The 72089-nt window shown below is 31.7% G+C and overlaps 7 protein-coding genes across 8 annotated transcripts; 5 read left to right on the top strand and 2 right to left on the bottom strand.

Annotated features, from left to right (window-relative positions):
- Positions 1-10917: 10917 nt before the first annotated feature.
- LOC124944954 lies at positions 10918-13375 on the top strand. Its single transcript, XM_047485303.1, has 7 exons — positions 10918-11034; positions 11123-11203; positions 12019-12231; positions 12329-12499; positions 12587-12643; positions 12734-12880; positions 13004-13375. The coding sequence occupies exons 1-7, from the start codon at positions 10918-10920 to the stop codon at positions 13373-13375; spliced, it is 1158 nt and encodes a 385-aa protein (XP_047341259.1).
- A 16517-nt stretch (positions 13376-29892) lies between these two features.
- LOC124944956 lies at positions 29893-36988 on the top strand. The gene is made up of 7 exons (XM_047485305.1): positions 29893-30030; positions 35380-35460; positions 35644-35856; positions 35955-36125; positions 36218-36274; positions 36353-36499; positions 36617-36988. The coding sequence occupies exons 1-7, from the start codon at positions 29893-29895 to the stop codon at positions 36986-36988; spliced, it is 1179 nt and encodes a 392-aa protein (XP_047341261.1).
- Positions 36989-38776: 1788 nt separating this feature from the next.
- LOC124910410 lies at positions 38777-40296 on the top strand. Its single transcript, XM_047451045.1, has 3 exons — positions 38777-38914; positions 38986-39067; positions 39955-40296. The coding sequence occupies exons 1-3, from the start codon at positions 38820-38822 to the stop codon at positions 40066-40068; spliced, it is 291 nt and encodes a 96-aa protein (XP_047307001.1). The 5' UTR covers positions 38777-38819; the 3' UTR covers positions 40069-40296.
- A 554-nt stretch (positions 40297-40850) lies between these two features.
- On the bottom strand, positions 40851-43206 carry LOC124910407 (pre-mRNA-splicing factor syf2). Of its 2 annotated transcripts, XM_047451041.1 has the most exons (7): positions 43074-43206; positions 42781-42992; positions 42559-42693; positions 42288-42490; positions 41968-42208; positions 41391-41527; positions 40851-41299 (listed from the first exon to the last, which is right to left on the bottom strand). In XM_047451041.1, the coding sequence occupies exons 2-7, from the start codon at positions 42902-42904 to the stop codon at positions 41072-41074; spliced, it is 1068 nt and encodes a 355-aa protein (XP_047306997.1). In that variant the 5' UTR covers positions 42905-42992; positions 43074-43206; the 3' UTR covers positions 40851-41071. The 2 variants fall into 2 exon arrangements, with proteins under 2 accessions (XP_047306997.1, XP_047306998.1); XM_047451042.1 differs by lacking the exon at positions 42559-42693 and having other exon boundaries at positions 42781-43137.
- A 13327-nt stretch (positions 43207-56533) lies between these two features.
- LOC124944542 (DNA topoisomerase 1 alpha-like) lies at positions 56534-63263 on the top strand. Its single transcript, XM_047484822.1, has 16 exons — positions 56534-56734; positions 57329-58480; positions 58602-58796; positions 59083-59163; positions 59718-59777; positions 59863-59957; positions 60052-60208; positions 60418-60543; positions 60665-60745; positions 61099-61189; positions 61284-61417; positions 62298-62366; positions 62433-62522; positions 62603-62706; positions 62788-62956; positions 63033-63263. The coding sequence occupies exons 2-16, from the start codon at positions 57371-57373 to the stop codon at positions 63099-63101; spliced, it is 2631 nt and encodes an 876-aa protein (XP_047340778.1). The 5' UTR covers positions 56534-56734; positions 57329-57370; the 3' UTR covers positions 63102-63263.
- A 1259-nt stretch (positions 63264-64522) lies between these two features.
- LOC124945138 (protein PAF1 homolog) lies at positions 64523-69212 on the top strand. Its single transcript, XM_047485520.1, has 12 exons — positions 64523-65803; positions 65990-66058; positions 66270-66377; positions 66484-66667; positions 66773-66846; positions 66974-67093; positions 67323-67428; positions 67934-68020; positions 68104-68172; positions 68282-68353; positions 68466-68612; positions 68736-69212. Exons 1-12 carry the CDS (start codon positions 64863-64865, stop codon positions 68865-68867), a joined length of 2109 nt encoding a protein of 702 aa, XP_047341476.1. The 5' UTR covers positions 64523-64862; the 3' UTR covers positions 68868-69212.
- Positions 69213-70427: 1215 nt separating this feature from the next.
- On the bottom strand, positions 70428-72051 carry LOC124910393. The gene is made up of 4 exons (XM_047451026.1): positions 71703-72051; positions 71512-71622; positions 70736-71426; positions 70428-70659 (listed from the first exon to the last, which is right to left on the bottom strand). Exons 1-4 carry the CDS (start codon positions 71895-71897, stop codon positions 70481-70483), a joined length of 1176 nt encoding a protein of 391 aa, XP_047306982.1. The 5' UTR covers positions 71898-72051; the 3' UTR covers positions 70428-70480.
- Between the last annotated feature and the right edge of the window lie 38 nt (positions 72052-72089).

The following is a 72089-nucleotide window of genomic DNA, read 5'->3' on the forward strand; positions in this document are numbered from 1 at the left end:
GTACAAGTCCAAGAAATGATACCAAATTTCCACCTTATCTTAACAAACAAGGTCAAAATAACAATAGTATTAGATATCATCCATCTTATATTAGAAGGTCCCCAAATAGTGGTCTTGAGGTAAATGAAAATTTCACTTCACTTTGACTTCTCCTCCATGCAATTATATAATGAATCAAGTTTTTTTTAACTATTATTAATATTCAAACCTCAAAAAGAAGATTTGTGTATACTTATATGTTGTTTTGTTTTTGTTCTATCAAGTATGCAATGGTTTCTGATGAAGGCAGTAATTATTATGGAGCAAGTGCATATATTAATGTATGGAAGCCTCATGTTGAGTATGGCGAGTCTAGTGTGACTAAAATGAGGCTTATTTCATCAACAATACACGATTTTTACGAAAACTTAAATAGCATTGAAGTTGGATGGATTGTAAGTCTTTAAAAAAACTTGCAAATGATCATTTGAGAATTAAAACTTGTAAATAATTAACAAGTCTTTTCTTGTGTATACACAAGGTTTATCCATCATTTTACGCCGACATCAAACCAAAATTCTACATATATTGGACGGTAAGTTTCGTTTACCTCTAAAATAAATAATTATTTAAAATTAGATACAAATTTATATGTTTTGAAATATTATGTTATTTGTAATCAGAGTGATGGAAATAACAAAACAGGATGTTTTGATCTTGATTGTCCTGGTTTTGTTCAAACAAATAGAGAGATTGCTATTGGTGGTACATTAGCTCATTCTTCTTCTTATGAGGGGAAACAATATGAGATGCATGTTACCATTTTCCAGGTAAATCATACTTGTACATTAAAACATCATCAATTAATAGGATTAAATTTTTATCATGATTGATCATTGAAAATATTGTAGGACAAAAGAACAGGACATTGGTGGCTTAGATACAATGGGATCACTTTGGGGTATTGGCCTAAATCTCTTTTCCAACATCTTTCTGTAAATGCAGAAATAGTAAATTGGGGTGGGGAGGTTGTAAATCATTTAATTGAAGGTCATCATACAACTACTCATATGGGAAGTGGTTATTTTCCACATGAAGGATTTAGAAAAGCGGCTTATATCTCTCGTATGAAAGTAATTGATTCCAAGAGTGTTCTAAAAGATCCGGGATATCTAACAATGATCCGTAATAGTCTAGGATGCTATGACGTAAAAATCGATAAGTCATTAGCTGGTAAAGGAATATATTACGGAGGTCCAGGGTTTGGTTCGTCGTGCATTTGATATTTTTTTATAGATCATATGATAATAATTTATTAAGTAATAATTGAAATGTGATAAATAATAGAAAGCTTACGCTATCTATTTAGCGTTCATTTGATTGTGTTGATATTTATAAATAACAATTATCATATAAAAAGTTGTAAAAGTAAAGTGAAAAGAGGTTAAAAAAAGTTTTTTTTTTTAAATTGTTATATTTATAACAAAAAATCAAATTTTGTTTATTTTAAAAAGATTAACAGTGAATATTAATTCTTATATATACATAAATTTTGTAATGATTTAGTTTGTAAATATTAATTCTTATATATTCATCTTAACTAGAGAAACCTAGTTTAGACATAATTGTATTACCATTGTATTTTGAAGGAGGAGGTTATGGTCATGTTGATCACAAGCATTTCAAAAACTTCTATATTCATTTGAAAATAAGGATGTCAATGGATCGGAGCGTGTAATGCATTTATCTTTTGGCTTCGAAGAATAGTCGTGGGACGTTATACTATATTTATTTTAAAAATAAATTGATAAAATTATATAAACGAATTTTTTAATATTATATATATTGAAATTTTATATAATTATAAAAAATAAACTTAATATAAAGAATAAATAAATATATTAATAATATTATATATTTAATTGTATTTATTAGTGTCCGCGGTAGAATCGAAAGTAAAATCAGTATGAAGTCGGGCGTGAGAGACACAAATATTGTCAGTGGCGGACCCAGAAATATTTTCTCGGGGGGCAAATACCTAATAACGTAGCATTTTTTGGCTATCAAATAAATGTATTTTTAATTAAAATTTTACTCGATAATTACATAAAAATACTAATAAGCACAATTACTAAATTATTCTTGTCCATGAGTCGGTACAAAAGAAGACAAATATCTTCATTACGTTGACTATATCAATCAATCAATTCAAGAAAATTTCCTTTATTTGATGAACTACTTGACTCATCATGTCCTCGAAAAGGTAATCATTGCCTCAATAGAAAGCGTGTTACATCAAATATTGTCGTTAAACATGTGTGATAATTTATTTCTATATCACGACCATGTGTACGTAAAACGTTTCTCACGTTATGTCTTTGATCTTAAAATGATTCAAATTGAATTATAGCTTCATTATGACAACTATTTGAAGTTTTCGTATGACGATTGAATCTTTCTAATGCTCTTTTCCAATTTTTGTACTCATCTCCTATAAATGTATCATCTACGTTTTCTCTATTTAAAGGTTTGAAAAGATAACACCAAAAACAAAATGATGCATCTTTTGATATGCTATATTCTAACCATGTATATTTGATCAGTAACATTAGACTCATTAGTATGCTCATTAATTGGTTGAGAAGACTCATGCTGGTCATGTGATGTAAAAATATAAATTCGTTTATAGAACATCTTCATTATTCTATATCCTACATAAAATAAATGATTAAAAATAAATATGTGTCACAACCCCTAAATAAAATCTAATAAATACATTTATTTGTTGAAATAATTTAAAATTAATTTAAAATTAAGAAATATAAAATAATATTTTACCCTTATATTTATATAAATGGTTATTTTACCCTTATATTTATAAGTAATTTGTATTATTAATTATATTAAAATTAATAAAATATATATATAAATAAATTATAATATAAATGTAGTTTTAAAATAAATAATAATATTATATGATTTTTATTATTTTATATATAATTCTTTATATTTTAACTTATATAAATAAATGTTATTTATATATTAACTAAAATTTATGTATTATTATAAATATTGTATTTTAGAAAAAAAATTGTATAAAATAAAATATTAATAATAATTACTTGTATTTTAGAAAATATTTTTTTGTATAAAATAAAATATTAATAATAATTACTTTAATAAAATTATATTTGAAATTAGAATACTATGAATTAGTTTTTTTTAATAATTTTTATAAAAGGAAGTTTATAAAAGGAATGGTTAGTTTATTATAAATATTATAAAACAGTGTTTGTATGATCACCTGACCTCTACTATACATTCCAGCTCTAAAACCACTCAGGCAAAGCCTTATTTGATAAACATGGTTGGGGGAGGCCCGAGCCCCCCAGGCCCCCTTGTAGGTCCGCCACTGAATATCAGGCCCCCTTGTAGGTCCGCCACTGAATATCGTTCTCGTCTGTCATCCTTATTTGAAGGTGTATCACTTACATACTAGCTATGTTTTCTAATTTTCACTCAATTACAGTTTCGAATTACATTAACATTCTTAAAGTTTCTGACTACATTAATGCGTGATTCATATTTGGTGAAGAAATATGATTCTAGTTATGGGTAATCCATATCTAGTTTCCTAAATTTAAAAAACAAAAATATAATTTATACTCATGGTAATAGAGAGGAAATAAACGGCCGTCTATAAATAATATTGATGTATTTTCAATAGTAAATGAAAATATTAAATACATATTTTATACACTATTATATTATATATATATATATATATATATATATATATATATATATATATATATATATATATATATATATATATATATATATATATATATATATATATTTTAAATTTTTTTAAACAGATTATTGCCCTTTCATTAAAAAAACTCAAAAAAGGAAAACAAATAAAAAAGTTTAAGCTCAGATCTAGACAATTTTTAGATTTGACAATGAAACAATAATTGAATAACAAACAACAACAATCAATTAACGCTTATAGCGTTTTTATTTTTATTCTACTTGTGACTTTCTCAAACAAAATATCCCATATCTGGCAGAGCTTTCTATTCTCTTCATTCATTTTGATTCCTCTCCAGGATTGAATGATTGCATTTCCACCTGAAGTTATATCTTTTCAAATATCTTCAACGGTTCTACTTCTTCCATTGTGAGTTCTTAAATTTTTTTTCTTTCCAGATATTGTAGATTACTGTTCCAAAGTAGCATTTCAACATACTTACATAGAATGATCTTTCTTTTGATTTAATCATCATCCACTCTTGGATTTCTTTCCATATTCCTGGAAAGTTGATGATGTTCATGTTTGCAGCATACCTCATCCAGATTTGTATTACATAAGAGCATTCCCCAAATAAATGGTTTACGCTTTCCTCAACTCCCGAACATAGGACACAGTTGATATCAGGAATGTTTATGTATTTTCGAATTTTGTCTTTTGTTATCAACTTTTTACTATATACCAACCAAAGAATAAATTGGTGACGAGGAATAATCTTTGTAGACCATACCATATTATGCCAATCTACCTCCTGTCCTCTTGTTTTAATCATTTCTCATGCCTTTTCTGTAATAAACTTCTCATTGCTTTCTATTTTCCAGTATATTTCATCATTTCTTTCATTGAGTTGCTTCTGCCTCATTAGGTTTAGGATTCTATCACATTCTAGAATACGCCTCAAAAGTGAATCACATTTACCTTCATAGACGTCTCTAAATGAGTACTTGATGTATTCCCTTCTAACTCTGTTTTCTTGCATTTTTTATTTGAATATAATGAGAATATTATCCAATTCCAAGGATCATGCCAGAATAGTACCCCTCTTCCATTTCCAATTGTGGTTTTCACAATTTGAAAGGCATCTTTTCTTGTTTTCAGGAATGAACATGCCATTCTTTCATTGATGCTTCGTGTCCAGACACTCTTCTCTTCTTTCATAAATCTTGTATGCACTCATTTGACCCATAGGGAGTCCGCTTTTTGCTCCAACTCCCATAATCTCATGATGGTGAGGGCTTTGTTCCATTCAACACAACTTTTTATTCCTAGTCCGCCTTCTTCTATGGGAATGCAAACATCCTCCCATTTGACTTTTTTCCTCCTCTTCCTTGTGATTCTTAGATGTAATCTCTCATGATTCTATCGAGTTCAACCATTACTTTCTTTGGGATGACTATCTGTTGTGCCCAGTAACCAATAATTTCAAAGTTGACTCTTTTAACGAGCTCGATTCTACCTGCATAAAACAATTTTTTCGTAGCCCAACCCAAGACATAATTTATAACATTTTATACCAGTTGTCTGAAGTGATTATATCAGAGTTGTTTTGATGACAGAGGTACTCCAAGGTATTTCATTAGTAGTTCACCTTCCTTGATTCCCATAATATTGAATATGTTTTCTTTCCTTTCTTCATTAACCCCTCCAAAGAAAGCCTAACTTTTGTCCTCATTGATGTATAAACCTGTAATACTCAAAAAGATTGTTAGAGCTTCTTTGATTATACTAACAGATTCAACATCCGCATAAGCCACAAAAAATAGATTATCTGCAAAACATATATGGGTTATTGCTTCTTCTTTGCAGTACAGGTGAAATTTGAAATGATGACTTCTCAGAAGCATTTTAAAAATGCAGTCAAGAATTTCCATTATTAAGACGAATAGGTAAGGAGATATAGGGTCTCCTTGCCTTACTCCCCTTTCACCCTTGAAAAAGTCTCCATGAATATCATTCACGCTCACAACAAAGTGAGGAGTGGAAACACATTTCATAATCCAATCAATGAAAATAATTGGAAAACCATCAGTAATGAGGAATTCGTGGATTGATCCCCATCTAATCGAGTCAAAAACTTTTATAATGTCAATTTTGAAAGCCACACGTGGCGATATGTTTTTCTTGCCATATCCATTCAATAAGCTCTAAATGAGTAGGATGTTATGAGAAATAGAGCGTTTAAGAATAAATGTTGATTGCCCTAATCCTACAAGCTTATCAATAACTGTTTTTAAACGTTGCGAAATAATTTTTGAAATAATTTTGTAAACAACATTTCAACATGAAATAGGACGAAAGTCCTGAATTTTTCCCGGAATTGAATTCTTAGGAATCAAATTTAACACTGTGACATTCCATTGCTTCAACATTTTCTTGTTTTGGAAGAATTCCAAAACCCCTTCGCTTACATCGTTACCCACTATTTCCCAATTTTTCTTTATAGAAGTTCGCGTTGAAACCATCTGGCCCTAGGCTTTTATCCCCTTTCATCGAAAACACGGCTTTTCTAACTTCTTCCATACTGACTCTTGTAATCAATTGATTACCACTTTCTTCACTGATTTTTCTTTGCACAATCTGTTGAAGCAATCTTTGGCTGTCCTCTATTATTGTGCTCCTTTCTGTTCCAATCAGTTATTTGTAGAAATTTATTGCTTCCTCATGAACTGCCTTTTGTCCCTGTAAAACATCTCAATTTGAGTTTGTGAGCCTTAGGACCTGATTTCTGAAATTCTTGATGAACATTTTTTTATAAAAGAAAGAAGTATTCTTGTCTCCTAATGAAAGTCAATTTTCTCTAGATTTTTGCTTAGCAAAGCTTTCCTCTTTAGAACAGAGGTCTCTAAATCACGTAAGAGCCTCTTTTTCATCTTCCCTGTTATAAGGTAGATTTGGGTCTCTCAGTGCCTTGGTTTGAATTTCTTCCAGTTTCGTTTTGGCTTCCTCTACTCTTTTAGAAATCCCACTATATTTTTTTCGGTCTAGCTTATTCAACTTCCGTTTCAGTAATCTTAGTTTCTTACAAACTCTGAACATCTTTGTTCCATTAAGGATTTCATTAAATTCTTCATCTTTCATCCAGAAGTTAAAGAACTTAAAGAGTCTAGTCTGTTTTTTCTCCTTCTCCTAAAAGAGTTTCAAAGGGCAGTGATTAGAGATACCTAGTTGCAAAACCTAGATTTGGCTCCTTGGGTAAAACTCCACCCATTTTTCATTCACTAGGCCTCTATTAATTCTGCTCCTTCTCATGTTATCTGCCCCTCTTGAAGTTGACCATGAAAATAGATTACATGAGGAAGACGGTTCAATGTAGCTTATGTCTCGAATGCATTCATTGAAATCCTACATGTCTTGTGTTTTGTTTTTCTTAGGCTCTCTTTCATTTCTGAATCTTGTAACATTAAAATCTCCCATAATAACCCACGGTTCGTCGTCCGTAATGCTTTTTCTCAAATCATTCCAAAGCGTCTTCCTCTCTGTCCAGAGTTGCTTGCATAGATTACCACAAAGAATATTTTTACTCTTGTCACCAGATTGATAACCTCTGTCAAAATAACTTGCTTGCTTTCAAAAAATTTCTTGACTTCAACCCTTCTTTTATCACATCCTACCCAGATTCTGTTTTTAACCCCATCAGAGTTATGAATAAATTCTCATTCTTCTTTGAAGCAACCCTGGACAACATTCTCTATTTGACTTTGTCTAACTTTTGTTTCAATAATTCCAAATACTGTGATTTTCAATCCTTTATGCTATTCCTCTAACATCTCTTCTCTTTATAGGGTCATTTAACCCTCTAATATTCCATGGCATTAAGTTCATTAATGAAAAGAAGATGTTCCATCTTTACTTTCCATTCCTTTACCTTTTATTCTTCTATATTTTTCCCATATAGTAGGGCTATAAGGAATTATATTTTCCTTAATTTGCTTACCTTGCTGTTTTGGGATTTTTGTGTTTCTCTAGTCAACTTTCTTTTGAATTGGAGATTGTACAATTTCAACCTATTCAGCTTCCTATTCTTTATCTTTCTCATTTCCTTCACCCACTTCCTCTTTCTTGTTTTCTCTCACGCTTTCCCTTTCCACAACCTCTTCGGCATTGATTATTGCTTCCGGTTCAAGTTTCTTTGTTACCTCTTCATTCTCAGCCTTTGATTCTGAATCTCTTACCACTCTATCTTCCTTCCCTATTCTTCAAAATCATGTTCTGAATTTCATTCCTTATCTTGATCCTTCTACTTACTCAATACTGATTCTTTAGTAACCTCATTCTGCCTTGCATTCTTAACCTTTTCTTTTTCCAACCTTTCTTGTTCTTCTTTCTGTTTCTTTTATGTCTCTGTCTCTTTCTCGATATTATTCTTCCTTTCTTCTTCAATCATTTTGGGCACTTGTAACAGGCATGTTCAAATGTATTACAGTCAAAACATCTACTCGGCCTCCACTCATATGAGATTCTCATAATTGTGGGTTCACATTTTCTGTCTGTTACTGTCATTCTGTGTGGAAGATTTGATCTCGGGTGTATCTCAATGCACATCCTAGCATAAGTCATATGCTCACCTTTTTCTGTAGTTGGGTCCATGTATAGTGGACTCCCCAATAGGCTCACAAAGTGACTTAATGCTTTAGGGTTATACATGTGGGGAAGGATGTTGCGCAATTGGAACCAGATTTGCATAGTTTCTTTGGGCTTACTAAAGAGGTTCATACCTTTTGTCCATTTTTCGAGTTTCGTGTAGTTTTTCCCAATAAATGTGTGCACGTTGATCAGAATACTTTCGAGATCTGATCCTTCTTTGAATTTGAGAAAGTACAAGTCATGAATGTTTGATGTTATCTTTTCTAGACCATTTTCTCCCCATTGTTCTATTAGGGTTTTTTTTGTTATTAGAAATGGCACATTAATTTCTTCCGATGAAGTTTTCCACTATGACATTCTTCCATGACTTTACACAGTTTTCCTCAACTTCTTGGGGTAGTTTGAATTCAAACGGAGAACTATTAATTTCAACCTTTGACTTAAATGTTCTAAGGAAAATCTTTCCCTTTCTTGAACTGGATTGCTAGCTTTTGTTTCCTCTTTGTTCTTCTGCCTTGCATTTTGTTTCTGTTGTTCATTCTACTCGTTACTCTAGTTTTGCCCTGTTTTCTAATCTTTACCCTGCTTTTGCTCTGTTTTCTGATCCTTCCCTTGAGTTTTTCTCTATTCTTCAGCTTTCTTCCAGACCTGGTCTACATTCCAATTAGAATTGTTTTTGATGAAGTATACTCTGGTTTTGGGGCATGTAGAGAGCTCTCTAAAAGTTTCAACAGACCAGTTCACAATAGTATCGTACTCCTATTTTTTTAGGAGATTCCAGTCTTGCAGGTAATGTAGGTTGAGTTGCTTTGTGTACTATTGACTTTTCTCTTTGCTTAAAACGATTTGGTCTTTCTTGCTCAGTATCAATAATTTCGTTATCTGATTTCTAAGCCCTTTCAGGTTGGTCTTTCATTAAAACCGACCCTCTATTTCCTCGGGTCTGTTTCTTTACCCAATGCTTTCGCTATCGTTCTTTGCATCTTTCCTATTTCACCCAAATTTTCTGCATTAATTCTTTCACTTTCCAATTCTTTCTAGATTACTTTCTCCGCTTCTTCGTCTGAGTCAGGTATCTCAATAGTCTCAAGTTGAATTTGATTCCCATTGGAATCCGAGTTAATAACCTGTGCATTTTTATTTCCTAGACTATTTTCCAGAACTACTCTATCTTTTCATAGAGCATGTCCTAGACTATCACAATCTAGGCTATCAGCATGTATTCCACTAACAGTTCTATTATCATTTGTATTCATCTCATTAGTGTTATTGAGATTTGTAGAAAACATACCTAGCGTGTTGACTGCAAAATCCTTATTATTGCTCTTGCTCGTGTTAGTCAGATTTCTACCATTTCCTTCTGGCTTTGAAGACCCATGATTTTCAAGGAGGATATTCGCGTGATTCTCTCTTGAGCCTATGTGGAGGTTAGTTGCATTCGAATTTTCTGTCTTAGGATCAAGGGAGCAGGTGTTGGATTCACCCATTACCCGATTAAGATAGTTGGCCGGGCTTGTACCAATTGTTGACAAAGAGGGAATTTCCCGTACTACTGAAACTACGATGTTTGCAAAAGTCATATTTAAAGTGGCCGACACGGACGGGTTCGTGTCAGCGAAGATTTTAACAACTTTACAGTACACATGGGTTTGAAATTTGTAGAATTTCAAGGAAATTAATTTCCTGATGTACTCTAGTCTTGACCGAGAATGGTATCAATTTTCAATCGAGAGAGATCGATGAGGAGATTTAGTAAATTTATGCGAAAAGACGACCGTTCCGACCGAGAGATGAAATCACGACGCACACGGAACACAAATCACACAGATGACACAGTTTGCACGACAACAAATGGTGTGTGATTTCTTTGCGACTGCGACCTATGCATATCACCCTTTAATTATACGAGATTATGATAATCATCTTGGATTGTGAATTTCAAATAGTTTCGGGACCATACAAATTCAATTATTTGTATTAAACGAATTGGAGTAAAGGTGACTCGGTAAATTTTGAGTCTGATGATTTGTGTGTCGAGAATTGAGATGATTGAATAAATTTAGAGTCAATATGACTTAGTGAATTATGCCTCTCAATGGATTTTGAGAATTTACATTTAAATATAGTTATGTGAGATCAATTGGTAAAATATAATGTAAGATAAATAATTAAATGACAAAAGATTATCAATGATATAACAAAACTTCTAAATTTATTTAACTTATTTAGTTAATATTATAGATATGGATTTAGACTATAGGTTATAGTAATTTTGACAGATATGGAAATTTTAAATAAGATTTCAAATATATTATTGAGATAATTGTGTTATCATATATTTAGATTCATTTTGAATAAATACATTTACTAAAATAATGGATTACATTTAATTTAAATATTTAGGTTATTTTTCAATAAATTCATTTACTAATTTAATATATTACCAATTAAAGTGAAATATTCTACTTTTCATGCTTATCCAACATATATATATATACAATATTGCTTAGAAACAAGGCAAGTGAAGGATAAACATTGCCATGGCTCTTGAGAAAGATAGAACTTGTTTAACTTTGTTCCTTATCATTATAGTTTGTCAATCTGTATGTAGTTCTTCTTCGGGTTTGAAACACAAAGGCACCATTAAAACAATAAAGGTTAGCTAATTATCTTTTCATAAATTATACGATATATATATATATCTTCATGTCTGTCTATGATGATTGCAACTATTTTGTTTGGTAGACGAAGGATGGAGAAGTGATTGATTGTGTTGATATTTATAAACAACCCGCATTTGACAATCCTTTAATTAAAGATTTACAGGTATAGTTATATATTTTATTTTCTTGAATTAATTTGTATTATACTAAATACTATATGTTTTATGAGTAAGATTCTTGAAGGAATTTCAAAAGAATGTTCAAATCTGTCATAATAATGTTAAGTACCTTACTAAACAATTTTAGTCCACAACCACTTTGGGTTTAACTATCTTCATAAAATTATTATCTTGTATGTAAAATCCAATCATAATTTAGTTAAAAATAAAATATATTTGCAATCACTTTTATAATTTGTTTAGTTATTCAAATATATAAAAAAAAAAGTTAATTTTTGAATTTTTCTTAGACTAAATTTATATTTCAAAGTATTTAAATTGGGACTCAATTTTGAAATTAAAAATATATATTAGTAATAAAAAAAAATGTGGATCAAAGGTCAGGGTATTAGCTTTCTACATCCAAAAATAAAAAATAAAATGTGTTTTTTAAGAGTGTGTTGAAGTAGTTGTGTTTACACATTTGACAATCATACAATGTCATAGTAAAATTAATTAAACTGTAAAATGAATTAAATAATTTAGTTAAGAAAATAATGATAGTCATTAGAAGATAAATATTTTTTATTTTATTATCTTTAAAATATATATACATATTAGTAAACCACTAATATGTTTCCATACATCAAATTGTGAAAATAATTTAGGTGCCTAAATAAAATGTAAGGAGATTTTAAAATTTTCATGAAATTTCGGTCCTTAATAAAACACACAGAAGTTCAGTTTCTATTTTTCTAATAATTTTTTAAAATAATTTATGAACTTATAATCTAACTAATACATTGTATAAACATGACAGATGAGCCCAACTTCTTATCCTAATGAAATGAAAGACGAGTCGAGATCCGATATAAAATTATTTCAAAATTGGCAAAAGTATGGAGAATGTCCGGAAGGAACGATCCCTATATTAAGAATGGAAAATCCCAGCAACCACACCGAATATCCATCGCCTTTTATAAATAGAGATCAAAGTAGTCTTATTAGAAGGTCTCCAACTACAGGTCGTGAGGTAAATGAAGATTTAATTCGCTCTTGTTTCTCACTTTCTAACCCGAAAAACAAGATTTGTGTATGCTTATATCATGTCTTATTTTTTTCAAATCAAGTATGCAATGATTTCTGACGAAGGAACCAATTACTATGGAGCAAGTGCATGGCTTAATGTATGGAGCCCTAATGTTGAGTACGGCGAATTAAGTGCGGGTAAAATGACGCTTATTTCAGGAACATTACGTGATTTTTATGACAACTATAACAGCATTGAAGTTGGATGGACGGTAAGTCTTTAAAAAAAACTTGTACACAATCATTTACGAATTAAAACTTTTATATATTTAACCCATCTTTCCTTTTGTACGTACAAGGTTTATCCATCAAGATACAAGAACAACAAAAAACCAAAATTCTACATATATTGGACGGTATGTTTCGTTTATATGTCTCTAAAAAATGATTATTTTAAATTAGATTACAAATTTATATATGAATATTTTGTTATTTGTAAATAATAGAGTGATGGAGATCGAAAGACAGGATGTTATGATCATGATTGTAATGGCTTTGTTCAAACAAGTAGAGCTCTTACTCTTGGTGGTACAATAGATCCTATTTCCACTTATGGTGGAAATCAGTATGAGATGTTTGTTACAATTTTTAAGGTAATAAACCAAACTTGTACATTATTAAATGTGTTACCCATTTTCAATAACATAATATATTGAACAAAATTATTTGAAATGAATTTAAATTTGCATCAAATTGGTGAATGAAAAATATTGTAGGACAAAATAACAGGAAATTGGTGGCTTCAATTCTATGGGGAAAATATGGGTTATTGGCCTAGTACTCTCTTTAAAGGCCTTGCTAACAATGCGACTATCGTAAATTGGGGTGGAGAGATTTTGAACGATAGATCTTCCGGACATCACACAACTACTCAAATGGGAAGCGGTCATTTTTCATCGGGAAGCTTTAGAAAAGCAGCTTATGTAGCCAAAATGAAAGTATATGATGTCAACCTTGTTCCAAAAGATCCGGGATACCTAGTCAAGATCCAGAGTAACCAAGGGTGCTACGACGTAAACATCGATCATAGAATACTTGGTAAAGGGATATCTTATGGAGGTCCAGGATTTTCTTCCACATGCTTTTAATATATTTATAATATAGATACAAATAATATATGTGATTGAAAATGATAAACAAAGGAAAGCTTATTTTTATTGGTATGTAATGTCTTATACAACAAAAAAGATAAAGCTGTCTTTTTTGTCTTCTATGGTCTTCATTTTCACAATGTCACACCATTAAACTTTCAATGTTACTAATAGATGATATAAAAATGAATTGGAAAGATGTTTAATTGCAATGAGACTATATCTTCAATTGAGGATTTTGTCTTTGTTATTTCCAAGAGAGATATGAAAACCGATCGCATAATATCGCGGGGTTGGGTAATTTGGTGTGAATATCGAGAGATAAAATCGTCAAAGGATCGGAGAAGAAGAATAAGTTTAAATAATTCACTGACATAGTTCAAATGTAAAATGATTTCATTTAAATGATAGGGTATAAGTAGTGACACAAATCTAAGTAGGGCAGTGAAAAAAATATTTTCGCTTAAACATTTATATATTATAAAATATTGTTTTCAAGATAAACAATTAATATTTTATAACTGATCCTAACTCACTATAAAGATCGTGCTATCCTCACCTAGAGAATAAATCCAGGAATGACTGTACTCATCTCTAATTATATATTTTATATTTCTCCATGTTTAAAACTAAAAAACATAAACAAAAAAAATTCAAAAACAAAAAATAATAATAATATTAACATTACATTTACTTAACCAATAACTTGCACAATTAAAAATATAAGCAAGATACAAAAATTATTAATATACAACCAACTATATAATACATACATATTTAACTATCATAACCACTCAACTTTTTCTCCTTACTTACTTTTTATCATTTCACTTCGACCAACAAACAAACGTAACATTTGTTTCCCCAAATTAAATTATCGTTTTGAACATTTTACACTCAACCATCTCATCATATATTTTAGATCTTTTACCCAATGGTTAACCTCTTACCATCTCATTTATGTCAACCAACATATTCATTATTTATCAATCGGATTACTATTTTAAGCATTTTGCACCCAACCATATAATCATTAGATACATTTTCTCGTACCATCTCACTTCGGTCAATAAAAATATTCCTTGTTCTTCCAATCGAACTATTATTTCGAGCATTTTGCATCAAATTATTTAATCAGTATAAACATTTTATCAACAATCTTCATTCACATATTTATTCATCGTTACATTTTCAATATTATTGTTTTCAAAAATATTTTTGTGTATTAACTTGGTGAAGAAAAATGAAAGAACTTGTTAAAAATTCAATTTCAAATAACCCTTTTATTAAAAAAACGGATGACCCAGTGTGGCCAAAATTAAAGAAATAAGTTACAGCAGGAATTTCATCCATCGGATGAGCGCCTGGTCTTCATCCAACGCAACAGGACGCTCCGCGTAGCCGGCTATAACCAAGAAGACACGCGCCTAGGACCACACAAGATCAACTAATGGAACGTCAACTCCATTAGCCAAAAACGCATGAACACCTAACAGACCGCCAACGGATCGCAACGACGTGTTTCATTTTAATGAAATGGCGTCGTTTTGATCGTCTTCTTCGCAAACGCCGAAGAATCGCGCCCGATGTCGGTGACCTTCTAGAAGCTCTATCTTTGCCATTTCTCATCATTTTCTCTCCAAATTTCGCCCATGTGCACGTCTCTTCATCGCCATCATTTCACCTAGGGTTTTAATTCAAATCCTACCCTAGAACTAGGCCTACGAAGACAAAATAGAAATCAAAGGGATGAACTTCATAAGACAAATTGAATACGAATTCGACTTCAAAATCGACCTAGCTTGGGTATAAATACTCCACAGGTCTCCTTCTTTCAATCCATCGAACAAAATCCAACAATCATAGCCTGCTTGAAGATCTTCATCAAAGTTCCGACGACTGTTATTTTGAAGAAATTATTCCGGTGTTTTTAGCTTTGATATAAAGCTTTGGAAAGCTCCCTTAAGATCATAGTATTGAGTTATGGAGCCTACACTTATAATAAACTCTACATTGTTAATTAGAGTTTATTGGGTTTTTTTTGTTTTGGGTTTGGGCCTGACCAAAGTTATTTAGGTTTATTACCTGAATGTTTACCCTATAAATATGTTATTATTAAGGGTTTATATTATATTAGACATAATTCTAGAGAGATAAAGTGTGAGGCAATAACTTTGTATTCCTTCTTCTTCATAGTGAAATCTGGTGGTGGCTGAAATAGATGAAGCTCAATTTGAGTGAACCACTATAAATCTGTGTCTTCTTGTGTTTTTATAGATTGTTTTCAAGCAGGTCGGATTTGGGAGATACAAATCCTAACAACTGGTATTAGAGCAGCTGGTCTAGATCTGAGCATTGGAAATGATGGCAAGTGAGAACAGTATAGGACATGGGATTGGAAGATTTGATGGGACAGATTATGCCTTCTGGAGAATGCAGATTGAAGATTATCTCTATGGAAAGAAGCTTCATGTTCCTTTGAGTGAAAAACCAGAGAAGATGGATGAAGCTGAATGGAAACTCCTTGATATACAGGTTTTGGGAGTTGTACGATTGACGCTAGCCAAGACAGTTGCTCACAATGTAGCAAAGGAGAAAACCACCATGGGTCTGATGAAAGCTCTTTCTGATATGTATGAGAAACCATCTGCTAACAACAAGGTACACTTAATGAAAAGACTCTTTTACTTAAGAATGGTTGAGGGTACTTCTGTCACTACTCATTTGAATGAATTCAATACAATTGTGAATCAATTGCTATCTATTTAGATTGATTTTGGGGATGAAGTTAGTGCCCTGATTTTGTTAGCATCTTTACCAAATAGCTGAGAACCTATGAGGGCACCAATTAGTAATTCAATTGGAAATGCTAAACTGAAATTTGTTGAAGTTAGAGATCATATTCTTGCTGAAGAGGTTCGTAAAATTGATTTTGGTGAAACGTTCAAAGGTTCTGCTCTGAATGTGGAAAATATGGGCAAATATAATGGTAGAAATTTCATCCAAGGTAAGAGCAGATCTATGTCGAGGAGCAAGAGGAGACAGTCCAAGTCTGGGCGGACATTTGAGTGTTGGAATTGTGGTAAACAGAGTCATTTAAAGAGGAACTGCAAAGCACCAAAGAGAAACAATGATGATAAAAATGATGCAGCCAACGTTGCTACAGAAACTATCACTGATGCGTTACTTTTTCTGTTGATAGCCCGATAGATTCATGGGTTTTAAACTCGGGAGCGTCTTTCTACACCACTACCTACAAAAATTAATGGAGAATTATGTGGCTGAAAACTGTGGGAAAGTTTATCTCGCAGATGGTGAGCCACTGGATTTTGTTGACATGGGGGACATCAAATTGAAGATGGAAAATGGTTCTGTTTGGAAGATTAATAAGGTGAGACACAATCCAGGTTTAATGCGCAATCTGATTTCTATTACACAACTTGATGAAGAAGGTCACAATTTCAGTTGTGGAAATGGTGCATGGAAGGTGACTAAAGGAGCAATAGTTGTTGCTCGAGGTCACAAAACTGGAACGTTATACACGACTTCAACTTGCAGAGAAACAGTTGCTACTATAGTTGATGACTCGAAGAACAGTGAGTTATGGCATTGCAGGTTGGGCCATATGAGCGAAAAGGGATGAAAATTCTTTTTAAGAATGGACAGATTCCATAACTAAAGTCGATTGAACATCAGTTATGTGAAAACTGCATTCTTGGAAAACCGAAACGAGTGAGTTTCTTAAAGATTGGAAAAGAGTTCAAGAAAGAAATGCTAGAGTTGGTACACACTGATGTGTGGGGACCTAAACCTGTTTCTTCTATTGGCGGATCACAATACTACGTGACGTTTATAGATGATTCAACAAGAAAGGTATGGGTATATTTAATGAAGCACAAGTATGAAGTATTTGTTATTTTCAAGAAATGGAAGGCTTTGGTTGAAAATAAAACAAATCACAAAGTTAAGTGCTTGAGATCCGACAACGGAGGTGAATATATTAATTCAGATTTCAAAGAGTATTGTGCTGTGAATGGGATCAGTATGGTGAAGATTGTTCCCCGAACGTCTCAACAGAATGGAGTAGCTGAATGAATGAATCGAACATTGAACGAGCGTGCTAGAAGCATGAGATTGCATGTAGGGCTGCCTAAAACCTTCTAGGCAGAAGCTATTAATATTGTTGCCTATTTGATAAACAGGGGACCCTCTGTTACTCTTGAATTCAGAATTCCTGAAGAAGCCTGGAGCAATAAAAAGGTAAACCTTTCTTATTTGAAAGTGTTTGGTTGTTTATCGTATGTTCATATTAATGAATGTGATAGGAGCAAGCTTGATCCAAAGTCTAATAAATGTTTTTTCATTAATTATGGTGATATCAAGTTTGGTTATCGTTTCTAGGATAATCAAAATCGGAAGATCATTCGTAGCAAAAATATTATCTTCAATGAACAGGTTCTCTACAAAGATTGTGTTGGGAAGACATCAGATGGTGATTCCAAGTTGGAAGAGACTGATACAGTCGATTTGAGAGAATTTTCAGCTGAATATATACCGACTGTCACAGAAGAACAATGTGTTGTTGAAAGTGGATACTACGATACTTAAGAGGAAGTACGGGTCTCGCTTTGTGTTTTCGAAAGTCTAATATGGATTTGGAAGGATATGTTGATGCTGACAATGGTGGTGATGTTGATAGTAGAAAGAGCACAACAGGGTACATTTATACTCTAAGAGGTACTGCAATCAGTTGGGTTTCAAAGTTGCAGAAGATTGTTGCTCTTTCTAATTGTGAGGCAGAGTATGTTGCTGTGATAGAGGTTGCTAAGGAGATGATGTGGTTACGACATTTTTTGCTAGAATTGGGTCAAGACTACAAGGGAAGTGTGTTGAGATGCGACAGTCAGAGTGTCATTCATTTGGCAAAGAATCTTGTTTATCATGGCAGGACGAAGCATATACAAGTTCGTTATCATTTCATTCGGTCAGCTTTAGAAGATGGAGTATTAGCTCTTAAGAAGATTTCCGAGAGTGAGAATCCAGCTGATATGTTGACGAAAGCTGTGACAAATGAGAAACTAAAGTTGTGTGCAACTTCAGTTGGTCTTCTTTGTTAAGACACCGAATGGAAAACCACTACTGATTGAGAGATGATGAAGTTAGTCTCCAAGTGGGAGATTGTTGAGTTATGAAGCCTACACTTATAATAAACTCTACATTGTTAATTAGAGTTTATTGGGTTTTTTTTATTTTGAGTTTGGGCCTGACCAAAGTTATTTAGGTTTATTACCTGAATGTTTACCCTATAAATATGTGATTATTAAGGGTTTACATTAGAATAGACAGAATTCTAGAGAGATAAAGTGTTAGGCAAAAACTATGTATTCCTTCTTCTTCTTATAGTGAAATCTGGTAGTGGCTGAAGTGGATGTAGCTCAATTTGAGTGAACCACTATAAATCTGTGTCTTCTTGTGTTCTTCTTTCTTGTATTTATACAGATTGTTTCAAGCTGGTCGGATTTGGAAGATACAAATCCTAACACATAGGAATGTTCTCCAATCACAAGTAAAGTTCCAAATAACATGTGATTCATGTTGTGATTCAATATTAAACTTTTTCAATTTTGATGGGTTGAACCTATTTTGTGTTCAATTTTGTACTTTCTATAGTTGAAATCGATCCTTAGATGATTTCTAAGCTTTCTATCGAAAAAGATTTCATTAATTTAACTCCAATCAAAAACCCAAATTTAATTAGAAAGTCTGAAATTTTGAATTTCATGTTTTTGAACTTTTGAGCTTGAATTTTGATTCAAATAGCTTCCTAATATGTTTGTAAACATGTTAGGATGAATTTCATATCATATAACATACATCCCGATCATATTTTATAAAAGTTTAAATTTCAGTTTTGAAATCTGTTACGGAGCTTGATTAATGTTCTTATTTTGGTATTGTTTGATTATAAATATCATTTGGAAGCTGTTGGAACAAGAATTAGGCCATAAGATCCTAATTCTAAAGTTGTCAAATCTTGTCGTGGAAATCATTTCGAAAAATCAATCGTCTCAGGACTCGATTGATCAATTTTAGAATTAAGGGTTGTGATCCCTACATCCAGCTGAGTTAATAGGAAAGTACATATCATGTTTTCATGATCTGTATCAAAAGTTGTAAACCTGTATCTTTTGAACCAAATAAAAAACACTTGGTGTTCTTGGACCGAGTCATGTAGGACCGTGAGATGGACCGAGAATTATTGGTCCTGACCAAGACCAAGGACCGACAAAATTGACCTAGGATCGAGACCAAAGACCGATGTATTTTAGTTAGGACCGAGCCCTAAGACCGATGTTCTTGAGTTAGGACCGAGAAATTTGACATTGGACTGAGACTCTAAAGTCTTAGGACCGAGAGATCCAACCTTGGGATCGAGTTTCTCAAACTCAAGACCGAGGATCTCAACCCAGAGCTAGCCCCTAACCGAGAGGTTTCTACACCTCAACCAAAAAATCTAGTCGTAGGTTAGTCTAGGACCAATAGGCTTTTACACTTAGACCGGTAATTTCAACCAAGGACCAAGAGTCCTTGATACCCTAACCTAGGGACTCCGGACCTCCAACCGATTATCCCAAACCCCGATCGAGAGCTCCCTTGGTCTATACTGAGTCTCTCCGGTCCCTCAACCGACAAAAACGGACTCAATCCTTAGGACTTCGGTCCTAAGGCCTGTTTGGTTCCAATTTTTTAAAACTCAAAATTATTTTTGTAATTTTGGAACCCCAATCTATTTTCAAATAATCCTGAAAGATCGAAATATGATTTCAAAATATTTTCGGGATATTTCCCAAACAAATATTTTGACTAAGGTTCCGGTTAAAATTTATTTTTAAATTCTAACACCCTTTTCTAATATTTTTCAGGTCATTTACTCAATCTTTTCTAACCGTCATCGTAGGTACGCACCTCTATATAATTTTGTGCAATTATTTACATAATCCAAACTTATCATTGTTAATGACCCCAGACTACTAATTTAAAGAAAATAAACGTTATAAATAAATATTTTGATAACTAGACTTTTAAAAAATAAAACTGTTTACAATGGGTACGGAGGACAGAACGCGTAAGCCCTTTTCCGAGCGTAACTAAATAATGAACCCCTTATAGAAAATCTGTTATAAACTACGTTTGTACACGTGCATTTTACTGATTTTTCTAAAATCAATTGGCGACTCTATTTTCAAATAAATAATATTTTCTTAAATTAATTATGTTTAATTAATTTATATCGGATTTCAACCAAATTATTATTTGATTATAACAAATCCCTAAATTAATAAAATTTTAATAAAAATAATTATTTTTACCTAATTGATTTTAAAAGTTATCAGGTACTATCAAAATCTTTTAAAAATAATATTTTATTTTTAAAAAAATATATTTAGAATGCAAACCAAAGATTGAAACCATCGACCTCGAGCCACCTCAGGACCCCTGTATTGCCACGTGTCCAAGACACGTGCTAAACTACGGACTATGAATTTATCGGGGTTACAATTATGCATTATGAACACTTAACCATTACACCACTTAAAGATTGTTAATTTATTTTTAAAAATTTATATATTAATATATATTTGTTTTTGTTAAGCATTAAAAATAAACACACCTCAAACAAATGTTTCATCTTGTAATCAATACTATCCACATTTTACTCACTTTACTCACGTACCTATCACTTTTAAAATTTTACACTCAACCATCTAGACTTTAGGAAGGGCCCAACTAACCATGAACTTTTTAAAAAGTATATTTTTTGTTTACTTTTTTTTCACATTTGCCTTCCATATATAATTATATATTATAAAATTATTAATAATAATAGAATTATCTATGTATATATAAAATTATTTATTAAAAAATTAAAATGACAAAAAATAAATTATTTTAAAAAATAGATTAAAAATAATAATTAACCTAAATAAAAAAATATGAGAGAAAAATATTACAAAGAATGACAAATAATTAAACAAATTAATTTATTTTTATTTAAATATATCACAAATTAATTTTTAAATAGGTTTTATATAATATATATTATATATTATAAAATAATTAATACAAATATAATTATTAATTTATATATAAATATAAATATTTATTTAAAAAATATGTAGTAGAATAGAAATGAAACGAAATTTTAATCTTCGTAATTAATATGAGAAGTGATAGAGAAGGAAATTTAGGAGAGGAAATGAGAGACGTGTCACCTTGGCTGGAAATGGAAAAAAATAAAGGGGGAAAAGAGAGAAAAAATTTATTATTTTTTTAAATTATGGCACATCATTCCCTCTCAAATTTCCTTCCCAATCATTTCTCAATTAATATACATTCGTTAATTTGATTTTTTACCTAACTCAATAATTTCAAAAACTTTACATTATATATATATATATATATATATTTATTAATAACCGTACCTTTTAATTTTTAATTATTTTTAACAAACAATTTACCAATATATATAAATTTTATTTTGTGATTTATACACGCTATAGGGATAGATCTTTTATTTAAAATAATTTTAAAAACTATGAATTTTTAATATTATCATTCTAGCTATATTCATTAGACTATTTTATTAATATAGTAGAAATAAATATAGATAAAGTTAGAGTAATATTGACAGACATTAAAAATTTTAGAACTAGATTTCAAAAATATTACTGAAATTTGTTTGATGTTAGTTATTTTTTTCTTTTCAATATTCACTAAATTAATACATTAACCAATTAAACTGAAATATTCTACCTTTCATCTATCCAACATATCTATATATATTAAACTAAAACAAGGAAAATGGAGTATATAGATATTGGGAACATTTTATTCAATTTTGTTGTTTATCATTATCGTTTGTAGATTCCATTTGTAACACAACAAAAACTGTTTGGGGGCTTGGAGCACAAAGGAATCATTAAAACAAGAGAAATGATTGGGAGAACACAAAAAAATTAAAGGTATTTATATATTGTATGAAAAGTCTTCCGACACTTGATTCCAAATTAGATGCGCCCCCTCCAGTATCCCGTTACTATCCGATGTATATCTTTCAAGATATCTATAATGAAGTTGCAACAACAAAAACATATTAGCTACATTTGTCAATTGTTAGAAATAACATTTACCTATTGATACTTACTTTTCTTCATTAACCCCGATGTACGTCTTATAAGATTACAAACATTAGCTATATCGTCATCCACCCTTGTATCATCATGATCGGCAACATTTGTGGTTGGATGAGTTGGGATTGGATCTTCAAGGACGAGTGCACGATTGTGGAAGATTTCTGGTCGGTCTAATTAAGTCTCCAAACCATCAGATGATACTGGTGTGAGAGTATATACAACATGGTTGGGAGTTGGTTGTTTGGTGTTTTCTTTTGCTTTTGTTGTTGGGTTGGGTCTGGTGATTTAGAAGTAGAAGTAGAGGCAACTAGTCGTTTGGGATCCGTTTTTTATGTGGGGATCGTCTTCTTGAAACAACTTTAGTCGTTTTGGGGTACTATGGATATTTCTATTCGAGGGCGTTTAAAGATTACACCACTCTTCTTGGTAGGGGCATTAATTCTAGGTCGATTCGCTTCCTAAAACTGATAATCAAACAAAATCAGAAAAAATAAGATCAACATATTAGTATCAACATCTTTGAAATCTAGGATATTATAAATCTTATGACTTCAAATTGTGTATCAGTATCTTTATCGTCTATCCTCTTTCGTCTAGGCATCCTCTTCTTTTGATGAATTGAGGGAAATAAGAGGTATAAGTATCAATAGCACCAGGACAGCCAAATTCTGGAGGAAATTTGAGAAAGAAAATAAGTAAGAAGATTTTGAATAGCACCACCGTGACATAGAAGAATAAAGAAAACAATAATGAAAATTATCATATTTCATTCTTCATATTGAGCTAACCTAAATTTAGCACTTCAAAACTAATTTATGATGGATTTACTTGATAATAACTTGTAAAAATGGATGAAGATCAGCTATAATGACTTTGGAAAACAGAACTAGCAATTTTAAGTCAAATATGTTTAAAATATAGACACCTAAGTCTAGGGGTGGGTCGGTACGGTATACCTAAATGTTTTATCCATACCTTATACCTTATCGAAAATTTCGGTATGCGAAAAATGCATACCTTTACCTTACCTTGATTTTGGTATACCTTGATTTAGATATACCTTAATTTCGGTATACAAAAAACTCATACCTTTACCTTACATTGATTTCGGTATACCTTAATTTCGGTACGGTATCGGTATTATACCTTTGATACCTAAAAAACATATTAACTTAAAAATAAAATATAATCAATAAGGTAGAGATTGCATATATTGAATAATATTTCAGTATAATTATATTTTGATATTATTCAAAAATTGTATTTCTATAATTAAATTAATATTAAATCAATTTAATTATTTTCTTATAACTTATAAGTATTATATATATATATATATATATATATATATATATATATATATTATATATATTAACTTATAAATATTGTTTTGGTATTTCGGTATATCTCGATATACCAAAATTTTAAAATTCTCATAACTTTACCTTACCAATAATTTCGGTATCGGTATCAAACCTTACCTTTTTTTCGGTATACCTTAAAAAACGATATTTTCGATATATTGTGGTACGGTATTTTCGATATACCTTTAATATTGGTAATTTTTCCCACCCCTACTTAAGTCTAGGTTCTACTATTTAAAATAGAGACAGATCATACTTTTCTTATCTTGTAGGCTCTATTAGGAACCTATTGAAATTTAAATCCAACATTATTGAATAGCATGTCCATTAACAAAAACAAATACAAATTTGATCTGAAGTAGTTTTATCTTAAAAAAATATTGAAATCGAAATCCAACATTAATGAATTGCTTTTGCCTTCTAAGATCGCGGAATACCTGAAATAGTACCACAGAAAACGTAGATTGTCGATGACGAGATGTACTTTCACCTCGTTCTTGTAATACCTGCATAAAAATAGAATAAGTTATTTTCCTGGCTAGCTAAATCCAAAAATATTTGAATGGTGGTAGTTGATGCATATATGCTCATGAGGCTTGGAAATACTTTTAAAATAATGAACTTTATTACAGTATATAGGGTAATGATTCAAAAATATTTGGCTTATTACAGCCAAGATGAAAATTAAAAATATAGAGCTAGAGAAATCTAGGCATGCGTAAACCAAGCATTTAGATAATCAACTAGGGCTTTAAAAGTGGATACTCGTACAAAAACTAATTATTATATAAAATAACAACTAACAAGAATTCAGTTCTTCTATTTTCCCCAAATTTTATCCTTACTTATGATTTTCTCCTCTCCAATTCTGGAATCATCTATCCTTTCGTTCATAATATTAGAGCAGTACTAAGAGAGCAGTCTATTATCAAAATTGTGAGACCAATGAATAAAAAAGAAACCAAACATAAATCCTTGGAAAATTAATGTTCAATTTGACAAAATACATCACCATTTGAACTTAAAGGCTTTAAGGCATTGTTTTGGGAGAGTTTGATTCTCCCTAGAAACTTGAAAAATAAAAGCTACTTTTTCATATGGGGTGTAACATTACCAGACTCAGATTTGCATCAACAATAAACTATAAATCAGACTCAGTTCGAAAACCATGCATATTTTCCTATTTCTCATGAATGAGCTGGTATGATGAGTTAAATACTAATTTGAACTCCATCAAAGCTTTAGTTTATTCTTATTATCATGAATATACATGTATAATGGAATAGAAAACTCGATCAATTTCTCATAATGGGGCTAAAGCAACATGATACCAAGTTATTAGAAAAAGATGGGAAGATGAGATAGTTCTTCACTGGAGAGATGAAGAGATCGGGATTGTGATAGAGAGAAGGTGAGATAAAAGAGAGAGCTACTGCTCATAACATTCAACATACCCAATACGTGAGAAATCTATCTGAGTATATAGTGCTCAGAAGATTCTCTTAATTCTGTTACAAACCAACTGCTAAGGTGGCCTAAAAAACTAAGGGCCACTTTGTAAAAATATGAACAATACAGAGAAATAAATGCAAAAAAGGGAAAACAGAATAACCAAATGGTTATTTAGAAAAGAAAGAAACAGATAAAGTTGTTCCTCAGATTCAACGTCTTCCAATGTTCCGCGTGTAAAACTCTCACCCATTTGATATTCCTAATTTTGTCTCTTGTAACAATACCCTCTTCTTCAACATTCTGTTTACCTCAACGAAGTCTCACTGATCTCTTCCTTGTCTGCCCCCATTTCAGAACTTTATCAGGGTGTTTCATAGCCAACGTCTCAGCATCCTCCCAAGAGTTTTCTTCTTCTTCTTTGCCTGACCATTTAACGAGCAACTGACAACGCCGAGTGCCCTCCTTCATCAAGTGTTTTTCTCCTCGAATTTCTTTCAGGATACAGTTTGGAACCACCAAACTAGGTATGTCTTCAATCATATTCGGTGTTCCATGATAACTTTTCAGTTGTGATATATGGAAAATATTATGAATTTTAGCTTCCTGCCCTATATCCAACCTGTAGGCTACTTCCCCAATTCGTTTTGTTATACGAAATGGACCAAAGAATCTGGGGGAAGGTTTGTGATATGTCTTCCTTACAGAAAGTTGTTGATATGGCTGAAGTTTAACAAGAACCCAATCTTCCACAGAAAACTTTACTTTTGTTTGATGTTTGTCATGAATTTGTTTCATTCTATTTTAGGCTCTTTGCAGGTGAAATTTGAGCAATTGGAGGGTGGCTTCCCTATTCAACAAGGTGCGGTTTACTTCCTCAATTCGAGAATCTTCTGTTAGATAGGGTGTATGAATTGGGGGTTTATACTCATATATAGCTTCGAAAGGAGAAACCTGAGTGGTTGAGTGAAAGTTAGTGTTGTACCACCATTTCGCAAGGGGAAGCCATTGATCCCACTGATTCGGGCATTGTCCTACCATACAACGCATATATGTTCCCAAACAACAATTGACGACTTCCGTTTGACCATCAGATTGTGGGTGATAAGCTGAAGAAAGGGATTGATACACACTCTGCATTTTGAGGAACTCCCGCCAGAACATGCTAATAAAGATTTTGTCTCGGTTACATATTATTTATAGCGGCATTCCATGGAGTTTGAAGACATTGTCTAAGAATACTTCTGTAATCTTTTTAGCTATGAAATGATGATGTAGACCCACGAAGTGTGCCATTTTGGATAGGCGATCAACCACCACAAAAATCATTGTTTTCCCTCTGCTTTAGGTAAGTGTTCTATGAAATCCATAGATATTGATTTCCAGAATTTATTAGGAATAGGCAACGGTTGTAGAAGACCCTTCGGAGCCTGTGTTTCTCCTTTGTTTCTTTGACAAACATCGCATGATCGGATATATTCCCTAAAATCTCATGTCATTCCTGCCCAATAATATACCAATTGCAATTTTTTACAAGTGACAAGAATACGTGAGTGACCACCAGTCGGGCTAGAATGCATTGCAGCAATAAGTATCGTTCGAAGTTCAGGATCATAGTCCACTACCAGCTTACCATTTTTCCTCAACGTACCATCTATGAAGGTAAATTCCTTATGAACTTCGTCATTTTCCTGGATTTTCTGGATAATCTTAATTAGATTATGATCAATGGCCCATGCTTGGTTAATCTTCTGGATGACTAGTGAAGTGTAACTGAAATACCCGCACATTGCACTTTATTACCCCTTCTAGATAAAGCATTTGTCACTACATTATCTTTTCCACATTTAAATTGTACTGTAAAGTCAAACCCGATTAGCTTGTAAAGCCACTTTTCTTGGGCGGGTGTTTGTACTCTTTGTTCCAGCAAAAATTTGAGTGATTCATGATCTGTCTTAACTACGAATGGTTTGTATCGCAAGTAGGGTCTCCACTTCTCGACAGCAAATGGGAGGGCTAACAACTCCTTTTCATAAGTTGAAGAAGGACTATTATCACTTGGAAGGACCTACTTATGAATGCAATAGATCGGTTTTCCTGCATTAGTACTGCTCCGATTCCACTTTTGTTAGCATCTGTTTCAACTACAAAGGGAATAGAAAAAATAGGTAATGCTAGAACAGGATGAGACATCATCAATTGCTTGAGGTGTTTAAAAGTCAGTCATGCTTCTTCAGTCCAATTAAAATTCCCTTTTTTTAGCAAATTTGTTAATGGTTTTGCTATCAATCCATATTTTCGAATGAATCGATGATAATATCCTGTAAGACCCAAGAACCCTCTTAGTTGTTTGATCGTCGTAGGAGGTGGCCAGGTTTCCATAGCTTTCAGCTTTTCAGGGTCAGTTGTTACTCCCTCTTCACTTATGATATGTCCCAAATATGCTATCTAGATACATCTAAATTCACATTTTTCTCGGTTGAGAAATAGGGTATTGGTTCTTAGAATCTCCAGAATTTGAGTAACGTGCATCATGTGATCTTCCCAAGTGTGGCTATATACCATGATGTCATCAAAGAAGACCAATACGAACTTCCTCAAAAACGGTTTAAGTATAGAGTTCATAAGACTCTGAAAAGTGGATGGGGCATTAGTTAACCCAAAGGGCATTACCAAGAATTCATACAACCCTTCATGTGTGCGGAATGTTGTCTTGTGTCAATCACCCGTTTTCATACGAATTTGATGATAGCCCGAACGCAAGTCGAGTTTCGAGAAGAATTTAGAACCATTAATCTCCTCTAATAACTCTTCGATGATGGGAATAGGAAATTTTTCATTGACTGTAGCTGCATTTAGTTGGCGATAGTCTATACACAACTTTCAAGATAAATCTTTATTACTTACTAAGACAACTGGTGCAACAAAAGCGCTATGACTGTGTTGAATGATTCCTTTTTCCAGCATTTCATCCACCATTGTCTCAATTTCGGTTTTTTATAATGTAGGGTAACGATATGATCTTAAGTATATTGTTTCTCTACCTACTTTCAAAAGGATTTGGTGATCATGGTCTCGGCCTGGTGTGAGTTCGGTGGGTTTCTGGAATAGGTCTTCAAACGAAGCCAAAATTCCAGTCAGGCCTTTATGGGCATCATGAAAACTCATAGCAGCAATCGTGAAGAATTGTCCTCCTTCATCAAGTGAGTTCCTTACTTGTACTAGTGTTGTCATATTTCCTTTTTGTAGTAGTTTAAGCAGTTTGTTACCCTCTATTATGTTGATCTTTGTTTGATTAATTCCCTACAGACATTTAGTATTCCCCTCTTGTTCATAAGTCAATGTGAGTTTCTCAAAATTCCATGATGATGGCCCTAAGGTTATAAGACATTCAATGCCCAAAACCACGTCATAATTGGACATAGTTAGCACCCGCATGTCGGCGGTATATTCATCATCGTTCATGGTCCACTTCAAGCCTTGACAGCAACTGTTGCTTAATAGGTTTGATCCATCTGCTACCTTTACTTGTAGAGCTTTAGTTGTAACAATAGGATGGTGAATGTGTTTGAGAACCCTACTGCTAATAAAATTATGAGTACTACCAATATCTATAAGAATAAAACTGATAGTAGCCCAATCTTTCCCAGAATTCACAGGGTTTGATAGTTCTTTGATCCAGACAAGGCGTGGAGAGATATGGAAGGTTCTTCACAGCGGCGTGGACATAAGAGTGTTCAGGTTAGCGGTTTCATTAGTTTCAGGTATGTTCTCACATTCTCCAGTTTCATTCACTAGTATCATAAACAACTTAGCTTTACACCTGTGATTGGAATCGTATTTCTCATCACAATTATAACAGAGACCTTTCTTTCTTCTATCATCAAGAACTTTAGGATTCATTTGTTGCATATACCTCTGTCTGAAATTTGGGTTAAAAGGGGAAGAGTAAGAGTAAGATGGGTTAGGGTGATATGGTTTGGAATGATTAGACATGGTAGATTTCGGATAGGAGGGTGTGGGTAAGATTGGTGGACTAGGACTGTATAAGTAACCACTACTCATCAAGGATTTGTAGGTGGCTTCTTGAACCTTGGCTATTGTCATAGAATCGTTTAGGGAATGAGGTTGCAACAGTCGTACCGAGTTAGCGATCTCTTCTCTAAGACCACTTGGATAGAAGTCTAGTATATATTCATCCGGCATGTGTATAAGTTTCTGAGAAATAGTCATGTACCTTAGATTATAATCTTGAACAGTTTTAGTTTGTTTCAGATTCATCAGTTGTCTGATTGGGGTATCACAAATTGATGGACCAAATTGCTAAAGCAGCGACTACTTGAGATTTAACCAAGTTAATGCTATTGTTTGATTTCTGGTTTGCAGAAATAACATGTACTAGTTTCGAGCATCCCCCGAGAAGTGAATAGGAGCAATCTCTACCTTAGTTGTATTTGTGGTGCGATCGACCCTAAAGAACTGTTATGCCTATATAATCCAGCCTTCAATGTTCACTCCATTAAATTTAGGAAATTCAACTTTCGTGAGTCTTGTAGGCGGAACATATGGTCTATCCATTGGTGCACCTATTCGTGAAGTCTATGCGTCATCCTCCGAACGATCACCATTATCCTTAGTCGTCAAGGTATGTAATTGTTCTTCAATGAATCCGCTTTAGTCTCCATCCACTTGCGTACTTCTATTATCGTCTGGTTCATTGACTCTACCGATACACGCAGGGAATCGTTATCCGATTGATGCCTTGTTTTGACCATTGTGAAGATCGACTACTCTGATACCAAATGATACCAAGTTATTAGAAAAAAATGGGAAGATGAGATAGTTTTTCACCGGAGAGATGAAGAGATCGGGATTGTGATAGAGAGAAGGTGAGATAAAATAGAGAGCTACTGCTCATAACATTCAACATACCCAATACGTGAGAAATCTATCTGAGTATATAGTGCTCATAAGATTCTCTTAATTCTGTTACAAACCAACTACTGAGGTGGCCTAAAAAACTAAGGGCCACTTTGTAAAAAGATGAACAATACAGATAAATAAATGCAAAAAAGGGAAAATAGAATAACCAAATGGTTATTTAGAAAAGAAAGAAAAAGATAAAGTTGTTCCTCAGATCCAACGGTTTCCAATGTTCCACGTGTAAGACTCTCACCCATTTGATATTCTTAATTTTTTCTCTTGTAACACAACAAACCTGGGTTTATTGATTCTTCTAGCAATTTACTCGGATCAGCTCGTAAACATAGAGCTTTCCTCCAGCAACTGAGGGAACAATCGATTTCTCTTCCTGGAAAATGAGATCCAGAATCACAGTAGTAAATAGACTATTTAGTAGATAAACAAAGAGGGATAGAGATAAAGAGTCGCGGCTAGAGGGTTTCCAGTTTTAGGGTAAAGAGAGAGTCGCAGCTAGAGGGTTTTCAAGTTTTCGGGTTTTCCAGTTTCTGGAGAAAGCAAAGAGAGAGATAGAGAGTCGCGGATGGAGGGTTTTCTAGTTTTAAGGGTAAAGAGAGAGTCACGGCTGGAGGGTTTACAAGTTTTAGGGTTTCCCAGTTTCTAGAGAAAGCAAAGAGAGAGAAAGAGAGACGTGGTTGGAGGCAGTGTTGGAGACAGAGATGGACGGAGTCGTGGATGGAGGCGGCTTGAGATGGATATAGATAGATTTGCGGCTGAAAAGATTTGGTGGATTGGAGGTTGTAAGGGAGGGAGAGAGAAGTGATTTTAGGAAATGAAATGTTTTGGGGGACTTAGGCGGAAAAACGAAATAAACGGGCGGGTAAAACTTTAAGGTAATTGGTTTTGCATTAAACTTAGCTCTAGGCGGAATTCAGCGCCAATCTGGGCTAATTTTTGCACTATTTTCCTTTAACCATTAGTGCGGATTTTATTGCAATTCCAATGGAATTTTAAGTAAATATTTTTGAACTCTCAGGTAGATTTTCCCTATTTGTCCTTGCATTAAACTTAGCTCTAAGCGGATTTCAGCGCCAATTTAAGCTAAGAATTGCACTACTTTTCTTTAACTATCAGTGCGAAATTTAATGAAATTCTAATGGCATTTTAAGTAAATATTTTTCAACTCTAGAGTAGATTTTTGTTATTTGGTCTTGCATTAAACTTAGTTCTAAACGGACTTTCCTTTAACCCTCTACGCTAACCCTTGCAATACTTTCCTTTAACTATAAGTAAATTATTATCTGCATTAAGGCTTGCAATACTCTCTTTACAATGTCAGTGTCGAAAGTAGTGCAAGATCTCTTTTACACCAAAATTAACAATAATATACTAAAAAATTCACCAAAATATACCATAAAATTCACCATATTTATAGATATAAAGTATAAATGTAGACATAATTACCTTGAAATGGTGATTAACTTGAAATACAAAACCAATGTATTGATGTTCTTGATTTTGGTGACTAATGTTTGAAGAACTTTATTGATGGAGTTTTTGAAGAAAAAAAATGATAAATGAATGATGTAAAAGGAAGAAGAAGGTAAAAAAATGTAGGGAAAAGTTGAAGATAGAATAAAAGAAAATGAGGAAGAAAAATTGAATAAGGTTAATAAATAAGTACATGGGTGGATGTGGTCAGTGAGAAATAATTAATAGGATCTGCACTAGTTTTTGCAATACACATCTTATTTGTTAGTACAGATGCTAATATATTATATTTTTCTAAATGGGTTAGTGCAAATATTAGTGCACACTAATACAGGGGATTTTTACCCGAGAGTTCAAAAATAATTTAAATTTATGACATTCAATAAGCACTAGTTCTCGCAATACACATTCAAATTATTAGTGCAAAGGCTAATGCAATATAATATTCTAAATGGGTTAGTGCACACTAATATAGAGGATTTCTATTCGAGAGTTTAAAAATAATTACAATTTATGTCATTCGATCTGCACTATTTCTCGCAATACACATCCAAATTGTTATTAAAAACGCTAATGCAATATAATTTTATAAATGGGTTAGTACAAATATTAGTGCATACTAATATAGAGGATTTCTATCCAAGAGCTCAAAAATAATTACAACTTATGTCATTCGATCTTTACTATTTCTCGCAATACACATCCAAATTGTTAGTGCAAAGGCTAATGCAGTATAATTTTCTAAATGGGTTAGTACAAATATTAGTGCACACTAATATAGAGGATTTCTACCCAAGAGCTCAAAAATAATTACAACTTATGTCATTCGATCTTCACTATTTCTCGCAATACACATCCAAATTATTAGTGCAAACGCTAATGCATTATAATTTTCTAAATGGGTTAGTGCAAATATTAGTGCACACTAATATAGGGGATTTTTACCCAAGAGTTCAAAAATAATTATAATTTATGTCATTCGATCTTCCCTAGTTCTCGCAATACACATCCAAATTGTTAGTGCAAACGCTAATGCATTATAATTTTCTAAATTGGTTAGTGTAAATATTAGTGCACACTAATATAAGAAAATTCTACCCGAGAGTTCAAAAATAATAACAATTTATGACATTCGATTTCCACTAGTTCTCGTAATACATATCCAAAATTCTTAGTAAACACTAATACAGTATAATTTTCTAAATGGGTTGGTGCAAAAATTAATGCACACTAATATAGGGGATTTTTAACAAAGAGAGGGATAATATTTTTTAAACGATCTGTAATAATATTGGCACTATTATATATATAAAAAGGCTAAATATAACGTAAAACCATAATATATATAACATATATATAGTTTAAAGAAATAACATTCCATTTAAAACCATTAAAATATTAGAATTCTCAAATACCGTTTATAATTAAAACACACAAAAACAACCAAAAACATTTTCAGAGTTACATAAAAACCATCCTAATATTCAATAAACATTAAAATAAATTATCAATCTCCAAACTTCCTCTTCTTCATTGCATCAGATCCGTTCGCTTCATGGATATTCTTCTCATTTATGTCTTCCGCCACAATGTTGATCAAGTCATTTGTACCAGTAGTATTTCGTTAGCCTAGCATTATAAACTGTTTTCGGAAACTTTGAGAACATATTGTAGAAGCTGAAACAATTATGTACAAGATAGGAAAGATACAAAAATATATTTTGTTCAAATGTTATTTTCATCAATTTGAGATGATGTGACAATTCACATTAAAAAATGGAAAAATGAAATAAAATCAATAGAACAAAAAAGACTAAAATTTTGAATAAAAAAACCATATTTGCAAGATTTTATTTCAGTTGTCCCAATCTTAAAAAATTTTAAAAGAAAATTTGTAATAAACCAGCATGTAGCTCGTGCATTTGCACGAGTAATGATATAAAAAACTTTGAAAAAAAATTACGGTAAAAATGTGATAGTATTTATAATTTTATTTTTAACTGTTTTAAATTTATGGGCGGGTCAACCCACAATCCGACTCAAGTATTCATTTATTCTCACATATATATCCAAATTAACCACAGTTCTTGACCCGGTAATTCGAACACTTTGAAAATTAACCATCATATATATATATATATATATATATATATATATATATATATATATATATATATATATATATATATATATATTAAATAACTTCACACAATATTAAAAAAAATGGAACAAGTAAAAGAACAACACACAATATTAAAATTTCTCAAACTTATATATAATTTATATCATAGTGACTAACAATTATGATACTAGAAATTTATGTCAAACGCAATATAATGATAAAATTTGTGTAATAAATTTAAATGATGATTATTTTTTATAATTAATGTGTAAATTTATAAATAAAAAAATAGAACTTAAATGTGTCATTTTATTATATAACAAAATTTATTGTATTTGATTAAGTTTTTTTAAACTATTGGATATAGAAACCATTGATATATCATATATTGTGATTCAATTTTTTTTATAAAAATTTTAATTTTTTGTATTAATTATTTCGCTTATATATTTGTGCATATGTATGGCACAAAAATACTTCTAGTTATATTAACTTGATATATATATATATATATATATATATATATATATTACAAAAAATAATTATGTTTTTGTCTCAAAATCCTTTATGATGTGTATCACCCTCTTAAATCTTAATTATACAAGATTATGATAATCATCTTGGTTTGAGACTTTCAAATAGTTTTGGGGTCATACAAATTCACTTTCAAACGAACTGTAATAATGGTGACTTGATAAATTGTGAGTTGAGTTGATTAGATGAGATTTGTGTCGAGATAACTCAATGAATTTGGAGTCAATATGACTAAGTGAATTATGTATCTCAATGGATTTGGATTTGTAGTCGATATAACTTTGTTGATTTATATTGGTAAAATATAATTTAAGATAAATAATTAAAATTATCATTAATATAACAAATTTCTAAATCCATTCAACTTATTTATAGTTAATATTATAGATATGGAAACTTTAAATAAGATTTCAAAATATTATTGAGATGATTGTGTTGTCAAATATTTAGATTTTTTTGCATAAATGCATTTACTAAATTAATGGATTACATCTAATTTAAATATTCAGGTTAATTGTATTTCAATAAATTCATTTATTAATTTAATGTATTTCCATTTAAAGTTAAATATTCTACCTTTCATGCATATATATATATATATATATATATATATATATATATATATATATTGTGCTTAGAAACAAGGCCAAGTGAAGGATAAACATTGCCATGGCTTTTAAGAAAGATAGAATTTGTTTAACTTTGTTCCTTACTATTATAGTTTGGCAATCTGTATGTAGTGTTTCTTCTAACCCAACCAAAAATTTATTGGGTTTGAAACACAAAGGCACTGTTAAAACAATAAAGGTTAGCTACCAATCTTTCATTAATTCTATTATATATATGTTCATGTCTAACTATGGTGATTGTAATTATTCTTTTGGTTGTTCATGTCTAACAATGGTGATTGCAATTTTCTTTTGGTAGACGGACGATGGAGAAGTGATTGATTGTGTTGATATTTATAAACAACCCGCATTTGATCATCCTTTAATTAATGATTTACAGGTATGATTATATATTTTCTTTAGTTGTATTAATTTGTATTATACTAAATACTATGTGTTTTATGAGTAAGAATCTTGAAGGAATTTTCAAAAGAATGTTCAAATGTCATAATAATGTTAAGTACCTAAATAAACAATTTTAGTCATACTCATAATCTAACTAATACATGTATGCACATGAAAGATGAGCCCTACTTCTTATCCTAATGGAATGAAAGAGGAGTCGAGATCCGATATAAAATTGTTTCAAGATTGGCAAAAGTATGGAGAATGTTCAGAAGGAACAATCCCTATTACAAGAATTACAAGTCCAAGCAACCATACCAAATATCCATCGCCTTTTATAAATCAAGATCAAAGTAGTCTTATTAGAAGGTCTCCAACTAATGGTCATGAGGTAAATGAAGATTTAATTCGCTCTTGATTCTCACTTTCTAACCCTAAAAACAAGATTTGTGTATGCTTATATCATGTCTTTTTCTTTGTCCAATCAAGTATGCAATGATTTCTGATGAAGGCACCAATTACTATGGAGCAAGTGCATGGCTTAATGTATGGAGCCCTAATGTTGAGTACGGCGAATTAAGTGCGGGTAAAATGAAGCTTATTTCAGCAACATTAACCGATTTTTATAACAGTTATAATAGCATTGAAGTTGGATGGATGGTAAGTCTTTACAAAAAAAAAAACTTGTACACAATCATTTACGAATTAAAACTTCTATATATTTATTCCATCTTTTCTTTTGTACTTGTAAGGTTTATCCATCAAGATACAATAACAGCACAAAACCAAAATTCTACGGATATTGGACGGTATATATGTTACATTTATATATCTCTAAAAAATTGATTATTTTAAATTAGATACAAATATGTGTTATTTGTAAGTAGAGTGATGGAGATCAAAGGACAGGATGTTATGATCTTGATTGTAATGGCTTTGTTCAAACAAATGGAGATGTTGCTTTTGGTGCTACAATAGAACCTGTTTCCACTTATAATGGAGATCAATATGAGATGTTTTTTACCATTTTTAAGGTAAACCAAACTTGTACATTAAATATGTTACCCTTTTTCAATAACATAATACATCAAACAAAATTAGGGAATTGAATGAGTTTGTAACTAATAATGGGTGAATGAAAAATATTGTAGGACAAAATAACAGGAAATTGGTGGCTTCAATTCAATGGGAACAATATCGGTTATTGGCCTAATACTCTCTTTAAACGCCTTGCTAACAATGCGACTATAGTAAATTGGGGAGGAGAGATTTTGAATGTTAGACATGCCGGACATCACACAACTACTCAAATGGGAAGCGGTCATTTTTCATCGGAAAGCTATAGAAAAGCAGCTTATATATCCCGAATGAAAGTATTTAATTCCAACTATGATCGAAAAGATCCGGGATACCTAGTAAAGATCCAGAGTAACCAAGGATGCTACGACGTAAACATCGATCAAAGAATAGCTGGTAAAGGGATATCTTATGGAGGTCCAGGATTTAGTTCGACATGCTCTTAATATATTAAATAGATAACAATAATAATATGTGATTGAAAATGATAAACAAAGAAAGCTTGTTTTTATTGTTATGTGATGCCTTATACAATAAAAAGATAAAGATCTGATCTTTTTTGTCTTCTATAGTCTTCATTTTCACAATGTCACACCATTAAACTTTCAATATTACTAATAGATTATATAAAAACAAATTGGAGAGAAGTTTAGTTGCAATGAGACAAAATCTTCCATTAAGGTCTTTGTCTTTGTTAGTGTCGAGAGGCCTTATGTCTAGAAGAAAGAGCGATGACTTGACTTGGCTTCAACCGCGAGCTCTTGAGAGTTTGGGTGATTTGGTGTGACTATCGCGAGATGAAATCGTGGAAGGATAGAAGAATATTAATAAATAATTCACTAAAATTGTTCAAATGTAAGGTGATCTTAACTAAGATAATGTTTGAATATTCAAATGAGGGTAAACAATGTTGGATCTCTAAATATGTAGATTGAGTTTATGCCGAGCCGAACAAAAATTTATTTTTTAGTTTACATTTATGTATCAAAATCTTTTAAAACTTATAATATACTATTACTATAGTGTTTTTAAGATAAACATTTAATTCTCAAGTTTTTTTAATATAACTTTTTTTACACTAACTTCAAGTTCTTCTTAATTTTTTTCATATAATATTGTTCACCCTCCTAACTCTAATTTTTGACACTTTTCATCACAATTAAGATGGCAACGGGACGAATTGGGCGGGAAATGTGTTTATTATTCTCACTTTGTTCTATTTCGATAAAAATAGTTATTATAATTCATATCTCGTTTGGTTTCATGTAATCCCTGCATAGTACCGTTTATAACTATACTCTTTAAAAAAAATAAAATTATATGAATTAATTTTTTATCTAATATATATGGTAATGTGATTGGAAAAATCATATTATTATGAAGAAATAAATTTTTTTTTTTTTATAAAATATGAAAAATAAATATATTAATTATAAAATAGATTTAATTATGTTTATTAGTATTTGAGACGGAATCATAAAAAATTGAGTCGATACACAAATATCATCTCGTTTCATTCACATTCACGTTAAACTACAGGTCAAACCGAAAAAACGCTACAAACTTAAGGATTTTTTTTTTTTTTTTTTTAAAGACACGTTAAAATAATAAAAATAAATATTTTGTATAACACATGAAAAAAAGAAAACTAGTTTTTCTTTCTTTAGAGCTTCCTTTTCCCCCAAATTCTTCAGCCGGCGAGAGCAGGAGGAAGAAGAAGAGAGAAACGGCGACGGAGACGGCGACGGCGACGGAGACGACGACGGCGACGGAGACGGCGACGGCGAGATTCAGCACAGGAACTATCAAACATCCTCGAATCGTCTCTTCCATAGATATCTTCACACATAGAAGTTTCCCTTCCCAATTTTAAGCTCTGTAAGCTCCATCTTCCTGCAGCTTTTCGTCAACATGTCAATCATTTCTGGACTTCTCACGATTAATTCACCAGGTATTGTTTATTTTCTTCATCAATAGACTCAAATAATTATATCCATCTTACATACCTGATTATACATTGATGAATGTTCAAAATTGCTTCAGTTCATCATAAACTTGTCTTCCACCACCATAAACATGATAAGATCAAGTCCAAATCCATTGTTAGAATTCAGTCACCTTCACCCTCAACACTGGTATATCTCTAGTTCGTCTCCTTGTTATATTAATTAAATGATCTTCTTCACTTGTATCCTGATTGATCACTCTCTGTGTATAATATCTAATTAACAGATTGAATCTGTTGGTGTTAAGTGTTCTACTTCAAGAAACATTGTTATGTCTGCTGGAAGAGATAATTATCCATCATTGATCTCTGATTATGATTCAGAAGAGGATTCATTTTTGTTAACACTGATAAAGGATTCTTTTAGGTAATATATAATACATTAAGAAATGGAAGCATTTTATTTAACTAATGATTCTGGTTTGTTGTTGTTTTTAGGTCATTGAAATCATTATACATCTTCCTCTTAGAGCAGCCTAGCCAGCTGAAGTTCATAGAGTGGCCCAGTTTCCAGAGCACGGTTAGCTTCTATAAATCGACTCAAAATATCGTAATATGCATTGCTGATATAACCAAAACTAGCTGCGGATGAGAATTAGAAACTGAAATAGCATAAACTGATATACCTTGAACAAGAATTAGGTTTTGATGAAATGATACATTGGATTAAAGAGAATTGAGATGACAATGAGAAGAATTAATAGGGAAAGATTGAATCCTAGATGTTAGGTAGATGGGAGATAGTAACAAGATATCGAAATATGCATTGCTGATATAACCAAAACTAGTTGCGGATGAGAATTAGAGACTGAAATAGCATAAACTGATATACCTTGAACAAGGATTAGGTTTTGATGAAATGTACATTGGATTAAAGAGAAATGAGATGACAATGAGAAGAATTAATAGGGAAAGATTGAACCCTAGATGTTAGGTAGATGGGAGATAGTAACAAGATTATTCAACTAATTCATTTCATTAACATGTAGGTTTACCAAACGCGTAAACTTTATCCTTGTATCACTCTAATTGTTTAATATTATCTTTGAAAAAAATGTTCATTTGCTTCATGAACTTACATCAGTCATTCAACTTGCCACATGGAACTTTTAGAAATGTCTGAGATTACTTTCAATTGTCAATCTTTTGGGGAATTTTTGAAAGAAAATATTACTTAGATTGTGTAGAGATGATTTAAGAAGTTAACCAAGAACTGGTGAGGTTGAGTTCTTTTATCTTGAGTTTCTTGACCATTAAACTGAAATATCTAACAGTTTGAAAGGGGGATCATAAGTATGTTCAAACTATTGCAACTGTGATGAATCTTTTGGTTTTTCCATTACTTGATTATTATTATGATTGTAAATACTTGTTTCGAATTGTAAATTTTGAAGTTTGTTTGTGTAGGTTAGGACGGCTGTGCTAACCCTTGTTCTTGTAGCTATGTTTATCGTTGCACTATCCTCAATCGACTCGGCTCTATGGTATATATTGGCATTGGTTCTAAGAAAAGCGGCGTGAATACTTATCGATATAATATTCATAATTCTGTTTCATGCTCAATATTTCGACACTAGAATAGTCGGTCCCTTTAGTGTTGTTTCTTTTCACCAATCAGACATTTTGTAGCTTATTTTGAATTTGAATTGTTACATTCAATTGTAGTAACAAATTGCAGTTTCACTTAATGGGGAAATTGAAAGTATTAAGATATGATGTTTAATTTAAGTTTTTGTACTTTTGTTATCATTCTTTATTTCACATAATTAGTTTTTTTTTAAAAGGTCAACTACATAATTAGTTATACATTCAGCTTAGGTTGTCAATAGAGACCTAGAGTATATTTATTTATTTTTGTTTAAGATTGCTATTGGCCCGAAAAGAGTAAAGAATAAAAAAAAATTATTTTTGATTTGTTTCATTAAAACGTTGAAAGATTTCTGAAATAAGTCTCGAACATATGACGAGTTTTTACAAAGTTTGAAACCGTCATAAAATGGCCAAAATGACCACAAAATCAAGAGATTAAACGTCGGAATGATACACATCAATCAAATACGATCACTACAAATACCCAACAATTTTTCGATGGAGTATATTAATTGCTATCCTAATGATTTTTCATACATAAGCCAAATTACATTCAAATCCAAATTCAAACTCATTCAATAACACCCAAACCATTCAATGCATACACACATCCAAACACCTGCATTTTTAACAAAGACAAGATTATGAATTGTTAAAACAAACTTACCATTTTTACTTTGAAGCCAATTCTTTCATGAACTCAAAACAAAACATACCAAAAGCACAAAAATATTACTATCAAACCTATGTAGATTTTTTAATACTCTGAATCACATTACATATAAACCCATAATAGAAATAGAACAAAAATCTATTCAGTTAACAAAAACAAGCAATAAAAAGGATACATTAAGTGCAAACAAGGAAGAGATTCATCATTTAAGACAAGAAACAGAGATTCATTTTTTCTCCCTTCACAATTGTCAGTCATCAGTTAGTCGGGCAAAGCAGTTCCTCGTTCAAGATTGTTCTTAATTTCCAAAGTGTATTTCCCAAACGCCCTTTCAATCTTCTTATTGAAATGCTCATTCCTGTCATTGATCGAGTCAACATCTTTCTCATCATGGTGCTTTCTCCTTCTGCTAAACGAAGTTCGATTATTATCTCTATCCTTTAGCTCCTTCGCCATCTTTTCTATCCTATCCTCTGAAATCTTCGGTGCCTGTTGTATAACAAAAACAAACAGATCAGAAACCCAACCAATTATTTTGAGATGACAACAAAAACAACCATTTTAGTCTTCTTCTTCTTACCTTTCCATACTGTAAGCTTGAAGCTTCACGATAGAACTCCGGATCACTCTCTTTATTCCTATTATATTCCTCGAGGTCAATATCCACCTTCTGTGCCCGCTTCTTGTGCGCATTATATAATGTCCTCTGGTTAAAAACTGTTCAACCAAACCAACATTTAAATACACAGTAGGGTTAATTATTTCAAATAATCTTGTTTCATGTAGATTATTGAAAATTAGGGTTTTGTTTGATGAAGGGCCAACATCAATCAAATCATCAACCAAAATACTAAATTACTAAATAATAACATTTTGCCCAAACAACCCACTTCCTACATCAAACAAAGATTTATTTTTTCAAGTAATAACCCTATATCAAACAAGCTCAAGGTTATTAGGGGAAAACTACGTTAGGCATATAAATATATAATCCACAAAAAAACTTGTTTAGTTTTAATTAAAAACAGGTTTTTCGGTTGATGATTTGAATAATGTGATTATTGAATATTCAAATTATTGATTAGATAGTGGGTTATTTCAAATTAATATGAAATAACCCACATCAAACAAGGCCTAGGCTATTTAAAACTATTTACCATCCCAGCCAAACGGAGCAGGATTTTTATCCCGTTTCTTGTATTTCGCCTCAGCAGCTTCTTGGGTATCTAACATGAATGCTTCTTTCATATCCAGACCATTTGCATCCAGAAGCTTGCCAATTTTTTTCTTTCTGTCCTCATACCATTTCTCTTTCGAAATGCCTCTAGATTCTGTTGGAGCTTCAATTCTTTTCTTTTCAGCTACCATAGCATTTTGATTTGCTTTTCTTGCCTCATTCTGCAAGTTTTAAATTCAGCAGTGAAGCAAATATATAGAGAGAAGATGCATATTAGTCCAATCCAGAATTTGAACTCACCATCTTTAGCCTTAACTCGAACAGTTTCTTCTTTCTCCCAGTGAGGTTTGTGAAGTCAACTTCTGTTTTATCCTCCATGGATTCATTGTTTTGATCATGATGGTCTTCAAGGTCATCTATTTCGTCATGCAGATCTTCTTTCTGCCTGGCAGCAACATCAGATGTATTCTTCTCAATATCCCCACCATCGATTGAAACTACTCCTGGTAAACAATTAACAAATCAAACATATGAAAAGTAACAAACCAAGTAAGATAAATTCAAATGATACCTTGTTGATCCTTCACCTCAACTGCCTTAGTTTCAGCAATTACTCTAAAACAGTACTCAGTACATTCATGATAAGCATTCGATGCGTTTCTACATTCAGGGTGCACAATTCTGTTTGCAGCCTTCTTTTCAATCTCTGTTCAAAGAATAACCTCAAATTGTAAAATATCAAGTCAAACCTAAGAAAAACAACAGACCCATGTAGAATAGATTTAAATGATACCTTGTTGATCCTTCTCCAACAATGCCTTAGCTTCATCAATTACTCTGGAACAATACTCATTACATTTATGATAAGGATTCGACGCGTTTCTGCATACTGGCTGCACAATTATGTTCGATGCCATCTTTTCAACCTCTGTTCAACTGTGATGGTGCCGACCTCGGTAATGGTAAGAAAGAACGAGGGTTATGATAATCTGGTGTCACTGTCCTGGAGAAATTAAATCGGCGATCATCTGAGTGAGATCTGGTTCTATCTGTAGTCGCCAAAAAGGAGAAAGAAAGAGTCTTTACCTCCGCCTTCGTTCTAGGGTTCTTCTCTCTCTTATCTTGAGAGAGGCTGAGGGATCTTGCCGGACGGAGAATTGGGGGTAAGGGTTCCACCCAAAATCCAATTAGGTTATTTTTATTTTGTGTGGGAGGAAAAACAATTTATTAATTATCAAAATAAAAATATCTGGTTAATGTAAAAATATAAACTATTATATTTCTTAAATAATATATATAAATAAATAAATAAAATAACAATGTTATTTCATATTTGAATTTAAGTAATTGTATATTATTACAAAAAAAAAATAGACTTATTCCTATTTTATGTAATGAAAAAAATACATTTTTTTCCCCAAAATAATATTAGTATTAAAAAATTATATTTTGTCTTGAAATTTTTAGAAGTGGTTAAATTATTGTCTACATCACATTTATGAATAAATAAAATATTAATATCACTAATTTAACGATCAAATTTTAGCGTTAAGACAATATACATTGTTTTGTATCATTTTAACAATAAGAAACTCCAAATTGTGAAGTTTAAAAATAGAGGTCCGAAAATCTAATTGGAGCCTCAATTTGACAATTTAAAGAAAAAAAAAATTGTCCATATCACATTTGTTTTATTTTCAAAAACATGAGAAATGATTCAAACAACTTACATGAATTTTAAGTATTTTTAAAATATTAAAATCTCTTAAGATTATTATCACTAAAGTATAATGTAAGTTATTTAGATAAAAAAAAATTAATTTTAAAAGAGGTTGAGAAATCCTTGAGGGTGTGTTGTTTTCTATAATCTTTCTCAAAAGTATAACGGTGAAATTGAGGATAATATGTAAATTTATTTGGAGATCTTATAACTCATTGTTTTCCCATTTGGTGAATTGAAATAATATTAAATGTTTTAAGGAATAAATGACTAGATAATCGAGATCTTGTTTCCTTTAATAAATTATCAAAATGTTGATGTAAATTTGTATCGAAGTGTTATGGCATCAACAAAATTTGTATCGAAATAACAAATTGAGTCTCTTTATTCGGGTGAATTGCAATTTAAGACAACTTTTTTTCTTTCTTTTTTTTTTAGAAAACAACATAGTGTCATTTCATTAAAAAAAATAAAAGAGGGAAAAATACAAAAGTTTAAGATCAGATCTAGACAGTTTCTAGATTTGACAATGAAACAATAATTAAATTACAGACAATAACAACAATCAATTAGCGCTTATAGCGTTTTTACTTTGATTCTACTTGTGACCAAACGAAATATCCAATATCTGACAGAGTTTTATATTCTCTTCATTCTTTTCGATTCCTCTTCAAGATTGAATGAGTGCATTTTCACCTGAATTTATATCCCTCAAATATTTTCAGCAGTTCTACTTCTTTCACTGTGAGTTCTTGAATTTCTTTCTTTCAAGATATTGTAGATTATTGTTTCAAAGTAGCATTTCAGCATACTTACATAGAAGGATCTTCCTTTTGTTTTATTCTTCATCCACTCTTGGATTTCATCCCATGTTCCTGGAAAGTTGATGATATTAATATTTGCAGCATACCTCCTCTAGATTTGTATTACAAAAGAGCATTTCCCAAATAAATGGTTTATGTTTTCCTCAACTCCCAAACATAGAACATAGTTGATATCAAGATTGTTTATGTATTTTCGAATTCTGTCTTTTGTTGTCAACATTTTCCTGTATACCAGCTAGAGAATAAATTGGTGACGAGGAATAATCTTTAGAGACTATACCACATTATGTCAATCTACATCATGTCCTCTTGTTCTAACCATTTCTCATGTATTTCCTGTAATGAACTTCTTGTTGCTTTCTATTTTCCAGCATATTTCATCATTTCTTTCATTGAGTTGCTTCTGCCGCATTAGGTTTAAGATTCTATCACCTTCTGGAAAACGCCTGAGAAGTGAATCACATTTACCTTCATAGACGTCTCTAAATGAGTACTTGATGTATTCTCTTCTAACTCTGCTTCCTTACATTTCTTCTTTCAATATAATGGAAATATTATTCATCCAAGGATCATGCCAGAATAGTACCCCTCTTCCATTTCAAATTGTGGTTTGCAGCATTTGAAAGTCATCTTTTCTTGTTTTTAGGATCTTCTTCAATGACCATGTCATTCTTTCATTAATGCTTCGTGTCCAGATACTTTGTTCTTCTTTTATAAATCTTGTATGCACCCATTTGACCCACATGGAGTCCACTTTCTGCTCCAACTCCCATAAGCTCTTAATAGTGAGGGCTTTGTTCCATTCAACACAATTTTTTATTCCTAGTCCGCCTTCTTCTATGGGAGTGCAAACATCCTCCCATTTGACTTTTTTGCCTCATATGCCTTGTGTTTTCTAGATGTAATCTCTCATGATTCTATCGAGTTCAGCCATTACTTTTTTTGGGATGACTATTTGTTATGTCCAGTAGTCAATAGTTCCAAAGATGACTCTTTGAACGAGCTCGATTCTACCTGCATAAGACAGTTTTTTCGTAGCCCAACCCAAGACAAAATTTCTAATATTTTTCTACTAGTTGTCTGAAGTGATTATATCGGAGTTGTTTTGATGACATGGGTACTCCAATGTATTTCACTGGTAGTTCACCTTCCTCGATTCTCATAATATTGAATATGTTTTTTTTTCTTTCTTCATTAACCTCTCCATATAAAGCCTGACTTTTGTCCTTATTGATGCATAAACCTGTAATACTCGAAAAGATTGTTAGAGCTTCTTTGATTATACTAACAGATTCAACATCCGCATAAACCACAAAAAATAGATTATCTGCAAAACATATATGAGTTATTGCTTCTTCTTTGCAGTACAGGTAAAAATTAAAATAATGACTTCTCAGAAGCATTTAAAAAATGCAGTCAAGAATTTCCATTGTTAAGACGAATAGGAAAGGAGATATAGGGTCTCCTTGCCTTACTCCCCTTTCACCCTTGAAAAAGCCTCCATGAATATCATTCACGCTCACAATAAAGTGAGGAGTGGACACACATTGCATAATTCAATCAATAAAAATGATTGGAATACCTCTTTTTTTTAACCACACAATTTGAGACTTCTTATTGGATGTCAATTGTAATTTAAGACCTTTTTTTTAACCTCACAATTTGGAGCTCTTTATTATGATCAATTGCAATTTGGGACCTCTTTTTTTGAACCTCGCAATTTGGGGTTCTACATTGTCAAGTTTGTACAAAATTCGGTTTTGCCCTAACGGACATGAACGTCAAAAAATGTATTATGTTGCCTTTATAATTAAAAAAATGAATAATGACACATAATTCTAAATGATCTAAGCCTGACTCAACTTCATTTCATCGTGATGTGAAGAGGAGGAGAGTTAGGGTAGGGTGAGGGTAGTCGAGCGCCACGAGGTGAAGGGTAGGGGAGTCAAACTATGATGCAAGGGATGGAGTCAAGGATGAAGTTTAATTTGAGTAGGGTTTTCTTTTTTCTTTTTTCTTTTTTTTGTTTTTGTTTTTGTTTTTAATGAATTGACATTTATTAGAAAAAAATAGGTGACATTTAGAAGTACATGTCAATATTATTTTTTAATTATAAAGGTCACTTAATACATGTTTTTGATGGACGTTCATGTGCGTTAGGGAAAAATCACTATGTACAAACCTGATAATGAGGAGCCTTAAATTGTGGGGTTCAAAAGAAGATGTCATAAATTTCAATTTACCTCAATATGGAGCTCCAAATTGTGAGGTTCGAAAGAAAATGTCTCAAACTATAATTGACCCCAATAAGGAGTCTCAAATTATGAAGTTCAAAAGAACAAGTCCAAAATTGCAATTGACCCCAATAAGAAGCCCTAATTTATTATTTCGGCCAATGTCTAAACCGAATATCTAAGTGCTTCAACAACATAATAGATGATCAAGATGAAGACAATTCAACCGCTGAAGTTATAACATAACATATATAATTACATTGTTTATTATTAATTAATGAAAGATTTCATAATTACTTAAATACCCTTACTCTTAATATATTAAGGGATTAAGCTGTAAAACAAAGACTACGTTTTGATTTAATAAACTCATTTCACATTCTTCTTACTTCTTGGGTTTCATCCCGATCCTTATTCACATTCAAAATTCTTCTTCTTATCTCTTCTTTAGTTCCATTTCATAATCTACACCACCTGTTTAACTCCGTCAACGAAGAAGCACGCTACACTGGTATTAGAGCCAACAATCTTCTATCCGTTGGAAATTCATATTTTTTTCACTTTCACTACAAGAAAAAGAAACAAGAACTGGTCATTCACGTCATGGTTGGAACAATATCGAAAATAGAGAATCAACATTCTAAGAAAGTCTCAGATTACATTAATGAATGTTTAGAGGAACACAATTTTATAATCAAAAGCTTAGAAGATTCAGTTCTACAAATCAATGAACGATTAAGTATTCAGAAAAAGAATTTTGAAGACTTTAATGATCGAATAGATTTACAATTCAACAAATTACAAAAGAGATTCGAGACAATGATCGAAACAATGGTACAACAAATTAACAACAATAATACTAACAACAATTGGGGGATTCCTAAAAAACATCAAGGGCATCATAACAATTTGGCACAAACGTAAATACAAATACAAGAGGAGTTCATACAAGTAACGTTCAAACTCTTAATACAAACAATGTTCAACCTGATAATATAAATGTAAGAATGGATTATAATCTTGAAAACGATAATTTTGAATTTCAAAAATTTAACAATTATCATGATCAACACAATTTCAGACAACAAAAACCATGCATATCATATTCATAAAAGTCTAACAAAAATATATTTTTCCAAATTCGATGAAAAAGATGTGGATGGTTGGATATATTCAGTAGAATATTTTTTTGCGTTTGATGACACCCCTCCAAATATTAAGGTAAGAATTGCAGAATTGCATTTAATCAACAAAACAAGAATGTGGTATACAAATTACAAATCAACATTAGACTCTAATATGATAGTAACATTGGATATGCTTAAAGGGGAAGTTAAAAAGAAGTTTGGTTTAACCATCTTTGATGCCCCAATAAGCGAGTTAATGAATCTTAAACAATCTAGAATGGTAGAAACACATAATGACAAATTTATAGAAAATTCCTACAAACTTTTTATAATGACTAATGAGTATATGATGGATTATTATTTTGGAGGACTTAGACAAGAAATTGTTGATCCGGTTAGACTACTCAATCCTAATAATATCAATAATGTGATGACAATGGCCCGAGTTCAAGAAGCAATATGCATGTCATATGATAAACAAGCACATTTATACAAGAACGGTCCTCCATTGCTCCCAATCCATTGCTCTCAACTATGGCCAAAAGACCATTTAATAATAATTCTAACAGATTCAACTTCAAAAGAATAGATTCTAAAGTTGTAGTAGAAAAAAAGGCAAAAGGAGAATGCTATCAATGTCCGAAAAAATTGACTCCACACACAAATGCAAGGTAATTATTTATACATTGAAAGCATCCAAAAATATTGAACTGGCTAATGACGAAGAAATAGAAGTTATGAATATGGAGATAGAAGACTTATTTGTAGTATCATTTAATGCCTTGACATGAACAAATTACTACAAAAAAATGATAGTACTTTGGTATATCAAAGAAGTAGTAGTCAATATTCTTATTGATTCAAGCAGTACACATAATTTCATAAATGTTAACATAATGTCTTTAATTAATCACCATGTTTCAGTTATTAACCATTTCCAGGTTTTAGTAGCAGATGGGTCTACATTACAGAGTACACAATTATATTTTCAAATACAATGTTTCCATACAAGACTACTATTTTAACACGAATTTGATAATCTTAAAGATGCCTAGTTATGACTTGATTCTAGGAATAGAGTGGCTTATTAAATTTTCAGAAATTTCATGGAATTTCAAACAATTAATAATATCATTTTCTTCCCACGTTAAAATGTTTACAATTACTAGTCTCACATCTACCATTCTTAATGAGGGAAAATAAATGACAAATTTCAAAAAAGAAATTAAGTTTGACAAACTATATCATTGACAAATTGTGTTTCTCTATCTCCTCAATTCTTTTTCAATATATATACTAACACGAGTTTTGAGATGTCAAAAGAACAATTAAACTTACTTTTGTATGAGTTTAACTTTTTATTTCAGGATCGGACAGAGCTTCCTCCCACTAGACAACAAGATCATCATATTGTTCTTAAGGAGGGAGCGATACTAATTAGCCTCAACCCCTACAAGTACCCTGCATTGTACAAAACAGAAATTGAAAAACTGATTGTAAAAATGTCTAAACAAAGTATAATTAGACCTAGTAACAATGCATTTGCAGCACTTGTCATTTGAGTTAATAAAAAAGATATGAGTTGTAGACTTTATATAGACTATAGGAAACTAAATAACATGATAATTAAAAATAAGTTTTCTATACCTATTATAAAAGAATTATTTGATGAACTAAATGATAGTTGTATACATACCAAACTTGATTTCAAAGTTGGATTTTATCAAATTCGTATGAACCAAAAAGGTATACATAAAACAGCATTTAAAACTCATGAAGGGTTATATGAATTTTTAGTCATGTCATTCGGTCTAACAAATGCTCCTTCTACATTTCAGTATACCATGAATACAATATTCAAACCATATTTGCAAAAAATTGTCTTGGTATTTTTTGATGATATACTTGTGTATAACAAAAATTGAAAGGATCATTTAACTCATATTCGATTAGTTTTCAATATTCTGAAACAACATAATTTTTTTGTAAAAATATCTAAGTGTTCTTTTGCCTAAAAAAAGTAGAGTACTTAGGTCATTTTATCTCAACTGAAGGAATAGAAGTAGATCCTAATAAATTGTTATCAATGAATCATTAGCCTATCCCAATAACAATTAAAATGCTAAGAGGTTTTTTTAGGACTAACAAGCTATTATAGAAGATTTATATGTAATTATGGTTTAATTGCTAGATCACTAATTAATTTGTTGAAAAAATATAGTTTTGTATGGTCTAAAAACTCATAGGAAGCTTTTGACAAATTAAAAACAATAATGTGTACTCTACTAGTTTTGGTACTGCCTGATTTTAACGATACTTTTATTGTGGAGATAAATTGAAGCAATATTGGTATGGGGGTTGTTTTAATTTAGAGACGGCAACCCATAGCATTCATAAGCAAGTCTCTTTCTCTTAATAATAAATTTCTTTCAGCATATGAGAAATAATTATTTGTGTTAATTATGGTTGTAAAAAATAGAAATCATATCTACAATTTAAGTCTTTCGTAGTAAAAAATGATCATGAACAGTTGAAATATTTATTGGAATGGAGAATACACACAGTTAACCAAGAAAAATGGTTATAAGCTTATAGGGTTTGATTTTTTTGTTATCTATAAAAAAAGGTAAATAAAACATTATTGTAGATGCTCTCTCAAGAGTGGAAGGTCATTGTTAGGCTCTTTCCACTCTTCATTCACCTTTTTAGATAATATTTCATCATTATGGGATAGTGATCCGAATCTTAAAAATATTAGTATTGATATTTAGGGAGAACTATACACTCACCCCTACTATTCTTATTATACCAACAATTATCTTAGAAAGAAAGACAAACTAGTAATAAGATTTGACACGGATCTTAAAAATAAAATAATATAAACAGTTCATACATCGTCCGTGGGAGGACATTCTGTAGTAAATATAAACACAAAGAAAATACAACTCGCCTTATTTTGGAAATGTATGACAAAAATCCATTCGAAAATATGTGCGTAATTATCAAGTTTGTAAACAAAAAACCTGACTCACATCTCCCCAATAGATTATGACAACCCTTCATGGCTCATTTTATAGCAATTACATATTCTTATACATCTTATTCAATTTTTATGATTTTATTGATAACATATTCAAACTATACGATATGCCAAAAAGTATTACTAGTGATAGGGATAAAATTGTCTTTAGTGCTTTTTGGAAAAAATTACTTAAATTACAAAGCATAAAACAAAAAATATCTACAGCTTATCACCCTCAAACAGATGGACAAACAGAGATAATCAATAAATGTGTGAAACTTACATGAGATGCATGATTACCCAAAGACCACACTTATGGAGTAAGTGGTTATCCTTAACTAAATGGTGGTATAACAGCAATTTTCATTTTACAAGTGGTGTATCTCCATATCAGCTAGTATACAACCAGGAACCACCAGTGCATGTCTCATATTTGGCTAGAGACACAATTGACCACAATCTGGATAAACTCTACTAGTAAGAGAACATCATCTCCAATTAGCTAAACAGAACCTCCGACGAGCACAAAAAAGAATGAAACAATAGTATAATAAGAAATATAGAGAGGTATTTTTCGACATATGAGACAAGATGTTCTTAAAAGCTCAATCGTACAGACAAGTCACGCTCACACAAAGCTTCAACCTAAATTTTATGGGACCTATGAAATTACAGGCAAAATCAGACAGGTATCGTATCGTTTAAAACTACCATCTCATACTCATATTCGTAATGTCTTTCATGTGTCACAACTCAACTTTTTTATTGGAAATCATGTATCAAAGACAAACATATATGACATAGAAATAACTGATTTTGAACTATAGACGATTTTGAAAAAAAGGCTTACCTTGAGAGATGGAGAAATGGTGCGCTAGTTACTCGTCCAAAGTGAGGGGAAAGATAAATCAGATGCTTGTTAGGAAGATGCTTCCATAATCAATACTAATTTCCCAAATCTCTGATGGAAATCGAAGAGCTTTGTTAGATTAAGTTAAATAAAGAAAAAGGGAAAACTATTTAATTAAAATTAAATAGGAATTCACTAATTAAGTTGAATTAAGAAAAAACGAGTTAATTGATTAAAATGAACTTAGAATAATTAAAATCAATACGACATAGTTTTGATGATGTGCTGATAATTGAATAAATAAAATTAAGTTCCACAAATATTTTATGTGAAGGTAAAGCTCAAGAAGCGCTAGCAGCAGAACTAACGTAAGTAGAGTTGAAGACACGTTGGCAGTAGGGCTGCCAACAACAAAGTTGTCTTAAGCATGCTGACAGCAAAGTTGAGGAAACGCTGGCAGCAGACTTACTTCAACAACAGAGTTGAAGAAGCGCTGAAAGCTTGCTTCAACAGTAGAGCTGGTGACGCGTTAGCAACAGGCTTACATTCAATAGCATAGCTGAGGAAGCGTTGACATTAGAGTTAAAGAAGCGTTGGCAGTCAGCTTGCTTCAACAATAAAGTTGAGGAAGCACTGACAGCAGACTTGCTTCAACAACAGAGTTGAAGAAGCACTGGTAGTCGGCTTGCTTCAACAGCAGAGCTGAAGAAGCGTTGATAGTAGATTTGTTTCAACAGAATAGTTGAAGAAGCGCTGATAGTCGACTTGCTTCAACAGCAAAGCTAATTCGAACAAACTAATTATGCAGTATCGGAAAAATATCTACCAAAATTTATGAGCGACAGTGAAATTTGTCATTGCTCGTGGGTTGGCAACGCCGAAAAATGTCATGTCATATGATAACTGATTATCTATATATATAATCAAAATAATGAGAAACCCTTAAGAGATGATACATATAAGAAGGTCTCTAATGAAATATCAACTTCAAAAACTATTTATTAACAAAAGAGAAACAAATTCAGATATGGTAATTTCATTTTGTTTGTTGATAAGAAGAGAATATACACATACTCAAAAAAATATCACAAAAACAAATTCAGATTATAAAAATATGTGACAAAAAAATCGATCTGACGTAACAAGACGTTAAATCGAACAAAATTTAATATCAACTCAAATCTGAGTGAAAAAGAAAATTAGGCACCATGCGATGCTAAAAAAATCATCGAAAAGGCTAAGAACAAAATGATTTTTGACCTTCTCTAAACAAATTTTAGAGAGAAATAAGAAAACCTAACTTTATTCGGTTCTAATGAAGTTAATTCAATGATGTTATTACATTATAAATTTTAAAATAAATCAATATATATAATACTCATTTTAAATACTACGATGATAAAGAGTTAACCTCACAAAACAATTCATTCTATTTTACACTAAATGTGTTGTTGCGATCAACTTTTTTAATCTTTTAAAAACTAAAGATAAGTATAACATGATTGCTTGTTATGCCATTGCGATATAATTTATTTATTTTTGTTAATTGATATTTAAGACTTGAATTTGAGTTGTTTTCATTAAATGGGGCTCAAACTCTGACTATCATAATTTTAGTTATTTAAAATTCTCTTTGTCTTTTTACTTTAACGTGTAGTATTTTTCTTTCCTCAATTAGTTAATACATTTGTAAAAAACAATTTTTTTTCTTTCAACTACTCTCACACATTATACAATTTTGAAGGAATTCAAACATTATTAGTACTTTAAAATGTGTATATCTCGAAAAAAAATTATCAATGTAAAACACAAATATATCTAAATTGATGTACTTTACACAAAATCATGTCGTTTTAAAATTCTGTGAAAAATGTATATTAAATATATCAATATTCAAATTTTCAAATTTCAAATAAATATGATTCCTTAGATCACACACTTTTTAGTCACCTAAACCACCCTTAACAAATTAAAATACATAAATTTTAAACAAATACTCGATTTTAAAAAAATACGTTCAAAACGTTGTAAACATCATTTTATTTAAAAGCATGGCAAACAAATTTAAAAAATAAAATTATACGTTAGGAGAATAAAACGGACAATTTGTGAAAGTCTCAAATCGTTAAAATTGTTATAGTTCGAACTTCATATTATAAAATTCAAAGTTCGAATCTATTCAATGAAAACGAACTAAGTTTAAACTTTAAATAACAAATTAGCCAAATATTGTTATATTTTAAACAAAAATGATAAAATAAATATAATATTCATTTAAAAAGAATGCGAGAATTATTTGCGTTAATTACCTTATTTAATCACAGTACAAAAATATTTTAAAAAATCCACAAAAGACTTTACCTAAAAACAAAGACTATAATTTATGTCATATAAAAAGTATATAATGATTATATTGTATAAATATTTTAACATTATAACAACATATGTTTGTATAAAATATACATATATATACAAAATTTTAGTTTATATATATATATATATATATATATATATATATATATATATATATATATATATATATATATATATATTAATAAGAAACAAATTATATTAAGTATATAAATATCTTATATATTTTTTGAATTATATAAAATTATATGTAACATAATATAATATAATATAATATAATATAATATAATATAATATAATATAATATAATATAGGTATATATGATTGTTATAAAGTAAATTTGATTTAAATAATGTGTGAATATTTTAGTATTTTCTACATAATTCTCTATATACATTCAATCATTATCATTCACATCTACAATAATGCAAACAAACTTTAATGTTATCAAATGTGACAAAGCAATTAGCCAATAAATGGAGTTAAATATGTTTAGTCAAACTAACCCTAATTAGAGTTTATTTGATATTAAATAGATTAGTAATCATAAAATTAAATATTTCCAAAACCAAAAAAATATAAAAGTTATAAAACGTCACTGAATTCAAATACAATTTTTGTACAAAGATCATTCAATATAAAAAATATGAAAATGGTATAAATATTAGTCAAATATGTATAGTCAAACTATGGTGCAATGATGAGAATTACACCTTAAATTCAACAATCTAGAAGCAAATCAAGTAACCAAATTTATTGCAAGAAAATAAGCAGTGAAAATTTTATATTTTCAAATAAGCCATTTAATATAATTTGTTGCATCTTGTTAGAAGAAAAATGTCCCAATTTGACATTTTTTCAAAATTAAAAAATAAAATGTATAAAATATTTGCTCTTAATTAGTTAATCGATCAAAAAAATATTAAAAATATCACATATAACTTAAGTGATGTTAGACATTATTGTGCCTATTTGAAAATACTAAATTCGATGAGTAAAGTTGATTTTGAACCGGAAAATATGATTAAATTTATTAATATATATAATTAAAATAATATTTTATTTAAATCAGTATCAATAAAAAAAAATAGCAAATACTTTTTTTTTCAAACCCAATTTCTAATTTGGACCTGTATTTGATTTTATCAGGTTTATAATCTGAACACAATTATACTGTTATGTACTTATGTTTCTAGTATAACTAATTAAAAATAATATAGATATTTTTTTATATTGAATAAAGTAAAAAATAACATTGTAATTTAGGAGGTGAATATTTTTATTTATTATATATTATAAAAGACATAAATGTATTAATATATAATAATAAAATAAAAAATAATAATAATTTAAAATAAAAAGTGTTTTAATATTTTAGTTAATGAATTAACTATTGCGTAATGTGATGGACGAGAGCAGAAGTGTAAACCAGTCGAGTCAAACCGAGTACTATAATACTTGAACTTGACTCGATTTGTATTATATATATACTTGAACTCAAACTCGATCGAGTAATAAAAATTATACTCTAACTCGGCTCGTTGACAATTGGAGCTACTCGAGCTCGAGCTTCAACTCGAAACATTAAAAAATAAATTTTATTATTTAAAATTATATATTGTATTCAAGATCAATTTGCTTCTTTATTCGGAAAAAAAAAAAGTTTAAGGGAAGATATTCACATAAAAGAAGAGATGGAAACGATGAACTTGGAGTGAAAATGTTAAAAAAGATATTAACTTTGTTTTAATATATTATAAATATAAATGTTTATAATATTTATAGAACCAGTTACTTGCGAGTTCATCGAGATGAGAAATATAAAGTTCAAATTCGAGTTCGATTACAAAATTGAGCTGCTGATTTCGATAAGAGCTTTTATCGATCTCTTACACACCAAAATCAACTTGGCTAGTTCACATACGTAAATGAGAAAACAATTAAATTATATTTTAATAACCCAAACCTAATAAAGTCTTAATCTACTTTAAAAAAAAGTGTCTATTAATTGAGATATATTATAATTTTGAAATAACATTTATTTTTTATTGTAATAAAGTGATAAACTAATTATTTGCAAATTAGATTATATTTTATTACAAATTTGAGAAATTCAAGGAAAAGTTTGTTTGTTTTTTTCAACTTTTTTAGTCGGAGATCATGTTCTAAATAAAAAAAATAAAAAAATAGTGTATTTAACATTTAATATTAATAAAAAGACAATAATTTTGGAGTGGTTTGGTATTATGAATAACTTATAAGAGAAAAAAAAAATCTAAAAAATTTGAACGTTTCACATAAATCCGTTTTGATGTCTAATTTTACTAAAAAGAGATTAGATTTCATCATATTAGGGCTTTCTTCTGGTTTATATTCCCCCCTCATCTTCGCCTCTCTCTCTCTCTGTTCTTTCCTCTACGCCAAATTCTCGCTTACCCCCTTTCTCTCTCTTGAATTCGCAGGTTATACTTCTTTCTTCATCTCTTCTCTTTTGATTATTCAGCTCAGCCATAGCCATTGATTCATCCATCCAGGAGATACACAAACTCATTCCTATACTTCAGCTTCACTTTTCATACTTGTAGTTAAAAACACACAAGGTATGTGATTCTTCTTCCCGACTTATTTACATTCCAATGCATACTCTTCTTTTCTTGATTATGTTTTACATTGCTGAACAATTCATTGTATAGACGAATCAAACTTGGGCATGATTTTGATTGTACTTAATCGGTGCTTGGACAAAGTTTGATTGGATTCTAGTTTCACCGATATAAATACTATTTCTTTCTCGCATTCTACTGTACATCGTTTGTAGGCGAAGTTTTTTTTTGTCTTTGCATGGACTAATTTTACAAACCCTAAAGTTATGTTCTTGTTTAAACAGAATGCGGATTTTTACTAATTTTGGTGTGAACTTTCGTGTCCTAGAATGGAAGTTTAGGTAGGTAGGATGTCAAACATCTTATAGATTTGGAACCTCTTCATACCATTAGCCTGAACCATCCTTTCCTTTTGCATCTCTTCTTTTGACTTGAACTATTAAACTCTGTCATTTGTTGTGTCTCTTTAAGTGGGTGATGTTCTGGGCTCCTGATAGTTGTGGACTTGGGTTGTTTATTGGCATCTATAGTTATCTAAGTAAATGTGATATTAAAGGTTTTTGACAGATCTATATTAATGTAATTTTGCAGAGTTTTTGGGTGATGATTGTTGAGGTTACGAACTAGGCAATAATGATGAGTGATTCTGATGATGATAGTGATGGTCCCGTGGTTTTCAAGCGCAGTTCAACATCTAAGTCAAATCAGTTAAACACGGAAATAAAGAAGTCGTCTTCTTCTCAAAGAGATGATGGACGGTCCACGAAACAGAATTCTGAAGCACGTCCTTCCAATGGGCAGAACTCTGGTGCCAGGAATGGTAATCCAACCCCTTCCAAAGCATCACAGGTGAAGTCTTCTCTAGTGAGTCCTAAAGTTTCATCTTCATCTGTGAGACCAACACCAGTACAGTCTTCAGGAATGAGTGGTAAACAGCCAAGTTCAACAGCTGAGAAGTCTAAACAATCATTACAGCAGAATAGAACTGCATCTGTTAAGAGAGAGCAATCAGATAGTGACTCTGACGATGGGAAACCTCTGAAATCCAGGTTTCCTAGTAAAACCGCCGCCGGAAGTTCTGTAAAACCTAACAAGGAGTCTAATGCGGGGTCCATCCAACTACCGATTTCAAAAGTCAAAGACGAAGATTCTGATGATGGAGCTACTTTGTCATCGAGATTTAAATTAAAACCTAATGCAGGAGCATCTACTAGCAAATCAAATAACTGTGATGAGAAAAAACCTTTGGCATCAAAGAGTCAGCCAAATGGTTCTGTTCCCAAGGATAGTCAAATTAAAAAATCTCCAGCTGTAAACAATAAGAGGCAGTTAGATGAGGCCAAATCCTCAGTTCAGCATTCCGTTAAAAAACCTAAGATAGCTGATTCACCCTCATCAGCTTCTGCCAAAACACCATTGACTGTCAAGGATGATGAGGATTTCGTTCCTATTTCTCAAAGAATAAAAAAGGATTCTAAGTCACCATCAAGTAGCAAATCATTGTCTGGAAAACAGAAAGTAACAAAGGTGAAGCATTCTTCAATGAAGAATAGTAAAAAGGTCAAGATGACAGTGAAAAAATCGTATTCTACGTCTTCAACAATGCTTCCTAGCTCTGGTGAGGCGCAGAAGTGGACAACTCTGTCACATAATGGCGTCATCTTTCCACCACCATACAAACCTCATGGAGTTAAAATGCTCTACAAGGGAAAACCGGTAGATTTAACACCAGCACAAGAAGAGGTGTTCTTTCATTCTCTTATATAATTTTATGTATAATTTTTAATATTAATATTAGAAGTCTACTGACACATTTTCCCAGAGATATCCAACTGCTTACTTATTTATGTAATTTATTTTACAGGTTGCCACTATGTTTGCAGTGATGCTAGATACTGACTATATGAGCAAACCACAATTCAAAGAGAACTTCATAAATGACTGGAGAACAATTCTTGGGAAAAACCATGTAATTCAGAATCTAGAAGACTGTGATTTCACACCGATATATGAATGGCACCAAAGGGAGAAGGAGAAGAAAAAACAAATGACTACAGAAGTAAGTTAATTGTTTCTTATGTAAATCTGCTTTTGAATTGACTAATATTACTTGATTAAGTCTACAGAGTTATCACTGCTTGATTAAATAATTTCTTTGGTAATGTGTAGGCAGGGTATATATGTGTTCTATTATTTAGATGAACTCTCTTTGCTATATGATATCAACAAGGAACCCTTTTTTCATTTTCATTCAATACACTGTTGCTTCATTCATTTGCTTTCCATCTTGCTGAGTCCTTTTGCTGACCTACATGCATTTGTATTTTGCTGTGTCCCTTGCACAGGAGAAAAAGGCTTTGAAAGAGGAAAAATCACTGCAGGAGGAGAAATACACGTGGGCTGTAGTTGATGGTGTCAAAGAGAAGGTTATTTTCTTAATTTATTTTAATTGGTCAAATACAGTGATTACTTTTCTTCCTCTTTTACAATATACCCTTGAGAAATGAACTGTAGTCATCATAGTAACTCCAATGAATGGACTGTTATTCTTACCGAATCTCATCCCTCTTATCATTCTCTTCTTATTTCCTCTGCATTGAGTTTCTGATACGAACAATTAAAGAGATAGTATAGATATTGAAAGTGCTTGAAGTATTGTTAGGATGCTGTGCTAGCCTCCTCTAGAAAATATTTCCTGGTCTCATAAAAAGAAATAAAAGAATTCATATGAATATCATGGAGTTTGTTGTTGTCAAGCCTTTGCTCCTCCCAAACAATGAGCACTAATCCCCAATGGTACAACAATGCATATACATTTTCTTTACAAAATCCACCATTCTGCATGCTTCTAACATAATTATACTTCATCTTATCTCTTTCTGTAATCTTCTCTTTCTTCTCAAACTGTTCATGTTGAGCACTCAACTGTTATCGTTTTACCATTTCAGTATAGATTCTTATCTTATCACTAATATTGCAGATTGGTAACTTTAGAGTTGAACCACCAGGGTTGTTCAGAGGCCGTGGAGAGCATCCTAAGGTTCGAACTCTTACTTTCCGACGAGTTGAAACTGTACATGATTGGTCTATATTACATACTTCTAATCTTGGATCTGTCTTTATAGATGGGAAAGCTGAAAAAACGAATTCGGCCAAATGATATCACTATAAATATTGGGAAGGAAGCAGAAATACCGGAATGTCCAATTCCTGGTGAGAGGTAATTGCATTTTCTGTCCTGACAAAGTTCACTTCTTTATTTAGCTCATTTTCTCTATGTGCATGATATCACCTATGATGTTGGTTTGCTGCAGCTGGAAAGAGATTAGGCATGACAATACAGTCACATGGCTAGCGTATTGGAATGATCCTATAAATCCAAAGGAATTTAAATATGTGTTCCTGGCTGCTAGCAGCTCCTTGAAAGGGCAAAGTGACAAGGAGAAATATGAAAAAGCCAGACTCTTGAAGGTACGAATGAAGTTGATTGCTGACAATCTAGCTGATACGACAGTTTCTTGGCTATGTTTTTAAGTAATTTCATTTCACATCTTAAGTTTTCAATGGTCATGGCGGTGGGTGGGATGATATGCTAGCCTCCTCTAGGAAAATAAAACACTGGCCTATAGAAAAGAAGTTTTCAATTTTGAATCAGAGCAACTAAACTCTTTTGAATGTAGGACTACATACAAGGTATTAGACAAGCCTACACGCGGGACTTCACCAGTAAAGATGTCACTAAGCGCCAAGTAGCAGTTGCTACCTATCTCATTGACAAACTAGCTCTCAGGGCAGGCAATGAGAAGGTATGATATGTTTTTTTCTGACTGTTTCTACATTCGGAAACCTTCATTATTTATGTCAAGATGATATTCATTATTTCCTTCAAATTAATTAATCATGTCTCATTGCTTCTCTTTTTGACAGGATGATGATGAAGCAGATACAGTTGGTTGCTGCACACTGAAAGTAGAAAATGTTCTACCACAGCCTCCTAATATTCTAAAAGTATGATACATTTTATATTATATTATATCTCAGCCTTAGTTTAATCTATGACACAATCACGATTCCATTGTAAAATCACCGAAGTTAAAACTGAAAGTTATATTTTCTAATTTGTTTTTGTTTTTTGGGATCATTATCCAAATTATTGTTTGAATGATTCAGATTATTTTCTGGACTGTAATTTTTGGCAAACATAACAAATGTAGATTTTTCAAAACAAGTTGTTTCAATACAAAATCATACTTGAATATTTGTAGTATGCGAAGAAGGATTTCTATAGATTTATTTGGTTAGGTTTATTTAAACTTGGGGAAACTTGCAAGTAGTGACATGCAGATTCATTATATTTTCAGTTTGACTTTCTTGGTAAAGATTCAATAAGATACCAAAATGAGGTGGAAGTTGTACTACCTGTGTACGAGGCAATTCAAAAGTTCCGATCAGGTTAGTTAATGCACTTTTTTTACCACATCTTGCCACTTTTGTCATGTTTGAGTACTTAAAGAGTGACAAGTATTTCTTCCTATCTGTCGTGCAGGGAAAACGGATGGCGATGATCTTTTTGACAAGCTTGACACAAGTAAACTCAATGTTCATCTCAAGGAACTCATGCCAGGCCTCACAGCTAAAGTTTTCCGTACATATAATGCATCTATCACATTAGATGATATGGTAAGATGCATTTAACGGCTAGTTATTTTCATGCCTATATTATTCCTTGGCATACATGTTGTGTGCAACGCATAAACCTAAGGGATGATAAGGTTTCAGTTTATACTCTGTGTTTCCTCGTATTAAATGATGACGTTAATTGAAGAGAGAAAAAACGGTATGCAATGAATTGAACACCAAAGGCATGCCTTTCCTCTCTTTAAGGCGCAAACAAAATCCTAGTAAACCCAGGTTTTGTTTGATGTGGGTTTTTTTGGATGACATCCTATCATCCCACCAATTCTTTAGTGAATTTATTCGAATGATCAAATATCAATATACTAAGGTATTTTGATCATTTGAACAAAATAATGCACTTTTTCATCCAACAAGATTATTTTCAAATAAGTAATTCAAATACCTTATATCAAATAAGTCTAAGAGTTCAAATACCAATCAAGATAGGATTAGTTGAACTAAGGCTTTGTTGGATCTGACGTTATTTTGAATAACCAAGTGGTTATTTCCAAATAACCTAGTTTGATGTAGGTTATAGAAAATTAGGTTATTTGGGTAAAAAGACATTAAGATATAAAATATATAAAGCACATATACATTTTTCTCTAAAATATCATGAGTGGTTTATTTTCCTCGAAAATAGAGTTATTTAGAAAAATCCCAAATAACATCAAAGAAAGGCCCAAGAGTCCTAGTTTGATATTGAGGAATGGAGCTAAGGTCATGGAAAATGAAGGTTACATTTCTAGCCTCATTCCTAACATTTATATTTGCTGTCTAGGATCTCAGATCCCGGTTTTGGTTCATATCATATTAAAAGTGTATTTTCTCTCAAGTTTCAATGTTTTGGATTGTGTTCCTGATTGTTTCTGCCTAATGACAGTTAAGTAAGGGAACCAAGGGTGCAAATGTTGCGGAAAATGTTGTGGTTTATCAGCATGCAAATAAGGAGGTAAATACTAAATATAATAAACTTTCCCTTTAGGTTTGCAGTTTATAGAAGGCCATTGTTTTGTAGGTTGCAATCATTTGTAATCATCAACGTACCGTTTCCAAGTCTCATTCTGCTCAAATGACCAAATTGAATGAGAAAATAGAAGAATTAAAGGTATACCTATTTATTAACAATTACTGTTGGATCGATTTAAACATAAACCCACATTAAAAACCTTGTCTATCTGTCTGTAGAACTTGATTGATGAACTCAAGACAGATTTGTCTCGAGCGAAGAAAGGGAAGCCCCCATTGAAGGATGCCGATGGGAAACCAAAAAGGAACTTGAATCCCGAAGCGTAATTTTTCTTCTTCCTGTTTTTAATGAATCGTGTTTCCATTTTTAATATAACTACTAACTAACTATATAACAACAACAGTTTAGAGAGGAAGATTGCTCAAACAAATGTGAAGATTGAGAAAATGGAACGCGATAAGGAAACAAAAGAGGATCTTAAAACAGTTGCTCTAGGGACATCGAAGATTAACTATCTCGATCCCAGGATTACAGTAGCTTGGTGCAAGAGGAATGAAGTTCCAATGGAGAAGGTGAAATATGTTGTTATAAATTATTATTTTTGGATATATCTTCTCTATGATATTCATGTTAATCTGAAATGTGCAGATGTTTAACAAGTCATTGCTGGGGAAATTTGCTTGGGCTATGGATGTGGATCCGAGTTTCAGATTCTGAAACTGCCCCCTTTTTCGAAAACTAATTTCATTTTCCCTTTCTTGCCCTCGATTCATTATTGGGCCAATGGGAATGTTGTCGAAATTTGAGGACTTAAAACTTATTATTCTCTTTGTTGGATTTGAAAGTTTAGGTTATACAAAACTTATTTATCTTTTCCAATGATTTGCTTCACTCATTCTGTTGTTAAGATCTACAATTTGCCTTAGTTTGATAGAAGAGAGATTTTGCTCATTGCTTGGAACTATTTGGTTTTGATGTTCGATGTTTCGGAGCTGTCATACACTTTCTATTGTTATTAATCTGCGTAATTGAATTGGGACGACTTTTGTTTAAGAGGGATGACTTTTGTTTAAGAGATTAAATGTTTCAGTTTGATTTTTATAAATTGATGGGGATCATGATAAAAGTTGTGAGGGAAAGTAGTAAATTAAAAATTTATTTAAAATTATTAAATTGAGATTCTTAGGTTCGGAGAAAAAAAAAAAAAGTAATGATTTGTAATAATTTATTAAAAAAATTTAAAAGGTATATATATATATATATATATGACTAAAATAAAAAATAATAATTTAAAATAGAAGGTATTTTAGTATTTTAGTTAATAAAATGAGTGATATGATTTTTGAGGAATGATTGTAAAATTGATTTTAGATGATTTTTTTAAAAAATTAAAAAAAATACGGCCATATATATTATAGAGATTTGCAAATAAATAAAAATTTTAAAATTAAAACTTATTATTTACGTGCTATTTATAAATAAATAAGATTAACAACTAATGATTTAAAATATAAATAAATAAGATTAACAATAACAACTAATGATTTGAGATAACAATTTGATGATTAGACTTTTAAAATAATATATATTTAAATATAAATTAAAAGTAATAATAAAAGAATCACACTATAAAAAAAATATATTTATAAAATTAATTATATTAATTTATTTAAATAAATTATTAAAAAATTAATATATAAATTTAAATTTATAATTTCTTTTGTGAAATTGTATAAAATTAAAAAAAAAAATTATTTATGAATTCACAAAATTTTAGTTTAATTAATTATTTTAAGGGTAAGTTTGAGATTAAAATATCAAAATTAATAGTTTATTTAAATAGTTATTAATTTATAAACTAGTTTAATTATTTTAAAATGGTAAGAATTTACTTTAAATTAATTAAAAAATAAAATATTTATAAATTTAATTATATTAATTTATTTAATAAATAATAATAACTTTTTAAAAAATATTTATAAATATAAATTAAGGGAAGATTATTTGAAAAAGTTGAGAGTAAAAATAGTTACTGTTGTAAGTTAAAGGAGAGATTTGTCTCTTAAAAAATGAAATCCAAATTCTCTCCACTTAGGGCCATCTTCTTCTTCCTCAGCCTCTTTTCTCTCTCTATACTCTCTCTCTCTCTCTATATATATATATACTATACTTCATCTCTAAACTGAACATTCGAATCGAGAACACGCCGCAGAAGAGACGGTCCTCCAATTTGATTCCATAGATCCATCAGGTGCTAGGTTTTTTCTTTCTTTTCTGATCGTCTTATCTCGCTCTCCAATTGGATGTTAGGTTGATAGTTCTCTCTATCTGGAAGAATCCTATCAATTTATATATTGGTAGGGTTCTATTTGATTTGATCAACAAAAATTGAGATTTGTGTTTATTTATACTCTTATGTTATAGTTCAGGGTTGTTGTTGTTGTTGTTATACTTGTTGCATTTCTAGAACAATAGTTAATGGCATCTTACAGACCATTTCCTCCGCCTCCACAAACAAATTTTGTTCCTCCTCCCCCAAATCAGAAGAACAGTCTTTCACCATCTGTACCTATTGCACCACAGCCTAGAGGAAATCATTACCCACAAAATTGGGCTTATGGGTCTGGTGGGGATGCATCTTATGCTTCTCAGAATTACAACCAGGCAAGTGGAAATCAACCTACTGGTTATGGAAGTTATGGTCCTCCTAGAAATCAGTTACCTCCTCCTCCCCCTCCAACTCATTCACAACAACAAACACAGTATCCATATCCTATGCCACCACCACCTCCCCCACCTGATTCATCATACCAACCTCCACCTCCACCTCCTCCATCAGTTCCTCAAAACTCAGTATACTATCAAACTTCTAATTATTCTCAATTTGATAATCAATCATTACAGCCACCACCACCACCACCTCCTTCATCTCCTCCCCCGAGTTCTTCAATCCCTCCACCACCTCCTCCTTCAACAGAACCCCCACCACTTCCACCACCACCACCTTCATCACTTCCCACTAATGGAACTAAAGTAGACGGTCAAAGAGGGGTATCCAGGGATAGAACAAGTCATGTCAATGAAGCTGCTACAGCTAAGAGGCATAAGTCTTCTCTTCCTCCGATGCCAGCTAAGAAACCAAGCGGGCCTCCAGGGAGGATCGAGACCGAGGAAGAAAGAAGGGTGAGGAAAACGAGAGAGATGGAAAAGCAAAGGCAAGAAGCTAAGCATAGGCAGCATTTGAAGGAATCGCAAAATGCGGTTCTGCAGAAGACCCAAATGCTGTCTTCTGGCATGAGAGGTCATGGTTCAGTTGCTGGGTCACGGATGGGTGAGAGGAGGACTACTACAGCACTTTTGGGTGGTGAAAGGACTGAAAACCGCCTAAAAAAGCCTACAACATTTATTTGTAAATTAAAGTAAGTAACACTTGTTCTGGATTTTCCTTTGCAGTTAAGTCTATAAGAACTTTTTTGTGGGTTCTTATGAAATGCAATTGCTGTTTTTCTCATTGTAATCTTCTTCAATTAGTGCACTTAAAACTGTCTGCACATTGGCATCTCACATTATTATTTTTTGTTAATATTATTTTGAACTCTTTGAAGATTCCGCAATGAATTACCAGAGCCAGCTGCACAATTAAAGCTTATGTCTTTGAAAAGGGATAAAGAGAGGTAACCCAACCTAACTTATATTCTACTACCAAGAAATAAGATGATCATGTAGTTTTGTTTCCCTTTGGTTGCGAGTGTGGTGTATTTTGTATGCAATATAAATTCTTTTTTTTGACATTTTCTTACATTTTACTATAGTCTTGAATTTCATGATTTTTCTTTATTTAATTTTTATTTTAAATGATTGCAATTCTCATAAATGTTCTTGCAGATTTACTAAATACACAATTACATCACTGGAGGAGTTGCACAAGCCTCAACTCTATGTTGAGCCTGATCTTGGGATACCTCTTGATCTTCTTGATCTTAGCATATACAAGTATTTCCCTTTTGACAGTTTGTTTCTTTTAGTTACATTTATCTAATCTTCTATGCCTTTACATCCTGATGGTTTGTCTTTGTTGGGACTACTTCATCTTTGTTAGTCATCCCAAAGGTGAAAGGTTACAATTAGATCCAGAAGACGAAGAGCTATTACTTGACGACAGCCCAGTAACTCCTTTGAAAAAAGATGGTATTCGCAGGAAAGAAAGGCCTACAGATAAAGGTCTCTCTTGGCTTGTCAAAACACAATACATCTCCCCTCTCAGCATGGAATCAGCAAAGCAGGTAATTTAAGAGCATATATTGGGAATGAGTAATTTGCATATAATAATAAAAGCATGTGCATGTCCTTGTTAAGATATTGTGATTTTTTTTTATTGTAATTTGCAGCCTCTAACTGAGAAACAAGCAAAAGAATTACGAGACGCACGGGGAAAAAATATTCTGGAGAACTTCAATAGCAGGTCATTCGCCCTTCATCACTTCCATGTCCATGTGGATAATAAATATTAGTTGAATGGATGCATATCTTGCATATCTTGCATATTAGTTCTGAACAGGATGTGCCTCCTTTTTCCTCAACTTTTGCAGGGATAGAAAAATCAAGGGAATTGAGGCTTCATTTGAGGCATGCAAGTCACTTCCTGTTCATGCAACCAACAAGAATCTTCAACCTATTGAAATACTACCATTAATGCCTGATTTTGATAGGTATATCCTGCATGTGTTCTGATATTAGTTAGTGGGAAGAAATATTAACAATAATCAATCGAAACTTTAAAAGAATAGATAAGAAGTATCCGGTATGTTAGTTGAGGTGATTATTTTTTGCCCATCTTTTTTCACCTTGCTTCTTTGATTGATTAAAGTGAGTTTGCATTGTTGGCATACTATCCATCTTTCTCTATATAATGAGCATGTGTTTTTGTTATGGTCACAGATACGATGATCAGTTTGTCATGGCAACATTTGACAGTGCTCCAACTGCTGATTTAGAAAATTACAGAAAATTGGACAAATCTGTTCGTGATGAGCTTGAATCTCGGGTAGGATTTCCTTCTGCCTATATACTTGGTTTTATAGCTGACTAAAAAAATACTGAGCAACACATATAGTGTTTACTCTCAAAATCATTTATGTTTCTATTTGGTCTTTAAATTAGTTTCTGCTGTTGTAGACTTGATGTTATTGTTTGAGCTAATTCATCTCATTATGCATTAAGCTCAATTGGTAATCTTGGAGGCTCTAAGCAAAGTTGAAACCACAATAGCTTTGTTTAGAAACACCATTTCATCCGGATTCTTCTTTTGGGTGTGAATATTTGGAAACAGACTGTATTTGAATTTAGTCCGACCCATATCTAGATACGCCCAAAAAAGGCGCAGCGGCTTATGAGCCAATTCCTAAAGTGTTTCCATCTGAAGCCATTATCTTCTTTGCCCCACTCAAAAAGTTTTTTTGGGTCATTTTTATGTATCTTTTCTGCACTGGCTTCATTCTTTTGTAAACCATGATGAGTTTTTTTGGATCTAATGCTCTTTCTTTCTGCAGTCTGTCATGAAAAGTTATGTTTCAAAGGGTTCAGGATCGGAAAAGCCCGAAAGATGTTTAGCTTTCATGACGCCATTAGCTGACGAGGTCAGTTTGATTGAAAATTTTCAATCTTCTCTGGTGTTCATTTACCATTTTAGGTTTTATTATCTTTGTTTTCATGGTGGCAGCTACACAAAGACATGTATGATGAAGAAGAAGACATCTCATATTCATGGATTCGTGAGTACCAATGGGATGTAAGTGTATATAATGTTGCTAAACCGTGATCATTCATTCTATATAAAAAAAATTCGAAATTGCCAGCAACATATATCCTCTTGTGTTGATTTGATTTCTAAAAAACAGGTACGAGGGGAGGATGCAGATGATCCAACAACATACTTGGTAGCGTTTGGCGAATCAGATGCGCGTTATGTGGTATTGACTTTGGAAGCGTTTTTGTTTCTCATTGTTAACATGTCTTGGTTGATTGCAATAAAGTTTAGGTTGGTTTTCTTGCTCTTCTGTTTGTTTATTGGAACAAATGCAGCCTCTGCCGACAAAACTGGTCTTAAGGAAAAAGAGGTCAAAAGAAGGGAAGTCAGCTGAAGTAGTAGAACAATTCTTACCACCTTCAAGCGTCACAATAAGAAAACGACCAGTTGCTGCTGTCATTGAATCGAGGGTCGAATCAGAGGTATTAATTAATTCACTCTACCTTCTATCTCACTTTATGTGATTATTTTAACGAAAATTTATATCTACTTCCTCAATTAAAAGCATTTACATATATTGAGATGTGCAAAATATTATGGAGCAGGATTATGAAGCAGGAAGAAGTGGTAAAGTCTCAGGTAAGAGCAACACCTCCTTATCAAGGCGGCATAAGGTTGGAAGTGGCAGAGACGAAGATTTGGATCATTCAAGTGAGGCAGAATATATGTCTGACTAACCGGAGCACAACCCACCAACCACCACCACCATATTAAGGCGGCAGAAGAAGTTGGATCCTTTTATTATTTGAACAAAAACACGGCTTCATTTGGAAACAAGTCTACCTTGTAGATAAAGAAGGATCCTCTTACCAACTTTCAAATGTGTGGAAGTTATTTTTTCTGTTAGATTTCTCTAAAATTCTCCGGTTTCGGGGAACATTTGAAATAGGTTCTGAAATTTATTAGCAGTTTGTCATTCATATTTAGAAACAAAAGTCTCTACTATTTGTGCACAAACATGAAACAATTTCCTCTCATATAATTATTATGTTCCTACCAACCATTTCATATTATTTGATTCATATGATATCTCATTTATATTTTCTAGGTTTACATCCCTTCTTTTTGTTATAAACCAGATTTATTTTGAGATTTACTTAAAACTGTTTTAGTCATCAACCAGGTTAATTTTTTATAATACAGAACTACATAAGTTAAAATTTAAAATATGAAAGAAACTATGATTACTAAGATCTAAGATGAGTAATCTACAATGAACAAAGATTAAATCTTTAATTATTAGGTCTAAGATGAAGAATTTACATCCAAAAAAAAGAACCCACAAGTTAAAATCTTTAAAACAGAAAATAATGATTTAAATTAACAATTACTAAGATCTAAGATGAGAATCTACCATAAAGATAAAGAATCCACAAGTTAAAATCTTTAAAACAGAAAATAAATATTAAATATACAATTACTAAAGTTTAAAATAATGAATCTATAGTAAAAAAAAAAAAGAAGAAGAAACCCACAAATTAAAATCTTTAAAACAAGAACAACAGATTAAATATTCAATTACTAAAGTCATTCTCAATTTCAGCACAATGTTAAAAATCCATTTGATTTTTAATTTGACAAAGCATATAATCTGAAATTTAAAACCTACAACAGTAATGACTTGATTCGTGATTGGTTATAACTAAAATAAAAGATGGGTCATAATGTTTAAAATATGAAGATAAACAAACATAGGTTGGTTGCTACTTTTTAAATTCTCTTTCCGATAACATGACATTTCAGACCCCTCAGACCCCTCGATCTATTTGTGGTTAGTTTAATTTGTGGTTTGATAAACTAAGTTCCTCTTGTTTATCGATTCAAACAAATTTCAGATTGACCAACAATCAATCGGCATTTACCCAAAATCCATTCCAGGAGTTCGGATGACTCCGTGCTGTTTTGATTTTGCGTTTACGATTGGGAGACCTTTCCGGACAAATCATCCAATCAGATTGGATTTTGACCGGTTCAAAAATAAATCATATTGAAATGAGAATCTGAAACGGTTATTTTAAAACCTAACCTTGTTATGTTTATTATTTGGAAGGGAGGTGTGACATATAATGACTCACTTATACAAATTCATTAGATTATATTATAAATAAAACTTTGGTTATATTTAATTATTTCATTAGAGTTTAACACTAAATCATGATAAAATAAGATATATATGTATAGCTTTAGTTTAAGCATTTTAAACATGCAAAAAGATCTTATTTTAATTTTTCCAACCACAACAAAAAATTCATCCTTACACTTCATTTCGTCACAAAACAAAATAATCGTTTCACAAAGCCTCGTCCAATCTGTCGAGAAACCCTTTCTGCGGAGGAATGTAACGAATCGGATGGACTTCATCTGATGCATCTTCAAACTTCATCCACAATTCCTTCTTCAAAGTATTCTCACCATGATGCTGCTTTTCCATTACAATACTAGTGTTGATTGATTTTGCAGCAGCAAAATCTGAAACAATAATAACTCAATGTCAAAATGGGAATCATGTTTAACCAATTTCAATCAAAAGAAATCAAGTATGTACCTAATTCAACAGATTTGCTGTAATCATCTTCTTGCGGTTCCATCACAAGGCAAGTTTTCGGGGGTGAAAAAAACCAATAAGGCGACGAATCCAAATCTTTTCTTTCATCTTCCACTTTTTCAGACTGTACAATCCCACCCATCATTTCAGAATATTTCAAAGACAAGTTCTTAGAAGCCTCATCCTCATAGTCATCACCCGAGGATGATTCAGATGAATCACTCAAATTCCCAACTGGAAACGGGGTTGATGTCCTGTTTGCAGCATTGTTCTTGGGAGGAGTTATCTCGGAAATAGGTTCAAGTACTACACAAGATTTCTTAGGTGACATTTTCTTGTAAGGAGTTGTCATTACAACCAAAGAAGTTTTATTCGGAGTTGCTATTACACTTTCAAGAAGATCATCATTCGTGTTTGTCGAGATAGCAATGATTGACGACGACGATGGTCTTTGTCCAGTTACATACAATTTCGATGAAATTGATTTCAGTTTTGGCATAGGGGTAAGTAGGAAAAGTTGTGTACCACCTTCATTAGCAAAGTCGCCTCGCCACGATACTAATGGAGAAAGGGAAACCCTAGATTCAGTTATCATCTGTTCAGGACTCTCAATCTCGTTTCTTGAATCCTCCTCACAATCTGATTGATTTGAACAATCAGAAAGAGCTTTCTGAATTCTGGGAACCCATGGCTGCAATTTTTGTAAATCAGAAATGTTGATTAGATTAGATTAAAACTAGAAGAACCCTAACACTATTTAATGAAAAATTGCTAACCTTTAAAGAAGTTTGAATACTTGATAACAGTTGTGTGAAAGATTCAAGTTCATTTAATCCATTTCTGCTGTTCAAATCAAGTTTTAGGGCTTGGACAACAAGTTCATCAGTCTATATAAAGAACAAATTCATTATCAGTAACCCTAAAAGCAAATAAAGAAAAGCTAGGGTTTAAGGAGTTTCTTTCTTACCTGACGAAGGAGAGAAGATAGATCGGAGTGAACGAGAAGAAGACGATCAAGGGAAGCGTCTTTCTGGGTCGCTCGTTGTTCGGAAACATCGGGAAGTTTCTTAATCTTAACGGATTTGGATGATTTAACGCCATTGTAGACTTCTCTGAGTGGTTTTCTCGTCGATTGTTTGAGTTTGGAATCGATCTTCAGCATTTTGTGTTCTCTTTACAGACCCTTAACGGCTACTACACTGTATGTATGTAAGTAATGAAGAAAACCCTACACAACGATGGCCTGCCTCTCTCTCTCTCTCTCAGAATCGAATTTGAATTATTTCAGTGGCGGTGGAGGATTGAAGGACTTCCTATTTTGCTTTGGATTGGGAATGTGAATGTTACTAACGGA

This window comes from Impatiens glandulifera, chromosome 7 (genome assembly GCF_907164915.1).
Source record: "Impatiens glandulifera chromosome 7, dImpGla2.1, whole genome shotgun sequence".
Taxonomy (NCBI): Eukaryota; Viridiplantae; Streptophyta; class Magnoliopsida; order Ericales; family Balsaminaceae; genus Impatiens; species Impatiens glandulifera.

Excerpts from the sequence above, each read along its gene's own strand:
- LOC124945138 (XM_047485520.1), top strand. The coding sequence starts at position 64,863 with ATGGCATCTTACAGACCATTTCCTCCGCCTCCACAAACAAATTTTGTT. Across the intron at positions 66,668-66,772 it reads GCATGGAATCAGCAAAGCAG|CCTCTAACTGAGAAACAAGC; the intron begins GTAATTTAAGAG and ends TGTAATTTGCAG. Across the intron at positions 68,354-68,465 it reads AATCAGATGCGCGTTATGTG|CCTCTGCCGACAAAACTGGT; the intron begins GTATTGACTTTG and ends GAACAAATGCAG.
- LOC124910410 (XM_047451045.1), top strand. The coding sequence starts at position 38,820 with ATGTCTGCTGGAAGAGATAATTATCCATCATTGATCTCTGATTATGAT. Across the intron at positions 38,915-38,985 it reads CTGATAAAGGATTCTTTTAG|GTCATTGAAATCATTATACA; the intron begins GTAATATATAAT and ends TGTTGTTTTTAG. Across the intron at positions 39,068-39,954 it reads GGCCCAGTTTCCAGAGCACG|GTTAGGACGGCTGTGCTAAC; the intron begins GTTAGCTTCTAT and ends TTGTTTGTGTAG.
- LOC124910393 (XM_047451026.1), bottom strand. The coding sequence starts at position 71,897 with ATGCTGAAGATCGATTCCAAACTCAAACAATCGACGAGAAAACCACTC. Across the intron at positions 71,427-71,511 it reads GTATTCAAACTTCTTTAAAG|CCATGGGTTCCCAGAATTCA; the intron begins GTTAGCAATTTT and ends CAAAAATTGCAG. Across the intron at positions 70,660-70,735 it reads CAGCAAATCTGTTGAATTAG|ATTTTGCTGCTGCAAAATCA; the intron begins GTACATACTTGA and ends TTATTGTTTCAG.
- LOC124910407 (XM_047451041.1), bottom strand. The coding sequence starts at position 42,904 with ATGGCATCGAACATAATTGTGCAGCCAGTATGCAGAAACGCGTCGAAT. Across the intron at positions 42,209-42,287 it reads TCGAGTTAAGGCTAAAGATG|AATGAGGCAAGAAAAGCAAA; the intron begins GTGAGTTCAAAT and ends TAAAACTTGCAG. Across the intron at positions 41,300-41,390 it reads CAAGCTTACAGTATGGAAAG|GCACCGAAGATTTCAGAGGA; the intron begins GTAAGAAGAAGA and ends GTTATACAACAG.
- LOC124944542 (XM_047484822.1), top strand. The coding sequence starts at position 57,371 with ATGATGAGTGATTCTGATGATGATAGTGATGGTCCCGTGGTTTTCAAG. Across the intron at positions 60,544-60,664 it reads TCAGGGCAGGCAATGAGAAG|GATGATGATGAAGCAGATAC; the intron begins GTATGATATGTT and ends TCTTTTTGACAG. Across the intron at positions 62,523-62,602 it reads AGAAAATAGAAGAATTAAAG|AACTTGATTGATGAACTCAA; the intron begins GTATACCTATTT and ends ATCTGTCTGTAG.
- LOC124944954 (XM_047485303.1), top strand. The coding sequence starts at position 10,918 with ATGGCTCTTGAGAAAGATAGAACTTGTTTAACTTTGTTCCTTATCATT. Across the intron at positions 11,035-11,122 it reads GCACCATTAAAACAATAAAG|ACGAAGGATGGAGAAGTGAT; the intron begins GTTAGCTAATTA and ends TTTGTTTGGTAG. Across the intron at positions 11,204-12,018 it reads CTTTAATTAAAGATTTACAG|ATGAGCCCAACTTCTTATCC; the intron begins GTATAGTTATAT and ends TAAACATGACAG.
- LOC124944956 (XM_047485305.1), top strand. The coding sequence starts at position 29,893 with ATGTTCACTCCATTAAATTTAGGAAATTCAACTTTCGTGAGTCTTGTA. Across the intron at positions 30,031-35,379 it reads CATTATCCTTAGTCGTCAAG|ACGGACGATGGAGAAGTGAT; the intron begins GTATGTAATTGT and ends TTCTTTTGGTAG. Across the intron at positions 35,857-35,954 it reads CTCCAACTAATGGTCATGAG|TATGCAATGATTTCTGATGA; the intron begins GTAAATGAAGAT and ends TGTCCAATCAAG.